This window comes from Uranotaenia lowii, unplaced genomic scaffold, assembly GCF_029784155.1.
Source record: "Uranotaenia lowii strain MFRU-FL unplaced genomic scaffold, ASM2978415v1 HiC_scaffold_48, whole genome shotgun sequence".
NCBI lineage: Eukaryota > Metazoa > Arthropoda > Insecta > Diptera > Culicidae > Uranotaenia > Uranotaenia lowii.
This window is the reverse complement of record NW_026598400.1, coordinates 503-72,591: the sequence shown is the minus strand read 5'-3', so window position 1 is coordinate 72,591 and position 72,089 is coordinate 503. Positions and strand designations below refer to the sequence as shown.

The following is a 72,089-nucleotide window of genomic DNA, read 5'->3' as shown; positions in this document are numbered from 1 at the left end:
GCGAATTCGACTCGATGAAGTCAATTGAGTAATAGAGCTACAGCTCAACTTGTATCGTCTGACGATTTGGCCTATTGGTTAGATGTCAGAGAGATAATCAGTAGGCTCGAGTTCGATTCCTGGTGGAGGTGATTTTTTTTTCTTCTTTAATCATTTATGATCATGATTGCACTAAACGGTGAGGCGTAGATTCATCAAACAAAGCAAAAACAAAATAATCTAGGTCTGTTTGTAGAATTCAAAGAATTAACACATGTTCATACATTATGTTTCTGGTGTTTTGTTTGACGGATGATGCTTTGATGCTATTAGCCGTATAATGTAACAATAAAAAAAATCAATCATGAATGGTATGTGCAAAAAAAAATCCCCTCGAACAGGAATCGAACTCGAGTCTACTGATTACCTCTCCGACATCTTACCAATAGGCCTAATCGTCAGACGATACAAGTTAAGCTGTAGCTCTATTATTCAATTGACTTCATCGAGTCGAATTCGCTGCTAGATTCCCCGGCAGAAAATGCTCAATATGCCTTCATTGAAAGTGCTCTGTTCGCCTCTAGTGAACAAATTAAAGTAAAAACGCGTTTTACAATTGATTTAAGTGAAAAATCAAACATTTTATGATGCTGAAAATTGAAAAACAATGTGTAGATCATGTTGCAGTGCGTACATTTCAGATCAAGATGATTTAAAGGTCATAAAAGCTTATTTGGTGGTGCTCAAAAATTATAATATTTTCGTCACTTGAGAACCTTGCTGGTTATTATTTAATATTTCTGTAAATATGAAAAGGATATTTCTTTTTTGATGAAAAATTAGTACTATGGGTAGTACGAAACAAGTCCTCATGAAAATTTGTTTAAGAAAATACGTACTTATGTAGAAAAATGGACTTCTCATTATGCCTCGGGTGCTCGTTATGCCCTCATCTCCCCTATTAGATAGGATAAAAATAATATATTTTTCGTTTAAACAGCCTAGAACAAAAAATAGACAGTCGTTTTCAGTTGCCATTTATTCTATATGTCTCAGCTTTTGGGCAAATGGTTTTGTACTAGGCATAGGTTATAAACATTTTTTTTGTGCCCTTCAATAGGAACAAATAACACATTAAGCCTAGTCCACACATGGTAAACACAGTAAACACATTCAAGATGACTTTATACCTGAAAACAAACGTTCATAATGAGTTAAACTAAAACAATAAGCACATATCTATAGAGTTTTATTCAAAACTAAGAGCCGATCATTTCCTTATTTCAGATCTACCCAATCGGTATCAGGAGTTTGTAGGAATAAGTCGCCACTAGGAAGAAGTTCTGCCGCAACGAATATCCTCAATAGGGAATATTGTTCAAAAACGAACAGTGCACAACGGATAAAACAACAACCCTTGCTATCGTCGCCAGAGCCACCAGAACGAATCGAGGACATGCCCGGTAAACCTTTCAATCAATTCACTTTTAGTAATATACCAAAACCGCTGATTACTGATGGTTCTGGTATTAGTGAACAAAACTTGTTTTTGAGTGAAGCTACTACAAATTTATTTGATAGTGCTAATGCCAATTTAAAAAACCATAAACAAGCTGGAAAACAATACGTAGGGCATACGTTGATTCCATCAGCTAGAAAATTTAGCGATTTATACTTTTCGGGAAAGCAAAAAGAGTTGTGCACCAGCAACATTAATTTAAATTTTCCAAGTTATCAGTTAACACCAATTACTAAACTTTCCGAACCTTATAAAAAATGCGCTTATCAGTATAGATTGAATGAAATGTTTAATAATAGCTCAAATAATCAATGTTCTTGGAAATCAGATTCAAGCAATACACACAAAACTAGGCAGCGTAAATTATCTTCATCTTCTTCTGACTCCTCAGTTAGTATAAACGATCGTTCTTATGAGTTTCCTATCACATTCGATAGCAATGATGAAACTGCCAGAAGTTCAGGCTCGTCGTCTAAAATCATACAAAATAAATTGGGCAAAAAACCAAAAACCATCAACTGTGATACGAAAAATATCTGCACAGACGGTAGAAACATCAAGAGCAGAACGTGTACCGATGTGAATTTTCACAGCAAACCATTAACGACATCGGATTTAGAAGAATTTAGGAAAACAAACGTATTTACGAGCAGTACTGCCTGTAGCAATGAGTCGTCATGGGGTTTTGCAGCTGTCGCAAAGAAAAAAATCGACATTTTCGACAAATATAACAACATAGAGTCAACAAGAACTTATTTTGATCGATGCCTATCGACGACAAGTATCTCACAGGGTACCGGTTTGAGAAAAAGTATTTCGTTGGCTTTTGATTCGGACAAAATCCCTGATACCTTAGGTAGGCTGACAGAAAACAAAAATATTGCCTCAAGAAAACAAACAACCAACCAAATACTAAAACATGCAAACAGGCAAAAGAATGAAACATGTACAAAAAATGAAATCTTAAGTCGCTGTTTTTCCACGCCGAAATGTAACCGCCCAATTTCAACTTATGATTACAATTTGTTCATGATTTCCATAGGAGAAAATAAGTTCACTGACAATATATCCCCAAGTAGGTTAGTTAAGCAAGCTATACGTGAAAAGTATTCGATGCAAAGCCACGGACTTTCTATTCCAACTAAGGACCAACAAATCATAAAAATGTACAACACTGTATCAATGGATAATTGTATGTCATTCGATAGTAGTAATGCTCTGGTTAGCGCGACAACGAATCGAAAGCGATGTTCCGAATTCGATGCAACCATTAGCTTTCCACACAAAGCAGAGCAAGCTGATCCATCTGACGCATTACAACACCTGCCGCTACCAACAAAATCTACTTCCCAAATGGGTAAGATATACAACAAATTCATAAGACGATTGGTTAAAATTTAAGAACAAAATATTCTAACAATGATCAAGATGGTTATTTTTTAAAAGAACGACATTAAAACATATGAGTTTAACAGTGTTGTTTTAACCACAGAACCAGAGCTCAATAATTAAACAATGTTCACAATTTCATGTACTTATATCAATGTGTATGTTGATATCTGATATAATATTTTTTTTCATCAAAGTGTTTTATAATGTTATCTTCTAAAAATGATTTTCAATTAATGATTTCGTTAGGCTTCTAGGTCATCTAAGTTTGTTAATTGTTATAAGTTAATTTATTTTTTTTTAGAAAGGCCTAGGTTCAATTTTACTGTTTTTTTTTTCGATCATAGTCTTACGTTAGAGTTCTATGACAGCCAATTTTAGCGTTAGAATCAATTGCAAATTTTTTGAACATGATTTTTGTTTGTGTATTTCGCCAGCTATGGATTTCAAGCTAAAATTGAATTTTTTTTTAATTAATTGCTGCCAAATAGCGTTTCAATAAAACAACAGTGGCTCATAGTGTAACATGTAAAACTATAATGTTCACCAATGTCTGGATAAATTAACTTCGATAAGGGCTATTTATCAGATTTGCTTAGATTTATTTTTCAAAGATAAGTTTACGTTGCGGAAACAATAGAAAATTTATCTATCCTTCGGGTGGCGCCAACCGTTATTTTGAATGTAAAATATGATAAACAATAAGCACCTAATGAATTGAGCTACACGTTCACTGGAAAGAGTAGATTTGGATTTTAAAGGAGAAACAGTCAGGAAAGCAGTGGCTTTGAATGATCTCATGAGTTTAATTATTGTCGTTGGGCGTTTGCAGCGAAATCTGTGCTGTTGGGGTGAATTTTTTTTTTCATTGTACGTGCAATGAAAGTAGTTTTTTTTGTAAAATTTTAGGAACTGCATTTTTGGAACCCTGAAATGCGAGTTTAGATGTTGTCCAAACTACCAGACGAGTAAAAATGTCACAGAGCCAAATTATTTTTTTTCAAAGGCTGGAATCCCAAGTGAGTCTTTTTTTTGAGCTAGTTGGTAACTAGAGTTGTATCGAGGATGTATGTACAATGTACAAGACTTTGTATGGGCAGGCTTAAACTGATCAAAGGCTTAGCACATGATCTCATGTCAAATTTGGACCAGATCGGATCATAACTTTCACAATGCACTCACAATGGATATTGAATTTTTCTTACCTCGAAAAACAAGATAGAAACAAACAGGATAAACGCATGTTATGTATTTTTAAAATTGTGAAACAAATAATGTTTTTTTATTTACAAGTAGTTTTATAAGGGCATTTAACTCATGAAGTTTTTTTTGTGCCGAGTGTTCATTTAACTTTTGTGTGGTGTTAGTAAAAGGGGGGTCTTAATCGTCGCAGCTACTCAACTGTTATTTAATTTAACTTGAGGAAAAGGAAGAGGATTGTGTAGGGTCGCTCTCGAGAACAGATTCCGTCTTGGGTTGGTGGAGGCTTCCTGTAGCGTGGGTTTGTTAGCTACCTCAGGTATTGTCTTCCTGGCCAGCCCTCTTTTCGGTGTTATCGAACCGGTCGGACGAGAGGTTGTTCTAATAAATAGACGAAACAAGCATTAGATTAGTACAGACAGAGGGAGTTTCCGAGGGGAAGGAGACAAATGATATGTATACTGCCTCTATTCGCATATGAATTCCAAGAGCATTTTCATCGTTTTTGAGTTATTGATGGAAACGCTTTCTTGTGGACCAATTTACCTATAAAACAGGTTTTTGTTCGAAGTTTGTTCTAAGAATTTCGAATAAAAATATGACCCCTGGTGTGTCCCACGTGAAAAATATTTGTATATGAGCCCATGATCAAAATTTAGCAATTGTAGGAAACTGTAAATAGAAAATGAAGTAAATTAATAATTTAGAGATAAAAACATTATTTACTTAAAAATTGAACGTATAGTATTTAATTTATTTTCATAGTATTCCGTCTCACGACATAACTTGACGAACATAATTCTTAAAATTCACTCCGTCCATGGCAACCGTTCTCTAATTTCTCGGACACCTCACATTCGCCACATCACGATCCACTTGGTCTAACCACCTAACATATTATAGGTAGTAGCCAAATGATTCCGAAGAAATCTGTTTCTTAATCACAAAACCACAGGTAGATTCTCTTAAAATGGTTTTTTGACAAAAATCAATCGAGGAGCAACGCTTAATAGATTAGTTTTCAGTCAGGCTGGATCATCCGTGGGTAATTTCAACGATCTGTGTTTGTTTTGAAAATAAAATAACTAACTATTTAATTACTTTTTTTCCACAATGTCCACAACAATATCAATAACACGGTTCTTTCACCTAGAATGATGTTCCCGAAAAAAGTTTTCTTCTTTGTCTTGGAATCCAGCAAACTCGATGGGAACTATCCACGTGTCCGTAACACACTCTAGATAAAATTTAAGTCTGATAACACATTCCACTCGATTGAAATAGCGCTGATGTGGTCTAGTGGATAGGCTGGCGCGAGTCTGGTAACCCAGGCGTACTGGGTTCGATTCCCGGTATCGGCAAGAGAAACTTTTCGGTTCGAGTCCCATAAGTTGCCGGCAGGTGAGATGCTTGGGGAGTAAGTAGAGGCCAGTCTCGAACCCACCCTTGTCCTTCCTCCAACTGGTATCAGGAGGGGTTGGTTTATCATCTTGAACTGCATTCTGTCCATATCCAGCCGGAATGGATATAATGGAGTGCATGATGGTCTAGCCAACGTCTCATGATCGCTTACTATTCTGCGCTGCCTACTTTAAACTTTAAAATTTCCTTCTCCAAATTATCTCTAATTTTCATTTCCAGCGTCAGCTCCCCGAGCTATTTAAATGCCAAAAAAAAACACATTCCACTAGATTGAAATCAGTTTCGAAGCAGGATCTTTAGAAAACTTACTTGTACCATCAAAAAGAATGATAAAGGAATGTAAAAATATTTTCGAAGAATATTTGCCACTTGCCACTTTACAAGCGTTTTCCTCGGTTTGCAGTTTTTACACATGTGACTCATATGCGAATAGGGGCAGTATAATGCCGTTGCAGGTTGCAATACAAGTTGGACTTCGCGCAATATTCTGCAGTCGTAGTTACAAATTTTAGGTTAAAAGTGGTCAGCGTGCATGATTGCACAATCGTTGCAGCCCGCAGTTATGCAGTGCGCAATCCAATTTAGTGCGCTGCGCATAGTTATGAACAAACCATTAACTTCAAACATACATTTACTAACAGCTTTTAATATGGTTCACAGTTATCGTTATTCAAACTTTGATTATTTTAATTGTTTTGAATTATTCGGAGGCAAGGATATAAGTTGCATCACTTGGTGGAAAAGGGTTATGGTGCAGAACTTACACCTTGTACTCCCAACCAGAATACTGCTTTCAATTTAGAATCGACATATGATATATCTACATACACGAGCAGTGTAGTTTTTCAATTGGAATTCTATAGATTATTTGTTATTTGCAGATCAACCGCCCTTACCCAACGGAGCAACGCAGTGCGATGCAGATTTGTACAAACAAATTCGTGAAACTGCTGCCAGTTCGTTAGCCGAAATGATGCGACTAGATGCTCAATCATTCACGCACCGTGAGGCCACTCCTGAATCAACTGTTGTGAGCAGTCCGAAGAAATCACTCAGCTCAATCATGCAGTCACCATCCAAGTTTATGGCAGCCCAAGAGCGTTGTCCAGCAGCTATTGAATTTGGAAAATTCGAAATTCAAACCTGGTACTCGAGTCCGTTTCCGCAGGAGTATGCCAGGTAAGATACATTGTTTCCTCGTCCTCAAAGTTAATTATAAGAAAAAACGACGTTAAAGGGCCTGTTAGTAGGTAGTCCTAGTGATATATACCTAATTAACCTTTAAGTCAAACAAATCAAATCAAATGAAATTAAAATAAAATCGTTATGCCCTTTCCCGTAATGTTATTTGATGCTAGTTTCCTTTAACATTTCAGATTACCCAAATTATTCCTGTGTGAGTTCTGTCTGAAATACACCAAAAGCAAAGCAGTTCTCCAGCGGCATCAGGACAAATGTACATGGCGTCATCCGCCCGGAACCGAAATATATCGGTGCAATGATATCGCGATATTTGAGGTAGATGGCAACACGAACAAGATATATTGCCAGAACCTGTGCCTACTCGCGAAATTATTTCTTGATCATAAAACCCTATACTATGATGTAGAACCTTTCTTATTCTACGTTCTGACAAAATATGATCGCAAAGGTTATCATTTAGTAGGATATTTTTCTAAAGAAAAACATTGTCTCCAAAAGTATAACGTGTCTTGTATTATGACAATGCCGCAATATCAAAGGCAAGGTTTTGGTCGATTCCTCATAGATTTCAGTTATCTTTTGAGTAGAGAAGAAGGTCAACCAGGAACTCCAGAAAAACCTTTGTCAGATCTTGGGCGCGTGTCATATTACGCATATTGGCGATCGGTGGCATTGGAATATTTATATCACAATAAAAAACGTGTTATTTCTTTGAAATCAATTTCCAAACAAACAGGAATCGTTATAGCAGATGTTGCCTTAGCATTTCAATTGTTGAATTTCATCAAGTATATTAAGGTTTTCAAAGATGGATTCAAGGTTTATAAACCTGTCCTATGTGTCGACTGGGATATTGTTGATAAGTATTACGAGCGAATAACAAAATCGAGTACCAGACGTATCATAGATAAAGAATGTTTACGATGGACTCCTTTGCTCTCCAATGTACCCGTGTTTGTTGAAACTGAGTTGACCCCAGACACTTCACCAGCTACAGATAAAAAAATGAAACATGAGAATCTTGGTGAAAACGTCCAAACGACAGAAGCTGATACCACAAAACATCCTTTATCCGTAATAGCTGCCTTACAAAGTGATGTTTGCGAAGAGTTCAGAGGAGTCAAAAAACGAGGCAAAAAGTATGGTTGTATAAAAACACCTAAATTACCTAAGAAAATCAATGAGGACAGTTCTGTTCCAATACCAGCTGTGGTTGACCCACCTGAGGTTAGGAAAATGGCCGACAAAGATGCAGCTCCCGTTTTAATTGAAACCACGTCATCTGGACGGAAAAGAATAAGACCAAGTAAATATGGTGGAAATTCAAGTGAATCGGTTTCTAAAAATATACAACCAAGTCCTACTATCCCTTCAGAGTTGGATTACAAGAAAAGAAAAAGAAGCAATGACGTGGAAATACTTCAGCACGATCGTAAACGGTCACGTCTTGATTCGGCGACGGAAAATAGCATTCCAGATCAAAAGCGTACATATAGATCAAGAGAATCTATAACAACTAAAAACGACGTTGAAAATAATTTTCAAAAAACAGATAATCCAAAAAAGTTAAAACTTTTCTCAAATGAAGAAGTATGTTTGCGATCAGAAAAAAACGATAAAAATAATTCTCTAGTTCAACCCGAACATTTTGATAGCGTTGCAACTGTCAAAGAGGATTCAGAACCTCTAGTCTCACCCCAAGCAAACAAAAGAAAAGCCCCGCAACGATTGGGCAACAGAATTTCCACAAGAACATCTTCGACGTCGACTGCTTTGAATAGTTGTGAAAGTGATGAACATCCTACTGTTCGTACCAAGGTCGTTGAAAAACAACCGACATTGCCAATGCTTTTCCAAAAGAAAACTCAAACACAACCAGTATCATTTCCTGGAAATGAAAATTTAGAAGAAAATACCTCTAACAGCCCCGATGATTGTGAAACGGTTACGGAAAACAGTAATCCTAACTTTGGTAATAAGGACAACGTATTTTGTCAGAATCCTAACTTATCTAGTGATGATTCGTCAATAGAGGCTGACGATGAAATGGAGGAAGAATATTCAGTTTGCAAAAAGAAATTTGTTAAAAATCGATCCCCAGACATCAAATTACAACATGCAAAGGCTGACAACGAAGAATGCAAAAAACCACTTAATATCAAAGATGCAGCACATGATCAGACTGAGATGTGTTCCGATACTGAGACAAAACAATGTACTGAACAAGTAACGCATAAGGAGCAGAAAAATATACAAAGTCAAAATTTAAACATGACTGCAGAAAATGCGAAAAGCACAGCTGAGTTTACTTCTGATGAAAAGCATTTATTTCATGAAAAGCGCGATGAAGAATCCCCAGTGAAGAATAGCAAAACTGACAAAAACTCGACTGTTGAAATAGATTCAGAAAAGCCATCGCCGAAATCGCCTCAGGCAAAGGTAAATCTTTCAGACATAAAGGTAGGAGACGTAGAAACAGACGACGCAAACGATAGCAAAATAAATGAAACTAGCATCGTAGTACCTGAAACTTTTGATCATATTTCGAAATCATCAACTGATGAAGAGTTTGTGCAAGTAGAACAACCGAAACCAGTAGAACCGAAAGCTGCGCATATTGATCAAACCATTTCTTCTAATTTAGATCTGAAGAAAATGGAAAGCGAAAATGATTCACATCATACCGAAAACAGGCAACCGGAGGAAGAAAATGTTAACCAAGATGGAAAAAACAACAGCCTAACTGATGATTCCCTTAAAACAAATGAAGTTACAGACAGTAGCAGTAGCAAAGAGCTTAATTTCTCGGAGATCAGTGAAAAGATATCAGTTATCACAGAATCGAAAATATGTACGAACTCCTCAATAAATAATACAGAAGGTATGGACACGAGAAACGCCGAGTTGAAGATAATTGAGTCCACTGCGCCCGTGATAAAAGAAAATGTCACTTCATTAGAAACAACGGAATCAAACACTTGTAATGAATCTACAAACATGTTTTTTCCATCCATAAATACATCTGTCGAAAAAGAAAGCAGTAATACGGCAAGTGTGCTAAAAATAAATGAAAATTACGAAAAGAGCTTGGAAAATCGAAGACCTAACATAATAGTGGATGTTAAAACGAGCAGTGAGAATGAAAGTAGCACCAAACAGCTTGATCAGGCAAGTACCAAAAAAGACCAGACGCCTGAGCAATTAGAAAAGATTAATAATTTGGCTAAAGGTAAACAGAATGATCTTCCCCCTTTAAAAGTAGTCGATGAAAGGATAGTTGTTGAAGCTACATCAATCGGTTCGTTAGATGTTGCGACATCACATAAAAAGAAGTTCCTTAAGAATGCTGCTGAGGAAGCTAACAAGCAAACATCTGAAAATGCAGAGCATATTTCTGAAAAATCAGTGATACAACAGTGTGAAGACATAAAATGCTTCACCGTTACTCCAGAAAGTTCCAGTGCGTTGACAGCTAGTAACACAAATAATGAAACTTATACTGCATCATCCATAAATCCGGCAGACATTAAAAAAGAACCTTCGCTTATAAAATTAGCAAAAAATGAAAGTGCTGGTCCGCAATCACAATCCTCCTATGACCATGAAAATGACAAACACAAAGATAGTAGCTCTATAGAAAGTTCTAGCAATTACGAGGATTCATCAAAAAATTGTTCAGATTCCAAAAAAACAAAAGATAAAACTGAAGATTTGAAAAAAATTAAACAAGACAACAAACGCCCTTCAATGACTAGTATCAAATCTGAGACAAAAAACGAAACTAAAACCAAAACGGACCAAGAATCGATGACTACAAACAGTCCTTTGAAAAGGTTGGATGCTGTTAAAAAAGAAACATCAAAAAGTTCAATATCCCACTCTAGTTTTAACAACAACTCAAAAATTGGAATCTCTTCTGAACAAATGAAACAGCATTCTATCAGCCAAGAAACAAGCAAATCTGGATCGAATGTTGCTCTGAATAACTCAAGTTCAAGAACAGAAAAGTATATATCAAAGCATGGCATTCACGACTCGAAATCCATAGATCTCAACAAAATTGCACCGCAATTTCCAGGTATCAATCAGTTGCCGAATTATCACACTACATCCCAGTATTGGCAACTTGATCCTTATTATCAAAGCTGTAATCTATCCTACTTGGACGCCACGAATCAAAAATCTCCAAATAAGTTTCATCTGGATCTGGCCACATCTATGGCTTACGGAAGCTTTCCTTCAAATCTCTATCAATCGGCATTTCAACAGCACCAAGAACAGCAGTATCAACAACATCAACAATCTTTTCAACAAAAAGAGCGCTCCAATCAACGGTTAGAAAAAAAGAACCTGTCAATTCCATCAAATAACAATAGTACAAGCGAAAAAGTCAAAATAGGACGGAGCTTGGATGAAAAATACATAAAGTCCAACATAGAGCAAGTCTCCTCACAACATCATAGTGGCATCAATATGCCCATGAATTTAGAAGGGAATCCGTGTGCAAAATCCATGGGTTCACAATTTAGTGGACACGGTCCATCCAAGATGAATAGCAGTACAAAAACGAAAATTGACAACAAATCCAGTGCTAACTGCATGTTGGATAAGCCCAATCAACAGCATGTGGCACACCAACATACAATAAATACTGTCAATCAGCAGAATGCATGTCAAATATCTGGCACGCAACAGCAGCTAAATAATCAGCTTATCATGAATAAAAATTTGCATCAACAGATAGAATCAAACAAAAGCAATTTTCAAAGTGATGAGTTAAATCAAGATAATCCCAACAACAACAATAGTATTTCGGTATCTGATATAAAACCGCATGGGAGCAACTCAGGAGATGTATCGTCTATAAGTGTGTACACACCAGATTCAACTACCAATTCGGTTCATAGTTTGCATCAATACGGCCAGTGTGACCTGGATGTTACTCAATTGGGTTTGGAATCACCTGCCAGTATATCTAGTGATATGAATAGCCAAAGTTCGGTTGAAAATATCAGACCTTCAAGTGTAGTACCACACCAGGTGAACCAATACTCAGATTGCTCCATACAACAGCAGCAGCATCAAAATCAAATACAGCAGCAAATGAATATGCATACTCACGCTCCGGCATCAAGTCCTCAGCAATCAATGGCGATCATAAACAACAATTCCTCGATGGATACAGGTAATTCTGGCAACCGAGCTAAACTACAATCATCACAATTACAGCAACAAAACAGTCGAGCCCCTACAACAAACCGATCGGCAACTCCGAAAGTTGGGAGAAATACCACTACGCCAGTGGGAAATCATCAACAAAGTCAACAACAGCAGCAGCAGCGACATCAAAACAGATCGACACCGCCGGTAGTGAACACAATACAACCATTAACTAGTCCAAGTCATCAACATCAGCAGCAAACGCAGCAACAAATGCAACAAGCCAATGTAACTCAACAGCAACAACACCAACATCAGCTAACTTTGCAGCAGCAAATGCATCAGTCCTACGGGCACATTTCTGGTTCTTCATTAGCCCATCAGAATCACTCCCAAAATATGCACCAAACGGGATACATAACATCACAGTTAGGCATACCAAGCCAAGGATATCCACAATCGCCTACATCGTATGGTAGCGTTCCGATGACGACAGTTATCCAACATCGTATGTCTGGTAGTCATACAAGTTTAGCAACTCCTAATAGCCTCCATAGCCCACACCAGCGGCTGGGGCCTTCTCCGTCGTCATGTGCAGTATCGTCGGCTAATAATTTCTATATACAAACAGGGAATGTCAGTCATCCTCAATCACATACCCCAATCCCAGCACCAACGACAACTCCGACACCAGCACCAACGCCAACACCCCAGATAGACAATTCTTGCCAAGCCTCTAGCCTTCAAGGATCTGTTAGTCAAGGTAACATTATTCAAGGATCGCTGTCATGTTTATCAAAATTGCAACAATTGACAACGAGTGTTGACATGACAGGATCGTCGTGCAATACGCCTCCTACAGCCGGTGGTGTCAACATAACGCCTCCACCAATTCATTCCACTCATGTGGGTGGTTCAATAACGCCATCGCCATCATCACATATGCCGAATCAGAACGCAGTACGGAATATTTCCACTCCACCGACTTCAATACAAACTCAAATGCCTTCACTCAACTATCACAAATACTACACCGGAAATATGAACGTTTCTCCCATAACCGGATCACAGAATAGTTCGGGTAGACTATCGAGGAACACCGCTTCAGCTCCCATTCAGCACATGGGCAATACATCCAGCCGTGTTAGCTCTAACGTAGCCATCAGTCCAAACCTCATGTCTCCATACAGCACCCTAAATACGGCATATCGTATGTCCGCCGCACAGTCGTCATCTACCGGTGGTTATATACCGAACCCTGCTGCAGGGTTTATAAACAATGCTACCCAAATACCTGTACAAATGGGTGTGATGAATATGCAATCCCAGTATCAAGATCCCTCGGCTATACAACGTGCTCAGCAAAATTCCATGTACCCTGCTGCATATTCCGCTTATTTGCCCGCTATGCGGCGATAGATATTCTTCGTGTATTTGTCTACCAGTTGGATGTTTATTTAATAGCAAAACCAGTGTGAATTGTTTTTTTTTATTTTTTCAAACTATTTTGTTTAATCTGCCGCTTTGTTACGCAATAAAAGTACGGGAACCTTTTTTGAATTTGTTAAACAGTTTTTTTAAATAAATATTCCACAAAAAAATCATGATAAACTTTATTGTGATAACGTCTGCTCGATTTTAAACTTGAACTAAGTAATAATTTGAAAGATTTAAATTATTATTTAGTCCAAGTACATTGAATTAAATAAGCCAACCGATTAATTTTGCCCATGCCAAAATTTTTCAATTGTGAATTAAATAAAGTAGGACACATGTAGCCGAATAATAGATAACATAGAATGAAAATTTGTAAAAATGTATATACAAAATGGCTTCGTCGTCGGGATTGTCATATTAAGACATAATTTATTAAACAGCAGTCAAAATTGTACATAAAATTGCACATATTGTAAATAATGATCTAATTATATATTTATTTTCTTTTTGTCTCAACCATGTTATTCCGAATGTTAATAAATAATTATTTTTTAATCATTTTTAAAATTGCTAATAATAAAAAACAATATCACAGGTCCATAACATAAAAAGCTTTGGCTAATCAATTGGCGAAATACAGCTTTTGCTGTTGATTTGGTAATAAAATAAACTAAATCAGACGCTCTGTTGTGTTGTGAGCCTACTTGGTTGAATGATTCAACTGAATCAAAGCAATCGAAAGATTCCTTTTAATTCAACCACGGTAAATGAAAAGTTCGTTTAGCCTTTTTTCCCACTCTTCGTTTTTTTCATTCACATTATTATAAAATCACTCCAATATTAATATTTAAATTAAGCTAAACTTTTTTTCGCGTCCACGTTTTATTGAAAATTGGTATTGGTACGAGTTCATTAAACACGTCCGATTCACTCGAGATCAATATCTTTCGAATTGCAATTTTCCTTCAACAAAACGGCATGATTGAACTTTCTACTTAATAATAGCAAAAACAAAAACAAATTCGAATTTGACCGACCGATTTCTGGTTTTTCAGCAACGCAGATCAAGTGCTGGAAAAATCAGCAATAAGAAGAATGTTTGCTGGTTTTCCAACAAAAATTGGATAGCTTGACTTTTCCAGCATATAAAAATATAATGCTGGAAATCGAGGCAAAAATTTACCGTGCATATAGTCATGGAGGGTTGGAAAATAAACAACATTAGTCGTCCTTAAATTTCTCATCTGTTACGAATCAGAAATGGAATTCGAACTCCCAAAACTTTATTTTTATTTACTTTAACTCTTTTTTTTTTCAAAATAATCATCCACAGCCTAATGATGCCTAGTATTACTCTCATAAAGATATTAACAGCTCCTGTTGCTATCAATTTGCTGCTGGGACTTCATTTTGTTATTTAATAAAAATAACTGAAAGCATATTAACGCCAAGTTTTTCTTTTTTCAATAAATTAATAGCAAATGATGCCATCATTTTGCTGTTGATACCTTATTTTGGTCTCAGTTTGCCTTTGGTTTGGACATCAAAGTGTGCTCAGGAATTGATCTTGAATATCACAATATCAACACATATCAATATCAATAGTCTGTACACATGTGGATGCATAAATTTAAAAAAATAATTATTCGGTCGAATACTCAACTAAATATTAGGTTAGCCTAATATCCGGCCTAAGGGGTTTTGAGCGGTATTCGAGCGGTATTTGATCAACATGAAATTTTTGACGATAATCATCATTAACTAAGTCTGAAGTTAAAATATCTGAAAACTGTTTTCTACATTTTAAAGTCTATAAATTGAGTTTCAAATAGCCTAAATTTGGTTTGTAGTTGGAAATTTTTTAAAATATCTGTTTTTTTCGAAGACTCGCCTGATAAAATGATAGCATTTAGAAGCAAATGGGTTGTTTTAAATGAAATTTTAACTTATTTCCATTGTATAGGTATAGTAGCAGACCCGGTAAACTTCGTCTTACCATCTTAAACTTGGCGTCGATTTTCCATTTTTTCTTCGCTGTTTAATTTTAAAAAGCATCAAATGTTGAATTATTAATAGTCTCGCTTTCGTGACTATGTCCTAGGTTTTTTTTACATATCCCTCCTTACCGTTAACTCAAATTGTCCAGATTATTCTATCGAAATCAAACCTAAGAAATTTAACTCAATTTTACGGGTCTTTACATAAATTATCAAAAAAAATTACCTTCAATAAATCTTACATGCATCTATTAGAATACTTTTTATTTACATTTCTTTGTGTGGTAGTTTCCAATTCTCGATTGTGATCGACGTAATCGGGGATGTCTCGATAGAATAACTTTGGTTAGTCTGTCAAAATGGTCAGTCTGAAATTAATAAAATCAAGTCCTTCAAGTTAAATTTCAAGAACTATTTCATTTAGTTTATCTGGAGAATACAGATCACAACATTGGCGACGAGGCGAACTCTGGGCACGGTGTGCTACAAGAATTTCTTTGCTGAGTAAGTGATAAATATGGTACAATGATACACATGAATCTCAAAGCAGATTCAACCAAATAATATCAAAAAAGACATTTTAAAAGCCTCAAAGGAGAGCTTAAAATAGTCTCAAAGGAGACCTTAGCCTCAAAAGAGAGCTTAATATAGTCTCAAAGGAGACCTTAGCCTCAAAGGAGAGCTTAAAATAGTCTCAAAGGAGACCTTAGCCTCAAAAGAGAGCTTAATAAAGTCTCAAAGGAGACCTTAGCCTCAAAGGAGGGCTTAAAATAGTCTCAAAGGAGACCTTAGTCTCAAAGGAGAGCTTAATATAGTCTCAAAGGAGACCTTAGCCTCAGGGGAGAGCTTAATAAAGTCTCAAAGGAGACCTTAGCCTCAAAGGAGAGCTTGAAATAGTCTCAAAGGAGACCTTTGCCTCAAAGGAGAGCTCAGAGCAGCCTCAAAAGAGACGTTAAAAAAGGTTTCAAAGGAAACGGAGAAAGAAACTTAAAGTATGCGTAATAAAAGTTTCAAGATCATTGAGAATTTTTAAGGAGGTTCGAGTAGGAATGTCCTTTGAAACCAGGCAATTTAAAAAAAAATTAATTAAATCAACAACTTCTGCATCTACGGAAACCTGTCTACTCCATGACAGCTTCTGAGCAGCCTTAGCAACACGTTGAGGTATTCGTAACGTAAATGAAATCAACTGGATCATGCTTAATCTCGATATGAAGGATGTAAAGTAAATCCCAAAGGGAATATCACACAAAATGTCTCAAAGAAGAAAATAATGATTATCTCAAATATTGTAATGTCTTAAAGACAAGTTTTTCATAAATGTTGTTAAAAGAATTTTCTTTAATATTAATATTATTTAATAAAAATATATCATTTCAATAATTCTCAATTCCATGACAACCTGTTCGTATCATGACAACTAGCTTACGACCAAGATATGTTGCTTTTCATTAGCAACCATAATGTTTACCTAGCGACGAAACATAACAGTAATTATCGATTAAATTCTTCCAAGATGTAAAAACTGTGCTGTATTATATTTAGAAAATTTCATGCATTTTCAACCAACCATGCAACTTTAGATAGATAATCAAGGATGATTTGAGAAATCTGTCAATAATCATAAAGAAATAGGTAGTGATACACAATTTACAAGAAACTACTTTTCCAAACACAGTGACTATAATATCCAGTTTAAGCATCTTCGTCAATTCCAGGTCCCCAGAAGACGTTTAACTTAGTATGCATTCTAGGGTGGTGTCAAGATCGAAAACTGAACGTTCGTATTACATAAGCTGGACAACCAAAATCGTCGGCCTTCGGAAGACACGTTGTGATAAATCGGAGTGTGCTGATAACCATATAACCCAAAGATGCAATCTCGAAGAAATTTCCGAATGAGTTCATCAATAATGCTCAGTTTTGAATTTCTTAAAGTTAATCCGTATATGCTCTGTGGTAGAAAGAACGTACATATTTCCTGAGTATCTTATGGAGTATACTGCCACTTTTGACTTGACTACTCGCACACCTTCCTTATTTTACAGAGCCAGAATTTTTGATAGAAATCCGGAATCAGAGCTCATTGAATAATGGAAGATGATCGAAATTTGTTTACATGAAACAAACATCAAACCAAAGAGAGGGAACCAGCTTGAAATCGAAAATGAGGATGGAAACATTTTTATTCGACACAAATTCTAATCGGTGGCCGGATGACGGAGTGATAACAGCTGTGTGAAGTAATTCGTAAAAGTTTTTTAAGATCGGAACCAAGTTGAGATTCAAGATGAAGATAGGGATACGTTTTTACGGAACACTGCAAATCTTCAAAAGGTGTCAGATTATCCAGGTTGAACCTGTGGTCTCGCAGGGTCAGCAAATGCCATCAGATAAGCAAAGGCCATCAGATTGGCAAAGAACATCAGGATTGGTTAATCCATCCCACTGGTACCAAGACTTTGTCCTCAACTCATAGTTTTAGACATATTTTAATTTTTGTTAAAACAAAGGGAGATGGAGGGTTTTGGGATGAATAAACCAATAGGTTTAAAATAACAAAAAATAAAAATAAAAAAAAAACAAAGGGAGATGTGGTAGTTTCCAATTCTCGATTGTGATCGAAGTAATCGGGGATGTCTCGATAGAATAACTTTGGTTAGTCTGTCAAAATGGTCAGTCTGAAATTAATAAAATCAAGTCCTTCAAGTTAAATTTCAAGAACTATTTCATTTAAAGCATGGATCATCAGAAATCTGGACGCATTATTTATTATACCATAGCGCTCTTAGTTGTCGGATCTGGAATTTTTTGACAGTACTTTGTTCGGAAATGTTTCCTCTATCAGTGCTGAAAATTTCATTACGTTTCGTTTTGTTCCAAAAAAGTTACACGCGATAGAAGCCGCGAGACGAAAATTAATTTTGGACACCCACGTTCAAAAACCCGATGTGGACCCGATGGTTCAAAAATCGCGAAATCTGATTTGAGGAGGCTTCCTGACCAAAAATTTTACAAAGCCACTGTTCGGAGTGATGTCCTCAACAAGTTCAAATTCGTTTTTGCCAATAACTTTGCAGAAAAGTGTTTGATCTGGCACGATATTTGGAGCTGCGGCCGAAAGAACCCGGTTTTTTGTGAAAAACAAGACCATGGACTCCGAAATGTACAAGGAGGAGTGCCTGAAAAATGTTTTTTTCCTTTTGTTAGATCTCACAAAGAACCAGTAAAGTTTTTGCTAGATTTAGCTAGCTGCCACTACAGCGAAGAGGTACTACAGTGGTATCGGGCCAACTGGTGGATTTTGTCAAAAAGAACGTCAACCCACCCAACTACCCTCAATTCCGCCCTATCGAAAAATTTTGAGCAATTGTTAATCAGAAGATGAAGAAGAATGGTAGGACGACTCGGGATGCAACAGAGATGAAGAGATTGTGGAACAAAATGGCCGCTGAGTCCAAACTTAGATGAATAGTTCTCGACGAAAAGTACGAAATTTCACCAAAACAACTTCGGAATATTTTTTTATTATTTTTCCTTAAAATTGCAGTAAAAACCCTACAATTTTTTTTTTTTTTTTTTTTTATATTCTACAAATGGCTTAACCTCTAATACATAGCCGGCCAAGTGTTAAGTGGTAAATTGTAAATTACATGTCTATATTACAATTAATGAAAAAATCAGCAATATTTCTAAACATATTTAAATTTTTGGTTTTTAACATCAACTGTAGATCAGGTGCGATTCGTTTTTCCAGCAGAATAGAAAACGATTGTTTTTGAAAGGAGGAAAAAAATATGTTTAGATTTTTTGAAATTCAACCGAATTACAGCATTTTTATTTTTCTTTATCCTAAAGGACATATCTGCTAATTTAACCCATTGTTTTTAAAGAAAAAAAATTCCTGAACAGTGTTGAAGGTGATCTGCGATTTCATCTAAGATTATGTAATAGTTTCAAGATACAGTAACATTTAAATGGAATGCAAGTTTCAAAAAATTAAATAGATCGATGATTCATGGATGTCATCGATGATGATAGATGTTTCATGGTTAAAAGGCGTTTTGCCACTTGTTACACCGTGTGAAATGACAGGAGTTAATATTATATTCAACACTTTCAGGTCATAATAAAAACTTATCAAACAATTCTGCTTCTGCTATCAAACAAATTATGCTTCTGGAATATCAATCACGAAAAAAACTTTACAACAAAAATAGCGGATCTAAAGTCTCTTCTATATCTGTAGTCTAAATATGTAAAACAAAAACACATCTTTATGTTAAGTACATACATACTTGAACTCTGTGTGAACAAACAGTGAACTTGTAAACAGTTTTTTGGTGAACGATTGTTAAAAAAATTTGAGTTTATTTAGTCAGATTGTTTGTTTGGGCACAACCATTTATAAATGAAGAAATAATTTACACAATTTTTGTAAACGTTGAACGTTTGCACTTGTTTTAGTGTACCTTTTAACTGAAAATTCTTCTCATTTTATTGATAACTTTCAGTTATGCTTGCAAAAAATCAAAAAAAATCTTTGCATTCGGCCTTTAAATAAACATCCATCCTATATATTCCATTTTGAAGGACAGGCACTTGTTCAGCTCATGTGTCTGTTCAGCTTCATCGGATTTTGTTGTTGTTCTGTAAATTTAAAGGCGCTTGATACATCTTCAGTTATGCAGTTTCTAGGCATTTTGGAATATAAAAATGTATGTAGATCTTCCCACTTTCCATTTTCAAACGTCCGCAAAGAGTCATACCATTATTTCATATGCATCAGTACTAAATTCATATTTTCAGACAACAATTCCTTCTTTAATTAACACGAACTTAAAATGGTTTTACTTTTTTGAATCGTTTAAATGGTTTTGATTTGAACGGAGAAAATCAATCTGGGTCATATCTAGGCGTCATTCATTACCATGTGCTGTACAAATGAGCAAGGAATCAAAAAGAAAAAATCACATCTAGGCTTCATAGCGCCACCACGTACATCGAAAATATGCTTGGTTGAGGAATAGGCGCCCAAATGTTCCCACTAATCAGTATGCTATGCCATGGTTACTATCCTCTCACGACGTTTGCTCGCGACGCCTCGACCATAGAGACCAAAAACAAACCCCCCAAAGTAAAGCAAATCTCGAAAAAATGGATGCCATGACTTTAATTTCAATTAAATAATTACAAATTTAATTATTACGGATAATTAATGTGTCTTTGTGTTGTTTTTATTCGATATAAACCGATTCGCATGCCTACAGAATATTATAAAAATAATTTCATTTGAATCGGTTGGGTCAATTTGGAGGAGTAGTACTACAAACACCGTTACAAGAGAATTTTATATAATAGGTTTTCAGTGTTATTTTTATGATCATTCTGTGATAATTTTTGGATATAAAAAAACGGACATTTTCTTTGAGTAAGCCTGTATAGAACAAATGGCTAAAACCCTTATCAAATGGTTAAGTTTGAAGAAAACAGGAACACGGGAACCGTGGGAGGAAATAGGGAATTGCATGAAGGTAAAATTTCTTTGTTTTGAGGAGAAAAAAATTGAAAAACGTTCATAATTTTTGCCCCTCAACATACGCAGCAACATTGTCCATCTTTTGAGTATATTTGTTTTTAGAGAAAATGTTGAGAAATTTAATTGAATCCAAACAAAAAATTACTATCATTTATGTTCTAAGCACCTTCTGTGCTAAAAGGCAACAAAACAATAATTTTAAAGATGTTGAGATGCGTAAAAACCATAGTGATCAAAGTTACCCCGAAACATGAAACTTGTTACTGTAACGATCATTGAGTTATAGTTATAGCCACTGATGTCGTTTGAATATTCTGCTATCAATGATCACCCTTTATACTCCTTACCTCAGTAAGTATTTTAAAACTTTTAAGTGCTACAAAAAAGCAACCCTGACGTAACCGGCCAAACTTTCAGACCTTAATTCTATTTTCGGACATCATTTTCCAAAATATTCAAAAATGACCTTAAAAAGTGATCAATGTTCCCCCAATTTACGATATATCTCTAGTCACAATGCTGGATGCTATGAAAATCCATAATCAATAAGCCGGTCTAATAAAGGACGCAAGATTAACCAGATTATTGCACGAAACATATTTTCATAGGACTTGTGCCGCCAAAGTCGATGTCGGTGCTATAAAAGCATAACCAAAGTTCGATTCGCAAATAGGATATCGGCGCATTAGCTCCTCGCTCTGAAAGCTCGAGACAACGAGATATGAGAAAGAAAGAATACGCTCAAACATTCTCTCGCCACATTTTCCAACATACCATATCAGGGGAAAAATCAAACGAGAATTTTCCTAAATATATACATGTACTTCCCATACTCGCTCGCTCGCTGGTTCAGGAAAATATATGTGTAAATGATGTGGCAAAAGTAAAAGTCCTAGGTATTAGAAAATACGTGGAATGGATTACTGCAGGATAGGCAGTTTCAATTGATAGGGACAGAGTAATGTTTGCATTTCACATGGGTTTGTTGCATTTCTGCGTTTCGCTTCCATACCTAATGGAAAGGAGGATGTCCACAAAACAAAAGAAGACCGAAGAAAAATCACCGTCATTTTCCTGTGTCTGATTGAATGAGTGGAAAATGGAAATTTGTAGTTCGCCAGTGACGAGTACTCAGCACCGTTTGCCCGACTTTTTTTCATCAGTCTTGAGCTCGAAGGAAAATCTTCGGAACGGAAAAACCTATTGTCAAAAGAACTGTATAATAGTGTGCGTGTAATCTTATGATCATTTTTTTTTTCTTGTAATTTTCATGACCGTGCTGTGCTTTAGAAAGATATAATCTATGTAGAGCAAATAATGATTTTCATCTGTATTGTCGAATATTTTGGTTCTTAGATGTGAAAAAAAGTTTGATTAATGTACAGGAGCTCTTCGATGAAGTTTTTTCGAGAAAAAAAAAAACCGAACTTGACGCGATTGAAGTTCGAAAATAGTGCAAATGTAATTAGTTTAATTTATTTGAGCACTTTTTTTCGCTGTAGTTTATGAATGCGTGTACAAGAAAAACCCATCGTGTGCGGGGAGAGTGTGTATGTGTACGTGTGTGTGAGGTTCGAGAATTAAAAGTGACGAATTTCATTGCCATTGGGCCATCATTTGTGATGTGTGTTGTGCCTTCGTTTCCGCCTGTGCTACGATTAAAGTTGATCTGTACTTCGAATTCACTGCCGGATAGTTTCCACTGTTCTACAAAAGCATTGCAGTCATCAGCCAAATAAAATAAACCGCCCAGGGGAAAAGGGAAAAGCTTTTCTATCGACCGTGAATGAGCTCATCATTTTCGCGTGTGTTGCTTACTAGTGATCCCCTTAGTACACATTCATGTGTGCTCCAGAATTTCTTTTTTGGTTGAAATCGTTCTAGTGATACCTTCTGAAAGCTGGAAAAGGTTCAGAATAATACCCCATCCAAGTTTTTTTCATCATCGGTGGTGAAAATGTGCGAAATTATCGGGAAAAGCCAGACGGAAAAGAATGTTGCCCCGTGAATGAATCGAATATTTATTCTATATAAGCACTGGATGGGCTCAATAAGTGCAATATGATCCCTTCTGAGATTGAAGCAAGTGCAATTGATGTAAGCGGAAATTTTGCAGATCTAGTGATAACTACTTCAATCGCCCATTGTTTCGATGCAAAACGTAGTAACAATTATTGATAAGTTATGAATCGCACCGAAGTATTTTTCACCACGTACATTATTCTGACGTAGTTCAAGTCAGCTCATCTTCATTTTCTTAAAAGATACGGTACACGGTTCAGTTGGTTGAGCTGATATTTATTTATATATACCATTCCGTGTTCACATCATCATTGAGAAAAGCGTGAATTTTAGTTAAATCGTGTGCTGGTAGTGAAAGTCTTGGCCAACCGACCGGGAGAGAGAAAATCTGCTGGTGTAAATCTGGTTCAAACAAACAATGGTATGCGATACAGCATATTGAAGGCAAAGAAATCTCAGTGTTCAATGTAATCATACGAATATTCAACTCGACTTACAATCAATCGTTGTTCGCCCGTGCTTAGCAAGACCGTATTTGGAGCATTGATGAAATCCTTGAAAAAATCCGATTGCCATTTAAAATTGACAGTGACTCAAAAACCCATATCAAATCAATAAACATCACTGATACGTCAGCTGAAATCTGAGACTGAAAATCTGATTTTAAATCTAAAATTTCAATATAGAATTTGAAATCTGATCCGTAATTCTAAAGTTGAATCTGAAATTAAACATGATATCTGAGTCTTAATCCGCTCAAAAAAATTCAATTTTAAATATGGAATCTCAATCTGGAATCAGACGCCTAAAATCGAATTGTAAACTTGAATTTGAATCTAAAGCTGAAATCTGAATCTCAATCAGCAAATCTGAATTTGTCTGAAATCTTAATCTTAATCTAAAACCTGGAATCTAAATTTAAAGATAACATCGATCGGAAAAATGTTTAAAGTGTGTAATTTAATAATTATTTTTCAGCAAAACAAATATGAATCACCTAATCCATCTATTTTGTGAACGCGATAACATCGGAGAAGAAAATGTGACAAATTGAACAAAATAGCAAAAGGCTTCTCCTCATGATTGTATGAACAAAAAAATTTATGTGAAATGTGCTATCAACACCTGTGCTAAATCTCTAATGTGCTTCCCAGGATTCAAACTAGTGCGTATACTGTCCTATTCACATGAAGCTGCTGCAACTTCATTGTCATCAAAAACGTTGCAAGACCAAATACATCCGGTCGAAGAGAGAACTTTGATACCTTGTGATACTTGCTAGTCTGTTCCAAAACGACTAGCAATTCAAACTTGGATAAGAGAATGTCAATATGGCCAGTATTGGTCCAGATCAAGGAATATTGAATCCTGCGAGTTCTGATGGGCATCAGAAAATAAGTGGCGGTCGCTATGACTTTGAGGATGGCGGTACATTTTGCGGTGGATGGGAGGATAATAAAGCACATGGTCACGGTGTTTGTACAGGTCCTAAAAACCAGGGTGCATACTTCGGTGCCTGGCATTATGGTTTCGAAGTTTCTGGAATTTACACATGGCCAAGGTAAGTTCGCCGTAGAATTATAATTAGTCAGGGGAAGTAGGGGCCTTATGAGTACCTTAAGATAGACGTTCATTTAACAAAAATTTAAAAAATTATCAAATTATGACCTTTCAAGAATCTCTCATTATATAATGTTAAAATCACTAATCACCTACTTACATCGCCAGAACTTATGTTTGAGTATCGGAGAATAAATAATACAAGCATGTTATTATTCTTCTTGTCTTTTTTATGTTTTCAATTATTTGAACATGAAAATATCAAAATTATCAAAAACATAAACTGGTCGGGCCTACAGTGGAGCACATTACGCAGAGACGTCAGGAAAAAAGGGAAGAAAAAGTGTGAACCACCAGTACAATATACACTTCGAGGGGAAATGTGTTTGGAGCACGCTAAAAAGTGCTTCTTGTTGATAATAACATAGAAGTATCGTACATCCTTCAGCGGCTGCAAATGAGTTATTTTGTACACAGAATATTTAGAGCATGTTGGCGAGCTTTACACCATATGCAATATATTTCAACATTCCATACTTTAATCATATATTAAGGGAAGAATGCCACAGTGTGGTAAATTCCTGAAAAAAAAATCATACTTATAAGTATTTATTTTTTGTTTTGAATTTCTGTATACCCTACCCTCATTTCTGGTCTCGCCTTTACTCCCGCTGGGAAGTAAATAATAATAGACGAAAATAGCAGAACAAAAAACTATTTCAGTTCTATTACTAATTCGAAAGGGTACGATGTCATTCTCTTAAAAAACTGTTATTTAACACTAAACATACCGACACTTTGTATATACCTATTCATACCGCGAGCGGTCAAATGACGGCAAACACCGTTTTCGCTAAAACTTTCTTGTTTCTCAACCGATTTCTACCAAATTTATAGTTTTGAAAAGCTTATAATTCGACTCAAATATGTTTCTCAGACAATTTTCAGCTACAATCAATAACTTTAAAGTTATTTATAGTACAAGAAAAATTTTATGAAAAAACATGCTTCAGGACGAAGGTTGTAAATCAGTTATTAAGTGCTCGAAAAAAATTTCACTTAGTGCCTGAGAAAGCTGAAGTTAGAAGCTATATGTTGCACATATGGAAAAATTTTTTAAAAATTTTCTAAGATCATGGCCACAAAAAATGTAAAAAAGTTGTGTAAAACCCGTACTTTTCAATCAACCAACTGCCTAAGCTGTTCCTGTTACAGTAGAAAATTTTGAAAAAGTGAATTGAAAAGTAGACGTAATTTGTCACATTTTGGCATCTTTAGATTTTTAAAATACTAAATACATAATTTTTGACGGCTTTTCAAAGGTAGTTGTTTTGCGAACTTTTTATGAATCTGGATTTTCTGAGACAATCCCTACACCTAAATTCAGCTTTGCACTGGATTTTGAGTACGTTAACGTATAGTTTAGGCAATAAAACTATATGCAAAAGAAAGCAAATTTCATGCCGGTTCTAGTGATGTAACTGCATTGGCGGTGCAATGCTTTACAAAAATATAATAAATAAATTTCTGAAAGTAAAACCAGAAAATTTGAGCGAATGCTCGTTTATTTTTTCGTTTCCTTTCACCCGTCTTCGTTTGCAAAATAGCTTTGAGATATTACCACCCACTGCGCCCGTCTGCCAAGCAAGAATTTGTGGTGACTTCTCAAAATTTAGAAACTAGTTCACTGTTTTATTTATCATATTTTTGCCAAGCATTTCACCGCCAATGCAGTTACACCACTAGAACCGGTATGAAATTTGCTTTCTTTCGCATATAGTTTTATTGCCTAAACCTTACGTTAACGTACTCAAAATCCAGTGCAAAGCTGAGCTTAGGTGTAGGAATTGTCTTAGAAAATCCAAATTCATAAAAAGTTCGAAAAACGGCTACCTTTGAAAAGTCGTCATAACTTATGTACTTCGTATTTCAAAAATCTAAAGATGCCAAAATGTGACAAATTACGTCTACTTTTCAATTCACTTTTCCAAAATTTTCTACTGTAACAGGAACAGCTTTGGCGGTTGATTGATTGAAAAGTACGGGTTTTACACAACTTTTTTACATTTTTTGTGGCCATGATCTTAGAAAATTTTTAAATTTTTTTTCCATATGTGCAACATATAGCTTCTAACTTCAGCTTTCTCAGGCACTAAGTGAAATTTTTTTCGAGCTCTTGATAACTGATTTACAACCTTTTTCCTGAAGCATGTTTTTTCATAAAATTTTTCTTGTACTGTAAATAACTTTAAAGTTATTGATTATAGCTGAAAATTGTCTGAGAAACATATTTGAGTCGAATTATAAGCTTTTCAAAACTATAAATTTGGTAGAAATCGGTTGAGAAACAAGGGAGTTTTAGCGAAAACGGTGTTTGCCGTCATTTGACCGCTCGCGGTATGAATAGGTATACCACATACGTTATTCGAAAACCGTAACACTTAAAAAAAATTTAAAAACGCAAAAATACTTGCATTTCAAAAACAAAAAAAAGTCCTGTCGTTAAATTTGCGAAAAAACAATTATATAAGGCGTAATCATCGTTTAAAGTTCAAAAACCGTCATTTGACCGCCTCCGGTACGTTTAGTGTTAATTGTATCGAAACTATCAACGCAATATAATCATGTTGAATTTGTGTTGAATAAAATACTATATAAAAACGAATTGGAGGATTGAAAATTGCCGGTAGCAGAAAAAAACATCAGCTCTATAACAGTTTCTGTGTATGGTTTTAACGCGCAAATATGGCCTAAACCGATACGATCAAGTAAGTCATCTACAAAGCAATCACATTGGATGTTCCATGAAAAGTTTCCATGCATTCAGATTCTGCATGTTTGCATGTTATGCGTAAGCTTGGTTCGACTCGTTATCTCCCCGCACTATTTGAAAAGCTCACTTGCGCCCAAGGAAGTCGTTTGAGCAATTAAATATGTTGTGCTTACTTATGGGACCGTTTTGTACGCTAACTCTCTTTTTGTGAGAGGTGTTGTCAACTACAATTGATTATCCCCTATTACTCCCAAATGATAAGCGTATACAATCACAAGCCATTTTTTTAATAGAATGTGTGATCTAATGGAAACGGTCCCAGAATTAGCAAACACGTTGGATTCATACTTTAACTAATTAGTTAAAGGGAATAAAATAGAATAGGATTAAAATAAGCAAACGTGAATGACAAAAGTTTATGTCGGAAATATATAATAAATGAATAGAATATTGTATTCTTACTCTACTGGAACAATAAAAAAAACTTTTGCTACACCCATAGAAGAGGTTGCAAAAATCCAATGCCTATTTAGCAAATCTCTGTGCCGATAATGCGCTGAAATGTGCACTGTGCCGAAGACGGTATGTTTGAAAAACCGTAACTGGCATAAGGACTCGGCTCCCAACCAAAATGATGACCACACATTCAAGCGAAACGAGAAAAACATTTTATGGGATTTCCTTCCTATTGGATAATTCATCCCAGAAACAAGAAAATTAAAATTAAAACCACAGCGCTGTAGTGAGAATCGAACTCAAATCACCAATTGTATCGTCTTGCCAGTCACTATTTTTGAACATCAGCAAGCATAGAGATCAAGATTTTTTTTATCATTTACCGTAAATGCAAAGATTAATTGTTGTTTTCAAACAACATAAACTAAAATAAAATTATTTATTTCCAAAATGCGTGTATATTTTTGGATCAATCGAACACAAAAGTTGAGCTGTAGCTAACAGGAAAATCAGAGTTTATCATTTACAAAAAAGTAGTTCTTGGAAAGCCTCTGTTTTGTTATTACACAACTTAACCCTCATCAAATTTTATATTTGTAGCTCTTACAATCACTTTTTTGTCCTCTATGAAAAATGTTCAGTTGAAATTTTCAAAATCGTGTTAGAATTAATCAACCATTTCGAAAGATATTTGCAACTTTGACGCGTACCAACATAAAAATATTGGAAAAACCACCTCAACCCAACCTTATATTTTATTTACATAGTATTCCGTCTCACGACATAACTTGACGAACATAATTCCTAAAATTCACTCGGTTCATAGCAACCGTTCTCCAATTTCTCGGGCACCCCACGTTCGCCAGATCACGCTCCACTTGGTCTAACCACCTCGCTCGTTGCGCCCCCGCTCGTCTTGTTCCTACCGGATTCGTAGCGAACACCTGTTTTGCAGGACAGTCGTCCGGCATTCTCGCAACATGTCCCGCCCAGCGTATCCGGCCAGCCTTCACCACCTTCTGGATACTGGGTTCGCCGTAGAGGCGCGCGAGCTCGTGGTTCATCCTTCGCCTCCACACTCCGTTCTCCTGTACGCCGCCAAAGATGGTTCTTAACACTCGTCGCACGAATACTCCGAGTGTACGCAGGTCCTCCTCGAGCAATATCCATGTCTCGTGCCCGTAGAGAACAACCGGTCTAATGAGCGTCATATACAGGTTACACTTCGTGCGAGGGCTAAGTCTTCTCGACCGCAGTTGCTTGTGGAGTCCATAGTAGGCACGACTTCCGCTGATAATTCGCCTCCGGATCTCACGGCTGGTGTCATTGTCTGCGGTCACCAGTGAGCCGAGATAGACAAAGTCTTCGACTATCTCCAGCTCGTCGCCGTCGATCGTGACCTTGTTATTACTGGACAAGCGGGTTCGGTCGGTCTCGGATCCGCAGGCCAGCATGTACTTCGTCTTGGACGTATTAATCATCAACCCAATCCTTCCTGCTTCGCGTTTCAGTTTGCGGTAGATCTCCTCCACCGCCGCAGATGATCTGCCGACTATATCAATGTCATCGGCAAAGCAGATAAGTTGACTGGATCTGTTGAAAATCGTGCCCCGCATTTCGCCCACCGCTCGTCGAATAACACCTTCTAGCGCCACGTTGAACATCATGCAGGATAGACCGTCACCTTGTCGAAGCCCCCTGCGCGATTCGAATGAACTCGACAATTCACCCGAAATCCGCACACAGCACTGCGTTCCATCCATCGTCGCCTTGATCAGTCTGATCAGCTTCCCGGAAAAGCCTCTCGTCCATGATTTTCCATAGCTCGTTACGGTCGATCGTGTCGTATGCGGCTTTGAAGTCGATGAATAGATGATGCGTAGGGACTTGAGATGATGCGTAGGGACTTGGTGTTCACGGCATTTTTGGAGGATTTGCCGCAATGTGAATATCTGGTCCGTCGTAGACCGTCCCTCCATGAAGCCGGCCTGATGACTTCCCACGAATCTGTTTGCTTGTGGCGTTAGGCGGCGGAGTAAGATTCGGGATAACACTTTGTAGGCGGCATTGAGGACAGTGATCGCTCGGTAGTTCTCACAGTCCAATTTGTCGCCCTTCTTGTAGATGGGGCATATTACCCCCTCCTTCCACTCCTCCGGTAGCTGTTCTATGTCCCAGATCCGGATTATCAACCGGTGTAGGCAATCGGCCAACCTGTCCGGGCCCATTTTGATGAGTTCAGCTGCGATGCCATCCTTCCCAGCCGACTTGTTTCTATTCAGCTGGCGAATGGCTTCCTTAACTTCACTCATCGTTGGGAGTGGCTCGTCTTCGTCGTTGGCTACGCCGGCGATGTACCTTCCCCCACCGTCTTGATCTCCTGCATGTGCGCCGTTCAGGTGTTCATCGAAGTGCAGCTTCCACCTTTTGATCACCTCACGATTGTCCGTCAGGATACCCCCGTCCTTATCCCGGCACATTTCGGCTTGCGGCACGAAGCCTTTGCGGGATGCGTTGAGTTTCTGATAGAACTTTCGTGTTTCTTGGGAACGATGCAGCTGCTCCAGCTCCTCGAGCTCCTCCTCCTCCAGGCGGCGCTTTTTCTCCTGGAAAAGTCGGACTCGCTGCCTCTTCCGCTGTCGGTGATTTTCCACATTTCGACGGGTGCCTCTTTGCACTACTGCCGCCCGCGCGGCATTTTCTTCGTCCATCACCCTCCTACACTCCTCGTCGAACCAGTCGTTCCGTCGAGATCGCTCCACATAACCGATGACGTTCTCCGCCGCACTGTTGATGGCTGTTTTGATGGTATCCCAACAGTCCTCGAGAGGGGCTTCGTCAAGCTCGCCCTCTGCCGGCAGCGCTGCTTCGACCGATTGCGCGTAGTCTGCCGCGACCTCAGGTTGCTTCAGTCGCGCGATGTTTAACCGAGGCGGGCGCCGGTTTCGCTTGTTGTTCACTACGGAGAGTTTTGGGCGCATCTTCACCATCACCAGATAATGGTCCGACTCGATGTTGGCGCCCCGACAGGATCTGACGTCGATGATGTCCGAAAAGTGCCGGCTGTCGATCAAAACGTGGTCGATCTGTGATTGCGTTTGGTACGGTGATCTCCAGGTGTACTTGTGTGGGAGGCGGTGCTGAAAAAAGGTACTACGTACGGCCATTCGTTTGGAGGCGGCGAAATCAATAAGTCTGAGGCCGTTTTCGTTGGTCAGCTGGTGCGCGCTGAACCTTCTAATCTCCTCCTGGCCGACCTGAGCATTGAAATCCCCGATGACGATCTTGATATCATGTTTTGGGCAACGGTCGTATTCACGCTCCAGCTGCGCGTAAAATTCGTCTTTGTCGTCACCGGTACTTCCGAGGTGAGGGCTGTGCACGTTGATGATGCTGATGTTGAAGAACCGGCCCTTGATTCTCAACCGGCACATTCGTGAGTTGATCGGCCACCACCCGATCACGCGCTTTTGCATCTTTCCCATCACTATAAAAGCTGTTCCAAGCTCGTGTGTGTTGCCGCAGCTCTGGTAGATGGCACGACCATCTGGATACGTTCGTACCGTGGAGCCCTTCCAGCATACCTCCTGCAGCGCTACGATGTCGAATTTGCGGCTCTTCAATTCGTTGGAGAGCACGTGGGTACTGCCCACAAAATTTAGGGATCGGCAGTTCCATGTTCCAAGTTTCCAATCGCTAGTCCCTTTTCGTCGCGTGGGTCTTTGCCGATTTCCATCCGAAATTTGTTGTTCGTTGTTCGTTGCTTATGTTTTTTGTAGTCACAGGCTCGCAAGGCCCGCAGCTAACCCCACTATCTCGCAGGAGGACCGTCGTGATGTTGCTGTTTTGGGTCCCGAACACCACCAGGACGTTGTTGCACTCCGCACGCCGCCCCTAACATGGAGAACAGACGCGTACGAAGCCCCCTAACTCATTCTGCATGCGACCAAAGCATCCACCGGGGTTGGGTACCCGATCTCCGCTAAGGTTGCTCGCACCCCAGCTAGTACCACGGGGAGGTAGAGAATCGGAGTTGCAGACAAGAGGTGATATGACCACTACCCGAGGGTTGGGTGTATGGGGTCTCGAGTTGCACATTGTCTACTTCACTAGCCTACCCAACCCAACCTTATTTGTTTGAATTGAAAACGATAATTTGATGTATACCTCAGAAGAATTCCAAATTGCCCGGTTTCATACGCGTTCCTCCGAATTTTCAAAAAAAAGGGAAAAGCCCGGTCCGATCCGGTTGCCCGAGGATAAAGGCCCGATTTTCTCAGGGTTATATAACTTTTTTATGAAATTTCATATTTTTATATTATTTAAGGAAAAGAATTCGCATGTATTTTATTGGAATTGTGAGATAAGATTCAAATGCCGCTTATATGCCTCGGTAAAAACATTTTTTCGTGTGTTTATTTTTCCTTTTATGGAAAATACCTAGATCTTAGCTGGATTTTCCCGGATGTTATCTGGTTTTGAGATTAAAATTTAAAAACCCAATGTCCGGATTTTCTGGGCCTGGATACGTACAGAAACAAATCTGGAAAGCTTACTCGATAAGTAACGGGTTCAAAAGTGAACAGATTCATAAAATAATAAATACAGAATCCGAAATTATGGATTGAGAATTACAAATTAAAATTTGGCTGCTTTTCAAACTCGAATCAGCATTGAGAATGAATGAACATTTCAATTCTGAAATTATATTTGAAAACTTAATCACAGGTTAAATACTTGTAATCTATAACTAAATTGACTTCTACACGCCGAAGCAGTTTTTTTAAATTGAACTGTATGTATTTAAAAAAAAGTAAACCTCTAAGTCTTTGAACACATTTTAAATTTAAAGTGTGATGCCTGCAGCGAAGATTTATCAAAAGCTCCCAAAGTTAGGTAATAAAGGTAGGTTCTTATAAAACTTGGGTTCGAAACATTAAAAGTATCCTTGAACTGATCTTGCCAGTTTAAATGTACTGTTTCTTTATTATTTGTTACGAATTTTCGACGAAAGCTACAAAATCACAACATTACAGATTTATGCTGCTCAAACCACAAATTTATTTTCCAGTTATCTAAACTTTAGCAAGCATAGATGAATAATCTACAATGTATTGAATTTCATCCTTCATTCGTCAGGACACTCAATACTGAAGAATCACAAGTGACATAAAATGAGATTTTAGAATTTTTTAGAATGTCATGAATTTGGAATGACATATGTAACCAGTTATCAGATTTAAATTTTTGGTTACATTAATAACAGTTGAATTGAACCTCATACTTCTGGATTTTGGAAAATATTAGCTGATATTGGCTAAATGTCAAGCAAAAACCTGATAATCTTACTTTAATTAATCCTCCTTATCGGTGAAAAGTGTTGTCCTTTTTGTGTTTTTAGTAGGGACATCTAAAGGTTTCCGTAAAACGTATGTTCATTATTCATATATTTCTTATTTTTCTTCAATTAAATAAAAACAATAAATCTCTAATGTGGCAAATTCTAGAACTTTGAAAATTTGATGTTTTTGGCTCTTCTGACTTTTAAGGTGGCCGACCTCTGGGTTAGGGTCTATCTATATGACCCGAACTGTACCTTCTCGATGCGATATCTCAGGAACGGTTAAAGCTAGAAACATTAAATTTTATGACTTTTCCTAAAATGACGAGCTATACAATTTCTCATTTAAGATTTTCGAATAGGGTCACCAGATTCACCCAGCAAAAACAAACTACAAAAGCCGATTAGGTTAAAATCAAAACTACCGAACCGGTTTTTATAAACAGTTCCATGTTGAAATCGTCCAAATGTCTGCTATCAGATGCTTTTCAAAAAAATGTTTTTTTAGATTTCAATGATCTTCAGAAAACGATCTTAAAGCTAAAAAATGGGTGTTGTTTTGCATCAAAGATAACTCATTTTGTTGAAGTCGTATTGAAAACTTGTGCTTGATATGAATTTAGATAGATTGAAAGCTCATATTGAAACAATAAAAGTGCTTGGTTTTACAGACCACAGCTTGTTATTTGAAAATTTCATTAAAAAAATTAAATGATTTTATAACTGTACTAGCTGACCCGGTGTGCTTTGCTACACCTTTTTTCAACATAATTTAGAAAGAAATACTTAAAAAAGAGAGCAGCAACTGAAGTTTCTAATTCAGTACCAAGACGTTTTAATAGTATTTTCTTAGAATTGATCTCTTAATTTGGTTTCCAAGATATGAAACTTTAACTCTGTTTATAAAAGCTTCATAGAGTTTCTAATTATTCCAATATGTATGTTTTAATGATATGGACTTCCGGCCCTTACCTTCTTGCAATGCAAGAAGTGCTCACGAACTACTAAAATCGTTTTTAGTATCTTAATGACGTAACATTTCGCTTTATTTAACTGATAAGTTTTTAAATTATGCCAACTATAATATGAATAAAGACTTGCCTCCTTCTTAACGACTTTACCCAGAAATAAGGGCTCTTCCTTTTTCTTGATAAGTTTTCGATTTATGCCTACAAACTTGTATGGAAACCCTGAACTTTTCAAGCTATACAACGCAATTTATATGGAGCTCCCTTTGTCCCTCTATTCTTCACATTGCAATGCAGACAGGTTTGTAACAATCATAGAAACATACCCCTATACTTTCCCCTATTAAAAATGATGTTGATACCATGTACTAAACTTGTAGACATGACAAATTACAACTTGAAGTTATGCCAAACACACTTGCCATTGTATAAAATCTGGCGATTTTTCATACTGCAAATTACTTTATTTTATTCGTTTTAGCAAAAAGTGTAATGCCAAGTGTAGTGCCAAATTTATGTGAATAAACTGTAACTTATTGAATCATGGAAGAGAATGGCTTTTAAAGGAGAAAAAATATTTTTTAATTTTGTTGTTCGGCTGTATCATAGCAATTTTTTGGTGCTCAGGGTCCTTTTAAGACTTTTCAAGATTTCAACTCACTGACCTTAACGGTTCATTGACAATCGATTGAAAAGTAGATTTTCAAAAATTGAATGGGTCAAAAAAAAAAAACTTTTCATGCCTCAACGGTGAAACGATTTTATTCTAAATATTTACATGTAAACAAAACATAGTAATGATGATTTTCCGCCAAGAAAGGTACATCGGGGCAAAAGCAAACGGATTTTACTATATATGAACTTTCAATGTAAGAAAAAAATTCAAATCATTTAAATCAGTTCTCAACAAGCTCTTGATGAAAGTTAAATATTCAAAAATATTGCATAATTTTAAAAAAAGCAGACGTCTTTTATAACCATGTGCTGTACAAATCAGCTAGGAATCAAGAAGAAACTAAAATCACATCTAGGCTTCATAGCGCCACCACGTGCATCGGAAATATGCTTGGTTGAGAAATACGCGCCCAAATGTTTCCATTAATCAGTACGCTATGGCATGGTTACTATCCTCTCGCGACGTATGTTCACGACGCCTCGACCATGGCTAAGGGGTATAAGTAAATTACTTGGTGGCAAAGGGGTCTGCACTTATACCCCTTTGGCTCCAAACAAAAAGTAATTTTCAGTAAGCAAGATTTTTTCAACGAAAACATGAGAAAATAGTGAAATAAAACTATGATTAAAATAGTATATGATGTTTGACAGTCAAGGATTTGTTCTAGATGGTTAACTCGATTTTTTCCATTTTGTCACTTATACCCCTTTGGCTCTAAGGACCTCAAATATGAATCTAAAATCTGAATTAAAAATCCTAACCTTCATTCTAAAACTGAATACTTAATATGAAACCTGAATCTGATATCTGAATAAGGATCTGAAATTTGAAATCTAAATCAAAATATGAATCTGAAATCTGAATGTGTAATCTGAATGTGAAATCTGAATCTGAAATCTGAATCATGATCTGAATCTGAAATCTGAATCTGAAATCAGAAATCTGAATCTGAAATCTGAATCTGAAATCTGAATCTGAAATCTGAATCTGAAATCTGAATCTGAAATCTGAATCTGAAATCTGAATCTGAAATCTGAATCTGAAATCTGAATCTGAAATCTGAATCTGAAATCTGAATCTGAAATCTGAATCTGAAATCTGAATCTGAATCTGAAATCTGAATCTGAAATCTGAATCTGAAATCTGAATCTGAAATCTGAATCTGAAATCTGAATCTGAAATCTGAATCTGAAATCTGAATCTGAAATCTGAATCTGAAATCTGAATCTGAAATCTGAATCTGAAATCTGAATCTGAAATCTGAATCTGAAATCTGAATCTGAAATCTGAATCTGAAATCTGAATCTGAAATCTGAATCTGAATCTGAAATCTGAATCTGAAATCTGAATCTGAAATCTGAATCTGAAATCTGAATCTGAAATCTGAATCTGAAATCTGAATCTGAAATCTGAATCTGAAATCTGAATCTGAAATCTGAATCTGAAATCTGAATCTGAAATCTGAATCTGAAATCTGAATCTGAAATCTGAATCTGAAATCTGAATCTGAAATCTGAATCTGAAATCTGAATCTGAAATCTGAAATCTGAATCTGAAATCTGAATCTGAAATCTGAATCTGAAATCTGAATCTGAAATCTGAATCTTTTTTTTTTTTTAAAGATAAGTTAACCACCGTTAATTAATTTTGTAAATTTATTTTTCGGCATATCGGTGAAAAGTAGTTATGAAATTGATAAAGATGGATAGAGAAGTGAGAAGAAAATTAACAGATGTTGAAGAGAGCGAAAGAGCATTTTTGCGAGGAAACTTATTAACGTACACCATACTTTACCCTGCAACATTTCATTATTTAGGAGAAGTAGTACCGGGATAGAGGTGGCACTACCTTAACCTATACAATGAAATCTGGTTGGTCCGAAGTCTACATGTGGTGAACACGTATACTCCGGACGGGCAAAATATGGCGTACGTTAAGCTCCAGAAAGCTTCCCTATTGCGCGCAATGGTTCTATCGATGCGCTAGCCGTGTTGATATTTCGTTATCACGGCATGAATGCACTGTATGAGTGCTAATCATTAGGGTCAACGGTCCAATTTGGCTAAGCCCGAATTATTTTGAACCATTGATTTGATTTGATTTTTAAAGCCTATTATTATGATTTTTTTTTTTAAGATAAGTTAACCACCGTTAATTAATTTTGTAAATTTATTTTTCGGCATATCGGTGAAAAGTAGTTATGAACTAGTAGACTTCGGACCAACCAGATTTCATTGTATAGGTTAAGGTAGTGCCACCTCTATCCCGGTACTACTTCTCCTAAATAATGAAATGTTGCAGGGTAAAGTATGGTGTACGTTAATAAGTTTCCTCGCAAAAATGCTCTTTCGCTCTCTTCAACATCTGTTAATTTTCTTCTCACTTCTCTATCCATCTTTATCAATTTCATAACTACTTTTCACCGATATGCCGAAAAATAAATTTACGAAATCTGAATCTGAAATCTGAATCTGAAATCTGAATCTGAAATCTGAATCTGAAATCTGAATCTGAAATCTGAATCTGAAATCTGAAATCTGAATCTGAAATCTGAATCTGAAATCTGAATCTGAAATCTGAATCTGAAATCTGAATCTGAAATCTGAATCTGAAATCTGAATCTGAAATCTGAATCTGAAATCTGAATCTGAAATCTGAATCTGAAATCTGAATCTGAAATCTGAATCTGAAATCTGAATCTGAAATCTGAATCTGAAATCTGAATCTGAAATCTGAATCTGAAATCTGAATCTGAAATCTGAATCTGAAATCTGAATCTGAAATCTGAATCTGAAATCTGAATCTGAAATCTGAATCTGAAATCTGAATCTGAAATCTGAATCTGAAATCTGAATCTGAAATCTGAATCTGAAATCTGAATCTGAAATCTGAATCTGAAATCTGAATCTGAAATCTGAATCTGAAATCTGAATCTGAAATCTGAATCTGAAATCTGAATCTGAAATCTGAATCTGAAATCTGAAATCTGAATCTGAAATCTGAATCTGAAATCTGAATCTGAATCTGAAATCTGAATCTGAAATCTGAATCTGAAATCTGAATCTGAATCTGAAATCTGAATCTGAAATCTGAATCTGGAATCTGAATCTGAAATCTGAATCGTTAATCTGAATCTAAATTCTAAACTCTGAAATTTGAAAACAGATTTTTCAAACTTTTTACATTCATGAATACTGATCCTGAAATTTAATTTCGCGGATATTGATGGTTTGCTTCAGTTCTGAACCTAACATGGAATGAAAAAGAATAAACAATCTCTTACAAGCCCAACCGTAGTTGGGCGGTTTGCATTTTATTCAGTAAAACTGGACCGTTAAGTGAAACTGTAACTCTGCCTCATTCTTTTTACCTAGTCATCCGCGCGCTAAAAGACACCCGACACCCTCTATCGTCGAGCGACGACCGAACACCACACGCAAGCAATGCACCATATCAATATTCCATCCCATCCTTACACGGCTTGGCTACTTGCCTTAGGCTGCCGAACGCATCAGACGAACATTCAATTGAACGTTCAAAAGTGAACATTCATTTGAATGTTCAAACGACCCTATCTCGATAGAGTCGTTCGAACTTATCTCCGATATATTCAAACGAACGGATCCTTCGGTTGACGTCGTCTTAAAATCAGGAGGCGAACGGTTCGCAAAGCATCGGTATGAACTTAAGAGATGCAGTCATTCGAACCAATCGTGCCACAGCGTCGTTGCGATGCGTTCATTTGCAATCAAAAGTCGGCGTGCTATGTTCTCAAGCCGACGCTTCCGAAGATGAAGTTAGTTTGATGTGGTCGGGAAAAAGTCAAACGCTGCATACAAAATGATGCGATGCTTTGCACCTCTGCCATGGAGACGAAAAACAAACCGCCCAAAGGAAAGAGAATCTCGAAAAAAATGGATGCCATGACTTCTATTTGATTGAAATTATCAATTACAAATTTAATTATTACGGACAATTGATGCGACTGATGTTTTTATTCGATATAAACCGGTTCGCATGCCTACAGAATATTCTAAAAATAATTACATTTGAATCGTTTGGGCCATTTCAGAGGAGTAGTATTACTACACACACCGTTACAAGAGAATTTTATGTAATAGATTTTCATTAGGGCCAAAGAATTTTAATGAAAAAGTTGTCGTTCTGATCAATTACATTCAATTCCGACCGATAGTGATAAATTAATAATGAAGAGACTGATAAGGCGACCAATTCTAGTATTAAATCATATAATTTCAACATATTGAGGAGCAAATCTGTTGTATATTCACTTTTACTTTACGCTTTTTGTTACCCTGAGCATAACTACTCTGAAATGTTAAATTTAATTTTTAAATTAAATTATAAGAAATCTAATACAACACTTCAAATAACTCAAGAATTAGAAATCTGCACAGTTCATCAATTTTTTGTGGAAATACGGCTCGTCGAATTTCTGGACTATCTTGTTGTACGTCTTTCGCGGTTTTTTATTTGATAAAATATCATTAAAAAATCAAATTTAGTTAGTTTTAATAATTTTTTATGTTTTTATGGATTAAATAATTCATCGTTTCATTCATAACTATAACCTAGTTATTTCATAGACATTTTCATAAATATAACCCAGTTATTCAGTAAAAAAAACAATGGGTTTTAAGAAGAAAATCAATGATTTCTCATTTTTTGTTATATTTGCATTCATGGCATAACATCGGAAACCAAAAACTTTTTTTTTTTCTTGAAATGAATCTTTAAATCAGCCAAAGTTTAGCTGACATAGTGAAATTTAATTATTTCAACAAGGATGGTCACGACCTTGTTAAAAACGTCATCTTGTTTTTGACCATTTTGTCTTTCGACTCAATTTTCAGACACCAACAGAATATTTTTTTTTCTTTGCGAATAGATAGTGAACATATAGGGTGGTATGAAAAAAACTTAGTAATTGCTTTTGCTAAACTGAATCGAGCAGTCGAGCAGTCGCTTAAAGCAATTGCTTCGGTTGTTATGAATAAAGTTTTTTTTGACAGCTGTTTTCTCAGTCAGGAGCTTTTACTTTTAGAACAAGCTAGTTTGGTATGAATAAAGCTCAAATCTGAAGCAATTGCTCGACAAATCTCATAGCAATTGCTTTATTTTCTAAGCATGCTCGGTAGCAGACTTTTCCTATAAAAAATTCTTTAATAACGTCATGAACTTATCAAATTAGCAATATTTCACTTCAAAACAATTCAAAAAGGTATTTTCAACATGGATAAAGAAAAGTCGAAGTGATAACCCAACTTTTTTCATATTCATGTCGTTGTATAAAATCATTCGTGTAAGATGACAATAAACAAATCAATTAGTAAATATTTCAAATTAAAAAAAATCCGGCTATAGTGGAAGAAGTCCCAATTGACTCAAAGTAAGAAATAAATTGTAATAATTTAAAACATTATACAGATCTCTCATTTTTATATAATTTTTTATAATCCTAAGATTAAAAAAAATCTAAATTCAAATGCGCGCCTATTGCATATTTTTTTTATACATCGGATTATCCCGATCCGAATACATGTGGGAGAGCTTATGATAAATATTAGAGCTAGGCCATTTTTTGTTTGACAATATTCGAATATGTATTCATTTTCCTTTAAACATCAACATACGAGCACGCATTAACAAAAAAATCCGGCCGTTCTTACACGCACCACCCGCTTGGTCGACTTCAAGGCTACTTTAGCCGTACTTTTCAATTTTCTGATCGTCTTCTTTCATTTTACTGTAGAAAACTTCAGATTCTGCTGGTTGGATAGCTCTATTTTTCGAAGCAAAAGCTATGTTCTAAGACTTTAGTACACATCCGCTAAGCAAATGTTTATTCATACCAAACTAAGCAAATGCTTTGGACTTTTGCTTTGATTGATTTCGAGCTAAGTAAAAGCTACCGAAGCAATTGCTAAACCTTATTCATACCACTAATAGACGATTCCAACATGGTATGATAGGTGGTAGGTATGTATAAGAAAATAGCAATTGCTTCGATAGCTTTTACTTAACTCGAACTTTATTTGAAATAGCAGAGTAGAACATTCACCTTCAACCAGCTCCGAATTAAAAATATGCATGCTTGTCGAAGTATTTGATTCACAAACCTGCTCGAAAATAGCAAAAGTAATTACTAGAGCTTTATTCATATCAGCCAATGTCTGAACATCGGCTCAGAAATATTAGATTTTCTACAATTTTTTATAAAAATTTCTTCAGTAGCTTGAATATTCTTACGAAAATCTCATTTTGTTACATATTTGGAAATGAAAAAAAAATGCATAGTTGTTTAAGAGATGAAAAAAATCTTTCATATCAGCTGAAAAAAGTTTGTAAGAAAATTTTATCAGTTTTCATCAGTTCTGAAATCCAATTCTAATAATGACTTCTGGTTTTGATTCTTAAATAAGATTTTTGAACCTTTATTCAAATTCTGGAACATGATTAGGAAATCTGATTCCGAGGTAGGAAGCTTTTGAAACTCAAATTGTATATTATCTGACACGGAATTTACATATTTCTGATAAAAAAGGACAACTAGCCGTTTAGGGTCATATAGACCCGGATTACTGTTTTGGATGTTTCTTCAACTACTGGACCGATTTTCAAAAATTGTTCCATTTTCCAGTTGTATACGTGTTGACTAGACCGCTGCAAGATTTGTATGTAAATTTCAAATTTGTAAATTTTTACACCTCTCATAATTTGCCACAAATAACCAAATAACTGCCACAAATACCTATCTAACTAAGGGTCCAGCGCGGATTGACCGACGCATAGGGCTGAGATAAAAGATCTCCACTGCTGGCGATCCGCAGCCAGCGTCTTTTCTTCCTGCCAGCCAAGGTTTGCGTCACTATATGACTATGCCGCCACGAGCTTCTTGGCCTTCCTCTTCTTTGGTGCCCATCTAGATTCCAGTCAAGCGCCTCTCTGCTAATCTCGTTTTCATCTCTTCACAGCGTGTTCCCAAACCATCTCCACTTACGTGGCCGAATCTTGATTTGGAACTAAATCGCCTTTTGATGACACCGGCGATTTAGTTCCACGTTTGAGATCCAGCTGCCAGGCCACCAAGCGTGCATAATGTTAGGGATGAATCATCCTTCGGGATGAAAAAAAAAACGCATAATGTTCCGTAGGCAGCGATTCACAAAAACTTGCAGTTTTCGTGTCGTCGCCGCATATTTGCACCAAGTTCCGTACCCGTACAATAATACGGATTTGACGTTTGAGTTAAAGATTAGGAGTTTTTGTTCGCAGAGAGATCTGACGTGAGCGCCAGATCTCTCAGAAACTCGCAAATGCAAATCGGCCTTTTCTGATCCGGGTTTCGATGTTTTCCTTGGTACCACCATCAGGCGTTATCTGGCTACCAAGATACTGGAAGCACTCCACTTTCTTAGTTGGTTGCCCAGCTACCATGAAATTGTAAGGATTCACTTTATTGGTTTGCATCGACTTGGTCTTTCCGACATTGACTTTGAGACCTGCTGCCTTGGAGCTTTCGGTGAGGTCGTCGAGTTAGCTCTGCATGTCTTGTTGTTTTTGTACGAACAAAACCAGGTCAACTCCTTGTCGCTTTAGAGCCGCCCAGATGGTTTCATGGTTTAGTCGCTCGAATGCTTTTAACGAACACCAGCAGAAGAGAGTCCTGGAATTCGTTAATTTGTTCCAGTATTATTCGTAGCATTGTGATGTGGTTCACACATGATCGTCCAGATCGGAATCCAGCTTGTTACCATCGGAGTGTAATCTTCTGTTCTGTTCCGGATCACTTTGCAGAGTACTTTGAGAGTTGTACAGATCAAAGTTATGCCTCGCCAGTTACCGCACTCGGTTAGGTCTCCTTTCTTCGGGACCTTTACGAGGATACCCTGCATCCAGTCGGCCGGGAATGTTGCAGTATACCAGGTGTCCGAGAAAAGACGGAGCAAAATTTGTGCTGACAAGGCAGGGCTGGCTTTGAGCATCTCAGCAGGAATCCAATCGATTCCAGGCGTCTTGTTGGATTTCATGTCTTTAATTGGAACTGTCAGAAATAGTAACAAACATTTTGGAAGCGATTCTTCCAATCCTGAATTAGTGCAACGAGTTTTAATTTTGTATGGAAATTTGTATAGAAAAACCAAATTTTTCATTCAAAAATCACCAGGGCTATACTGAAAGTTAAAAAAAAATATAACTTTGGAAATGAAATGTTTCCTGATTCTTGTTGTACATTTCATGTGAACAAACTACGAACCTAACTTGTACTTCATAAAAGATATTCAATGTTATTAAAGTTTTTTTCAGATATATATATATATATATATATATATATATATATATATATATATATATATATATATATATATATATATATATATATATATATATATATATATATATATATATATATATATATATATATATATATATATATATATATATATATATATATATATATATATATATATATATATATATATATATATATATATATATATATATATATATATATATATATATATATATATATATATATATATATATATATATATATATATATATATATATATATATATATATACAGTGGTGTTCGAAATAATAGCAGCGGCTCGAAAATTGATAAAATAATTTAGGCATTTTTCTGTATTGTCACTTTAATTTCAATTCTCTCTTGGTTTAGTAAGCATATTAGTGGTACATTAGAAATACAAAAGATTGAGGATCAGAATATCAATTGCAGGCTGAGAATAATAAAAAAATGATTTTTGCCCTGTTCGAAATAATAGCAGCAAGAAATTAAATATTTTTTAAAAACAAATAATGAATTAATACCAAGTCTTTCTCTATGTGAAAGTCATTTATGACATCAATACTTCGTAGTGTACCCGTTATTTCTGATCACTGCAGCGCAACGGCGTGACATAGAGTCCACAAGCTTTTGGCACCGTACGACAGGTATTTCTGACCATGCACGGCGAACTACAACCCATAGTTGCTCTGCATTTGTCGGCTTTGCCTCGAAAACGGCCTTTTTGATGTCTCCCCACAAATTTTCGATAGGATTGAGGTCCGGCGATTGAGCCGGCCAATCCATCACATCAACGTTATTGTCCCGGAACCACGCTTTTGCTCGTCTGCTGGTATGTTTCGGGTCATTGTCCTGTTGGAAGATCCATTTCAAGGGCATTTCCTCTTCTGCGTATGGTAGCATGATATTCTGAAGAATTTCCACGTAACCAACTGCGTCCATGATACCGTCTATACGATGGATGGGCCCAACACCGTGGTACGAAAAACATCCCCACACCATGATTTTGGCACCACCATGTTTAACCGTTTTCACGGTGTACTGGGGTTGGAATTCTGCACCTGGAGGACGTCTGACGAACATTCGCCTACCGCTGGAACCAAACAACTCTACTTTGCTTTCATCAGTCCACAAAATGTTACGCCATTTTTGGATGGGCCAATTGACGTGAGAGTTGGCGAAGTTCAAGCGGTTATGAATATGTCGTGAAGTTAGTAGGGGCACTTTCCTCGGGCTTCTAGCTTGCAATTCAGCTTCAATCAGACGTTTTCTTACTGTTGAGGTACTGATGGGAAGATCCAACTCTTGTTTCAGTGCTCTTGATGAGATGTGTGGTTGCATTTTCACCAACCGAATCATCTTCCGGTCAGTTCGTGAAGCTGTTGCTCGCTTTCTGCCACGAGTTTCACCCTTTTCCTTCCAGTGCAATGCATTGTATATCTTTTTCGCAGAACAGTTAAGCAGTTCCTGAACTTCTCGATATGTTTTTCCGCTTGCAATCAGTCGTTTGATGTGATTTCGTTCTTCGAACGTACAATGCTTCGAGCGACCCATTTTGCTGAAATATTGCAGATTTTCGGTAATGTATAATCAACCAAAACTCATCATGGAACCTTTATGTCTCTTACCACAACAAATTCACATCGAAAACTATGAATTTCTTCAAAACTTCAGCGATTTAGTGCACTTTGTTACCTGTGCTGCTATTTTTTCGAACAGCCCAAGAACGATATGTTTTCAAAATGGCAACCGAATAAAGTAAACAAGTGCGTTGTGCATCGAAATAGTCGAGCGTTGCACTCATCACTCATCAATACACTAACGTGCGTAACATTTGTTAGCGGAGGACAACACTCATACAAGTACGCAGTATAATTCGATGCGCTTCACTTGCGCTGCTATTATTTCGAACACCACTGTATATATATATATATATATATATATATATATATATATTTTTTTTTTTTTTTTTTAATTTTAGCGTTTTGTTTACTAATTTGAAAGTTGAACCGTACGATGAAAAAGCAAAAATCTGCTTTACATAGCGAATGAGTTTGTTGATTAATATAACTGCGCTCTGTCATTTGAACTCCCATAACTTATTTTCTCTGATGATATTTTTTCATCAAATTCTCTGCGTAAGGTAGATCAAGTATCATATCATTAAATTTGAGCTTCCTAAAGATTGTATGGCCAGAGATAGAAAAATTCTACAAAATTTTTGGACTTTTATCATTCTAACTGCAATATCTCTGAAACTACGCAACGTTTTTCATTGAAATTTTGCAGAGTGATTGTTGTAATATTAAGTTAAAATGTCTGAAGTTTTTTCAAAAGTTCTATCGATACAATATTTCAGGCATGAACCTTAAAACGCGATTTCTATAGAATTTTAGACGAATGTTTCCATAGGAAAATCATATTTTATGTTCAACAACCAGTAAATCTGTTTCAATCAAAAACCTAAGACAATTTTGTGAGATTCTGATTTCAAAACACAAATGAATCATTTATTTATTTTTTTTTTCTTTTCTTCATTGCTTCTGTCAGACATTACTTGACTGATTTGTGGATGGAAAAGGTATTGGTCTCATGAATCGTCCAAAATTCTAAAGAAATTGCCACAAAATCAATAGTTGATCTATCTTACGCAGAGAATTGGATCAAAAATATCATCAGAGTAAAAAGTTATGGAAGTTTAAAGTCAACCTGACATTGCGCGTGCTTCTATTTCTATTTACATATTTTCTGTCAAAAATGTTTTTTTAAGAAAAAGCATAAGGGTGCTGCATACATTTAGGGGTGAAAAATTATACTAGCTTAAATTATTAAAAAATATGTTTGGATGGATGAAGTGTTTCGAAATTAAAATATAGCTAAAAATAATAATAATACCAAAAATACACAATAAATAAGGAAATGGATTTCTAACATAATTTTCTTACTCATAGTTATCACACAAAATCAAAAAAAAAAATAAATTTTACTGATAGAATAAACCAGAATTTCAAAAACAAATCACAATGAAAGTTTCATAACAATGATATTTTCGGAAACTTTTCAAAAGGATGTTTCTTATTATGACCTACAAATTTACTTCAAAATAATTTCTAAGCAGTCTAGTTTAAAAATTTGAAATAAATATTTGAATTCTTAAATTACTGTCAGATCAGGTAAAAAATAAACAATAATTAATTATTAGAAAAATTATGATAATTGTTATTTATTATTCATCCTTATTTACATTTATTTTCTTCACTTTTAACTGAAGGATTGATTAAAAAATTCCGCTGAAGTGATTTGAATTTGAAAAAAAATTAAATACGATTTGAAATGTGATTTTTTTATTAGAAAAAGAGGGTTTGTATCTTTGGAACACCGACATTTCAAAATTGAAAATCATAGACCAACTTATCAAAAATATTTAAAAAAATGTTTGACTTTCTAATTCGGTAAATTTATTTAAAAATTCAATAAAAATAACTACCAACTACTTTTTACCATTTAAGACAGATTTTTTCAATCAACAGGTCTAACCATTATAAAAACTTATTTAAAGAATTTAATCGATAACTCAAGGGAGAAGCATTTTTGTGCTTATGGTTTAATGATTATTTTTTTGTCAAATTTAGACTATAGGTAGATACTATTTAGTTTTGGTCATATAAAGTTTTAAAATGTGTCAGTTTTAAGTGAAATCAATCATTGATAACTGGTTAACTATTGAACCTTCATTTAAGAAAAAATCTGATTCTGATTTTGTTTATATATCCTTCATTCAGCCTAGGAATAGTATTTTGATGATGATGATGATTCATTATGGAGGAGATCAGAATGTAGAAAAATGTGAACGAGACAGGGATTTAGGAATTATCTTAGACTCCAAACTTACTTTCACAGACCTAATGGTCTACTTTCATCCATAGGGCAAATAACATGCTGGGCTTTATTAAGCGCTTTTGCTTTAATTTTCAAGACCCATACACAATAAAAACACTATATATTGCCTATGTAAGGTCCTTACTGGAATATTGCAGCGTTGTTTGGTCCCCATATTTAATTTCACACGAAGAAAGAATGGAATCAGTTCAAAAGCAATTTCTACTATATGCCCTTCGTAAATTAGGTTGGACATCATTTACATTTCCATCATATAAACCCGCTGCATGCTCATTGACATACAAACACTAAAACAACGCCGCGAATTTGCAATGGTTTTATTTGTAAACGATATCGCTTCGCAGCGTATAGACTCAAAAGAACTTCTATCAAAATTATACTTTTATGCACCTTCTCGGCAACTCCGAAATAGAAATTTATTTTTCATTAATCACTACCGCACAAACTACGCGAAAAACGGGCCAATAAATCGCATGATGGCCTCTTACAATCAACACTGCTAAACCATTGACTTTACAATGTCTAGGCAAAAACTCAAACAATATTTTCATCGAAGAAATCTAAACTCTTAAGAAAAATTGTAAAGCAGACACTGCTTAAACCTATTCTTAAGGCAATGTACATGTATCAAACTAGTCTACGTTACGGTTGACGAAATAAATAAATAAATAAATAATTCTATGTAAAAAAGTAACGGAGAGTAGGCTGTGGACGAAGAAAGCGGATGAGTTTATTTTTTGACAGGAGAATTTGCTGCAATTTGTGATATATGTGAAATATTCGGAATTGGGAGCATTTTGATGGCTAAAGTCCAAAAAATGGAACCGACCGGACTCTGGAATAGAGGCCTACCCTGAAGAAGACCTACTAGTTAGCCCCGGTTCCTGCGAAGAAGCAAGCTGTTTCTCCAACATCCCCTGATCCAGACAAGCCGAGTTTCCAGAAGTTTTTGCCGCAGTAAAGCTATTCTTGCGTCCTAAATCATCCGTAATTATAGTTTCCCTTTGATTTGGTGAGCCCGTTCTGTATTATTTTTAATCTGTTTATTTATTTATATTCTATTTTAAATTTATAACCAAAACCATATACAATCATATGAAGCGTTTGGTAGGGAACTCCACGCTTCATTCCTCCCTTGTTCCTGAATCTTTTGCGTTTATCATCACATGGTTGGCCTGGCCGTAGTAGTATCTGCAATGCATGTTCTTTGTATCAGATACTATGTTGAACAGAAAAATGAGGAACGCAAGTTTTTCATTTTCCAGGATGCATACAAGTTTTGGCCATGTTGGTGCCAGAAGAAGAAGAAGAAGAAGAATTCTATGTAAAAAAGTAACATTCAACGGTTTTTTTAAATTGGGAAAAATTACATTGGGTACAAATTCCTCCGTGGTACAAATATTTTTAACATTACTGCAGAAAGATAAAAAACTTGATTTCATTTAACAAATTTGTTAAAACCTGCGAAACGATTTGCAAATTCAATTTGGTTTAAAACTTTTTTAAAAAATCGTGATATTCGAAATCGAAAACTTTTATAACTTTTTTCGCAGAACTCAAAATTGCTTGAAGTCTTGAGGAAAATTGATAAGGGGGCATCCATAAATTACGTAACGCTCCTAGGGGGGGGGAGGGAGTAAGCACGAGCGTTACGAATTGTGACGTAGGGGAGGGGGGGAGGTATGCTCATCGTTACGTAACGATTTTTTTCCTTAAAAATTTTAGTTTAATTGCAACTTTTTAGATGTCATGCAATTTTTGCAGAATAATTAGCAAACCAAAATCAGCTTAAAATTTGAAGCTTCAACAAGATTGAAAATGGATTATAACCTTTCCTCTTTAAAGATTCTGAGATAGACTGCATAAAATATGCGTTGGATATCTGTGAAACAAAGCCGAAGTTTGAAAGCCAAATATTTGGTGCATTTACCCCCAAGAACTCAATCCAATCTTAAAACGGGAATTTAACAATTTTTCTCAATTGATTTAAAAAATGCAATTTTGGTTATTCCCACGAATATTACTAAGTGGAGTATTTTTTGCATAACAAGTTATGCTCCTGGAACAAAACAAGGTAGATCATCAGTTATCAAGCACAGAGTAACTAGTAATAAGACAAATAATTTATTTTATCAGAGTTATCATCAATGAGTACTAAGAAGCGATTTGGATAGATATTAATTCCGTTTTCAAGAACGTTAAAAAAATTATGTTAAAATCTCTTTTCAACTTCGAAAATAAATATTTGAAAACAGGAGAAGATGGGGGGGGGGGGTTATTGTCAGCGTTACGTAATTTTCATAGGGGGGTACGTCGATGCGTTACGATTTGTGACATACGGGGGGGAGGGGGTCAAAAAAGGGCATTTTTTTGCGTTACGTAATTTATGGATGCCGCCTAATTGATTTAAAACTTTTATTATAAAATGTTATGTTTTTGTTTTAATGTTTTGTCAAAGAAATGCAGAACTTTCTTAAACATTTTAACCTATTTTCAAAAGTTATTTCAATAACAAAAGCTGCTAGAAAAATTGCATATTTATATTTAGGGCACCCAAATTAGTCAAAAATACGTTCTAAATTCATTGCACCTCGGAAAAATGTAAATTTTGCGGCTTTGTACAATTTATCAAAACCATTTTAAATGTGATTTTGAGCTTGAATTGGTTTCTTGAAGAATATTTCATATCAGCTTAACATTTGTAATGACATAAACGATTTTTTTTCAATCAAAATGTTTTGTAATAAAGTAAAGGATATTAGATTTCAGATTTGCTTTGGTAATTCTGTGGACCATCGTGAAAGATACACGCCTATTACATGGTGTCCAACTTGTCGATGTATAAAAGAAGTATTTGATGAATTAATTTTTAAGTTAAAATGGTTAGTTGCAAACTCTGTTCTTGTTTAGATACACTCCTTAATAAAAAAAACCATTTTAAAGACGAGGTAGGGTTCTTGTATACATATGTATAAGTCAAGTTTTTATACAAGAGGTTGATTGAATTGAAATTTACAGTTACAAATAAGTTTCAATTTATGAACTTGCATACTAACACTTATTTTTAAACACCTTTTAAGATCGTGTAATTTTCCGATACTACAGTGGAAAGGGGGGGGGGGGCTAACCCTCTCCCTCCCTCTCCCGTTCGCACGGCCTTGCCTTCGAGCATTGCTTTTTTAATATTTATTGTTTAATATATTGTTGAATATTACCTCTAGGAGTTTTGATCACACATGTGGGAATGTATAGTTTCAATATGAGCTCTAGATCTATCTAAATCATATCAATCAAAAGTTTTGTTGCAAAGCACCTATTTCTAAGGACTTTTTTTTTACTTTAAGTACGATTAGTGAAGACCATAAAAAACATAACCAAAATTTTACAAAAGTACACAACTTGTATGCGTAACATGGTGGAATCGATGGGGATTGGTTGTGACACTAAAGCCGGATTCGTTCTATAAAACCTTCTGGAACTGTTTTTATTTCGATTCCCCCGGTTTTCATTGCAGAAATTTCATCATGGCGGGGGAATCGGAATAAAAACAGTTCTACACAGCAAAAAATTTCTAAAAGTACACGGAATCTAAAACACGAGAGATCTATTTTTTCTCGAGTGTAATTGCAAAAAGATGTAATTTTAAACTTCTTTTAATGTAATATAGTCTTTTGTCCCAAAATTGAATAAAAATAAACTGTTTTGATTTAATTTTACATTGCGTCATGCAAAAATCAATCGGTTAGGGTATGCAATTTGATCTTTTGTAAAAAATGGATGCAATCGATTAAATAAAGTTAAAATTGTTGTAAAGTTACTGGCAAAATTGGAACGTGTTCTAGTAAATTTGAATGAAACAAGAAGAAAATGGGGCCGTTCAAATATTACGTAACGCAATTTTCGATCATTCTCAACCCTCCCACCCCCCTATGTAACACATTCATCTCATATTTTCTATCCTTAATTCACAAAGCGTAACAAACTCTTACACCCCCCCCCCCCCTAAACGCGTAACGTAATATTTGAATGGCCCCATAATTAATCATCAATCCACATGTTTCACGACTGTAAAGACGAACTTTTTGAAAATGATATTTACGGAGTGCTGTGATTATAAATTATAAATTAATTAATTATAAATTATGAGAGCCGAGCATAAAGCCAAGAATGAAATTTCATCGATCATAGATTTGAGAATCGTAATTGTTTGTGTCGTTTTATGGTGAATGGTGATTGAAATTTTAATTCATTGTTTGGGATTGGGTACAAATTCCAAATATCGGGGAAAAATAATCTATATGAAAGAGTAATCAAGCAATGTAGAGAAAAATGCTGAAGTCGTTGAATCTGGATAGGAAAAAAACGGCTTGCTATGAATTGTCACTTGCTGTTGGAATGGTGTTGTATGATACGAAGGCTTGATCAGTTGTCAGGCTGTTAGTTTTCAAAAGGTGGTCAGTTGGTTCCACATCTCAAAAAGGCACCCATGAACTCAACTGGGTACAACACAAAATTGGTGAGCTTGTTCCATTGTTTTTGTATTTATTTGTTAATTTCTGTATTTTTTTTTTTTTTGGTAAATCGTAACATTATTTTTCATCAATCCTATCTGCCAAGTAGGATTTCCCTTAAACATTAAAAAAAACCCCTCCCTTTCCTGTCTGAAAACAGCACCCATTGTATGTAGGGTCGTAAGAGTTCTCTGCACCTGAATAGTTTATTTAGCTGTTTCAGACCATCTCTTCTATGATTACATTGACTTGCCACGGTGTGCATTGTATTAATAATCACTAGTTTACAAAATTTTTAGAAAAAAACGTGAACTTGATTGACTGACCATTATTTTTAATGTAAAATCGGGCGCTGAATCCGAAAATAAAATTAAAAAAATCTCAGTAGAACCGTTTTTGAGTTATGCTCCAAATATGAAATTTTGGAAAAATAAAAAAAGTTCTTGTACTTAGATGAAAATATCTCGGACGGCATAACAGCAATTAGAATTCCCTCTTTTGCATATTGAAGGTGAATAAATTATCTATCGATTATTCGAACACTGTTTTTGTGTATGATCAACAGTATTGTTGATATTAGTGACTTTATGATAGAAAAAATTATAAAAAACGCATTTTTTTAGAGAAAATTTTGTTTCAGCTAAAGTTTTAGACTCGATGGTAACATTCAAAAAATCTGATTTTCTTTTGCGCTTAAATGTCAATTCAAAACCAAGATTTCAAGTGGTTATTTATCAAAATCGGTTGAAAATTGAAGAAGTTATGGCTACTTTACCATAACAGTAGTTTTTGTAGTTTTTAATAATTTAACGAACCGCAGTACACTTATCATAGTATAGGAAGAATGAAACATGATAAATCTCACTCGCTCCAAGTCAAAATTATTTATTAGCTTACCAAAAGGTCACATGCTAAAATTCAGGAAGATCTGACCATAGGGAGGGGTTGCTTGAGTCTAAAACGTGAATAAAATTTTAAGGTATTTTGCCCGGGAGGAACGACAAATACTGGTTTTTCATCAATAACTTTTTTCATCACTAGCCGATTGTTTTTATGGTTGATTTTCTTAAAGCCTAAGTTGAGACAAATATTTCACCCGAAGACTGCAACATGATTGGACTTAAAATAAAAAAGTTATTGCAATTCATTCTGTTTTCTGTTATTTTCTTTTCATTAGTAGGTCGGACAATTTTCGTTATTTAACTCCTAAGTTCGCATTTCATAATAATTTTCGTTCGAAACAACAAAGATTATGCCGTTTGGAAATGTGATTCGGAAATCATAAGCGAGCAAAGGCTGATTTGAAAAACTGCCACCGATTGTCTATGTGTGCGTTAGTGCGAAAATATTTCTGCGTGGCAAATTATTTGCACAGGAGTCTAATTAAGTGCAATTTACGCAATAGCTCGTTTTAATTATCCTTTATATCTTTCTAAAATGGTCCAAAATTATTTGACTAGCCGGACCTTACAAGTAAGCTATCAAAATTCATGCTCTGAAAAGACACCCATTAGAGCTGGTGTTCCTCAGGGTAGTATACTTGGGCCAATTTTATACAATATTTTTACTTCTGATCTTCCTGATGTACCAGAAGGAAAAGGTAGAAGATTATTTGCTGACGATACTATGCTTTCAGCCAAAGGTCGAGATTTACGGGTGGTACGCAGTAAGTATTTTTTTCGGTAAAAAATAAACGAACTCCGGTAAATGAAGAATCGATTTACCGATGTTCGTTTATTTTTTACCAAAAAATACCAAACAGTTTAACGATTTACACATGTTAGGATTTCGGTAAAAAAATTACCGAACTCGGTAATTTTCGTTTACTGTGTAGATAGCAACAGAATTTAAATTCCTTATTGAATAACTTGAAAATGTGGAAACAATTGACTAACGCTTCCAAAACTCAACTTATGTTATTTCCCCATAAACCAAGAGCTGAATTAAAACCTAATGAAAATCATTCCATAACTTGTGCCCGATGCTCATCTTCAGGTGTTCCGACCACCGATAATGTATGCAGTACCGAGTTGGTCTAACTGCTGCGCAACGAGGAAGAAAGCCATCCAGAGCATTCAGAACAATGGTTCTGAAAATAATTTGGCGGCTTCCAGCTTGGCACAGCACCGAAGATCTTCATCGGATTGCGGGCATTGAATCGATCGAAGAGATAGCTTAAAAAATCATCTCTAACTTCAGAGGAAAATCGATGCAGTCTTCCATCGCAGAGATTCGTTCTGTTTATAATTAGTTTAATTTTAGGATAGTTTCAAGTTTAGACTATTTTTGACATCAAAGGATGTTCTCCTACATTAAAATACTTGATTGCGCTCAAGTCTTGTTAATAATTTTTTAGTTCTTAGTTATCTGTAGTACAGAGAATCTATAGGTACCTATGTATATGGCTCTGAACAGTTGATTATTGAGCTGAGCACCTAATTTAATGTAATATGAATTTTATGTTGAATTGGTACAAATAAGGACCCAACTTTTCATGATCCGAATCCTAAGAGCAAACGCACCAATACGGGAGTATACGCGGCCCGGTTTTGCTCATTTCAGCGGACCGATTTTGGTATACACACTCGTTCGCGCACCGGGCGGAAGCATTTTGATTTTTAAATTGAGCATTGCACTGAGAAAACTTTTGCAGAAAATCTTAAATTAAATATCGGATCGGAACGATTAAATATCGGATTGTGAATCTTCGCCACCGGCCCAGGTTAGAATATTCGAACGGTATCTAGTTTCTGGAAGAAGAACCATTTCGAGTTAAAGTACATTTTAACATGTAATCAACAATAAAAATAAACATTCATATCATTTTTTTTTGTTTATTTATACATACGATAATACGCCATTTTTATTCTAAAATTTTCAAATAAAGATTTGTCATAGGTTTTTAAAACACCCGATATTTTTGTCGATATTTCGAACACTTTGCTGGAGATTTTTTTTTTGAGTTAAACTTTGTTTTTTAATGCTGCCGCTGGTGGTACTATCAGTTACGGCTAACGCCTGTGGTCGCAATCGTGACTGAGGAACCGGGCGAGTGATGATGTTTTCTTCAAACAGAGTTAGGTCTACTGCTGGTCAATTGCAAGTTCTGCACTGTTCAAAATTATGCTAATTCCGACGACCCACTCGGCTGTAAAGAACAAACCCTTCTGTCACCGATACTGGCGGGCCAAGGGCCTATATTTTCACCTCCTTTCGACCCATCACAGAATACTTCCGAAATGGCTCTATATAATCTTCAACACGCTTCCGATCACCCCGCGAGCAAAATTCCGTCCGCACATTAGACCGAATCAAAAGAAGAGCCACAATTGCTTAACTAATTAACAATTGTTTACCAAAATTACCAAATTTCAATGAATGTCAACAAAGATTTTTTTTTTCAGTGCATGTTTGCTCTCGCCCCTTTCTAGTGAGCAAATTTGGTGATTTTGTCGGTCCCGACGGCAACGGCCCTATTTTTCTCACCCTCATACTAACCCCCGGTGCGGTATGAGAGTGATTAAACGCGTGAGCATTTTCACTATACTCGCGATTGCTGCGGATGCCCTAAATATAGCTAAATTGTCTTGTATGAAGGACAGAAAATTGAAATAAGGTGTAACATCAAGTCTATCAAGTATAAAGCCGTCCACACTTACCCCAGGTAGGGTTTGGAGACAACATTTTAGTTTTTTGTGAATAAACTCTTTTTCTTCATTTTAACCTCCATCTCTTTTCCTAACTGGTTGTTTTGAATGTAAGGATTGTTTCAATGTAGAGTTTTTTGTCAAGACCCAGCTAGTTTACGAAGAATTTGAATCGTAGTTGAAAATAGAGAATTCCCAAAAAGTCGCTTTTAAGATCCGTTATTGTCGGAATCGTATCTTTTTCACAGTTATTGGATAGATTACAAGTAAATTGAAAAATTGTCCACACTTACCCCGCGCACACACTTATCCCGGTGTACCTTACATCGAAAACTGGTACCTATGAGCCCATCCACTTTTTTTTTTTGTATGAGCAAATCCACTGCGACCAATTTATTTGATCTATTGTGGAGTAACCCAATTTACTATTTGTCTGATTACGTCGTACTGTCATCATTAATTGAGATGTCAGTTGTAGACGAAGTCAAGACATAGTTCCAGTTTGGGATGGTGTTTCTTATGAATCCCACCACCTTACTGGCCTTCATCTTCCAAATACCACCGGGCGTTAGGATTCGCTTACCAAGAACTTTTAGTCGATGTGTCATAAGATATCCATAGTCACACATTAAGTGCTCTGCAGTTTCTACTTCAGTTTTACAGAACCGGCACACATCATTACTAAGTTTGCCAATTTTTTTAAGGTGGTAATTGCATGGACAATGCCCTGTTAAAAGGTCTGTAAATGTTTTCAGATCACTTTTCGACAGGCTCAAAATGTCGCGAGTTTTCTTTGAATCGGGCTTTATGAATCTTTTTGATTGCCTAGCACCAATAGCTACAAGCCATTTGAATTTTACTACCATCCACTTCAACCTTGTAGTCTCTCAACGCCCCCCAGAGACCACTTCGAAAATGGTTTTAATATTTTTTATAGCTTTTTTTGGTTGCATCATACATTGAAGTCAAGTGTAAAATCTTATTTTAACATTTCTTACTAAAAATTTTCAACTGCTTTTTATTTATTTTTTAATATGAAGCATACCTTTCTAAATTGGGGCCCAAAAAAAAATATCTTTAAAACGTGTGTATATATTTGAATCAATCGAACACAAACACAGGAAAATCAACGTTTATTAACATAAAAAGTAGTTCCTAGACAGCCTCTGTTATGTTATCAAACAAACGTTTCAAATTCTATATTTTAAGCACTCGCAATCACTTTTTGACTTCTATGAAAAATGTTCAGTCGAAATTTCCAAAATTTTATTTGAATAATCAACCATTTTGAAAAATATTTAAAACATGGACGAGAAGAAACATAAAAATATTGGAAGAACAACGTCAATCCTATCATGTTTATTTGAATTGAAAATGATATTTTATATGTATCTGAATATTGATACCTCATAAGCATTCCAGATTGCCCGGTTTACCCGGGACTTGTTCGGATTTTAAAAAAGCAAATTTGGAATTGCCCGGATATCGAGGAACAAGGGCTCGTTTTTGTCCAGGATTATTTACAATTTTTACGGAATTCTAAATTTTCAATCTGCTTTAGCGAAATAAATTCGCATGCAGTTGTTTGAAATTGTGAGATAAGATTTGAATGCCGCTGATGTTTGTGCTTTGGTAAAAATCATTTTTCGTGCTTTTCTCTTGCCTTTTTACCGGAAATACTGGATTCGCTAGATTCGCCCGGATAATACCCGGATTTGAGCTTAAAATTTAGAAACCAGATGCCCGGATTGGCCGGCCTGGATACGTTCAGAAAAACTCTGGAAAGCCTACTCAATAAATAACAGATTAAAAATGTGAAGAGATACATGAAATTTAAATACAAAAACCAAAACTAAGTATTAAGAATTACAAATTAAAGTTTGTTAGCTTTTCAAACTCGAATCAGCATTGAGAATGCATGAAAATTTTAATCTATTTGTAAAACTTAATTACAGGCTACATATTTGTTATCAATAACGCAATTGACCTTTTCACCCCCAAGTAGTTTTTTTATAATTTAATTGTATATTTGAAAAAAGTAAACTTTTGCCCATTTAAAATTTCAAGTATGAAGCGTGCAGCCAGTATTTACCGAAAGCACACAAATTTTAAACGAAGTTTCAGTAACGGACATATTTTTTTTTAATTTTCGATTAAGAGTTTTTCACCGTTGATTTATTTCTAGTAATTTTTATTTGAAATTTTAAAAGTACCCTTGAACTGATTTTTCCAGTTCAAACGTACTGTTTCTTTATTATTTGTCACGACTTTTCTATGAAGAATTCACAATCACATTAATGCAGATTTACACTGGTCAAGCAGCAACAGCTTTAGCAAACATAGATGAATTATATAGGGTAAGAACACTATATATTGAACACCATCTTTGGGATTCAAAACATTTGTGGCCAATAAATAATAACGAAAGGTTTTTCTGATAAAATTTTATAGCGTAGCTTAAGCTTATTTCTCAGCTTCAAATCGATATATTTTTTTCACGGGAATATGTTTCGAAATTAATATTTAAGCCTTTTTATTCAAAATTACTTTTGTCCCAATGATTAAACAAAATCTTTCAAATATTAAACAGGCATTGTTCTAATTATTGAACACGTAAACATTGAATATCATTGCATATATTTAGTGGTATTTCGCTTGATAGTATGCCTTGCAGGGACGATTTTGGTTGAGTTAGCAACCAAGAAACAGTTTGTTTATATTTCCAAACATCAACCGATGTTTGTTCAATAACTGGTACATGCATTTCTTTACGAAACGAGTACAGCAAGATTGAACGTTCAATAATTGAAACATTGGCATTTTCTGTGATCCAATGATTGAACACTTTAATTTGTTAAATTTTAAGAAAATAAGGATAATAAAGGCTGCCACTCTTCCAGAAATCATTCAAAAAGGCTTAGTTGAAAACACTCATATCATTATGTTAGACATTTATTTGTCTTTTATCCCTTTTTTCCCCCAATCAAAAATAGGCTGTTTTCTTCATCCAGTCGAAAAACCAAGCCAAAGTTTGAACACATATTCTAGTTTCGGAGATTGTGGCTTTAGGAGTCAGAGATCCTTGATATAAATTTGAACAAAGGTGGAAAATGCTTCAACAGTGGCACAACGAATTTTGATTCATTTTTCTACTGTATATTATTGTTTTAATTAGTAAATGTTTTACTAGTGTTAAGTGTAATTTTTGAGTTTTTTTATATTTTAACACTGTTCCTTAGTCGGCCTTCCTTTTAAGTGTATAAAAGCTAGTGGATACCTTTGTATCAGAAAAAAAAATCCAGAATTATGGTTCGTTATTCGAATTTCATTATTTTAAGTTCATTCTCGAAACCGCTAAGTGAATGGAAAATATCATACATAAATTTATATTCAAAACCGGCAGTTCGTGACACAAAAACGCTCATATGATTTGCTCTAATAAGTTCGCTAACTTTTGTTTAGCGAACTTACTTTCTTGTTGAGGTAGCGTACAATAAAGTTCTGCTAATGATCACATCCGGTAACTTAAGAACGCTTAATCTATCAAGTTTCAATTGAGTTAAGTCATCATTCCTATTCAAAATCTCCTGTCTGATCAAGTATTTTAAAAACGTTGAAGATTGATTTCAACAGAAAATGGATCTTTTTTGCTGGAGTCGTCATAAATAGAGTGTTTTTTTTAATCGTGTTTACCTCTGTATTTAAATACATTACAGTTTTCTTTAAGCATGGTCGTTAGAATAGAAAAATTAAAAAAATGGACCCGGAACATTTAAAGAATAATGAAAATAAAATTAATTTTTAATTTTTTTTTTAATATTTCAAATGTCTTTTTTTCGGACTTTGCACTAAATACACAAATTGAATCTTATTGTGAATTGACAGAGCTGAGTTTGACAAATATTTAACAATTCAGAAAAAGTTACTATTCATTTCATTTTACACCAACACTTTTCTAATCAATATACTGCCGTTCTACGCAAGAATGTCCCATGTGACTTTTGGGTCATTTTCACTTTTTTGCTGGAAATGGTCTCTTTTAGTGTTAACTTTCGAATAAAAACACAAACAAGTATACTTTGTTCTGAACTTATACGAAATTTTCATCAAGGTGGTTGTCTCTATGTTGATAGTTCTACGCAAGAATGTCACACTAGAGAAAATTCTATGAAAAATGCAAATTTTATCAAAAAATTGTCTTAAGATGAGTTCAAATTGTTGAATTTAATGTTATTCACTGAAGGAACACTAAAATAAAGGGCAGAGGAGGAGCGAGAAGCCTTGATGTTTTATTCAGAGAAATTTTCACTAAACACTTTTCGGTAGGCACTACTTACAAGATCCATACTCAACTATACATTTTTATAAACAAAGAGGAACGTATTTCTCAAATTACGGTTTAGCATGAGTTTTTGGCAAACAAATAAACTACGCAAGCTTTTAAAATGATAGAAAAATTGTAGCCATGTGACAGTTTTTCGTAGAACTAGCATCGGCATGCGATCTGATTCTACGCAAAAGTGTCACACGGAGCATTTTTGGCTGTAATTTGCTGTTGTTTTTGTAGGAAATGTAATTTTTTTGGCAGAAAACATTGTAAAATGATTAACTTGAACTGTTCACTACGAAAAAACTGTCGGTGAATTTTTAGTTTGAGAGAAAAATTGGAAATATAGCTGATATTTCAATCGCGTTTTTCTCGTTTGCACGTTTTTCCACATGGGACAATCTTGCTTAGAACGGCAGTATAATGTTTGAAAATGTTTTCCAATTTTCAGTTAGGGATTGGCGAATTGCACTAAGAATTAAAGAATTTAGAAAAAAAATTAAACTTTCTTGTTTTTAGATTATTTTTCTCTTAACACGCAAACCCTGAATGAAAGCAAATCTATTTTGAGTATTTGGAATAGAAATTCAAAATATTCTCAAATTACTTTAATTTATAGTTTATGATCGTAAGATAAGAAACTGTAATCCAGACAGTTAAATTTAATTCTGAATTTTATTGTTAATTTGAGTCAATATTCTAAATTTGGCTTTATGAATCTGGATTTTCAGTTATATTTAAACGTTAATTTAAAAACTGGATTTTCGTTGAACTTGATTTTATTTTTGTTGATCGAATTTAATGTATGTATGTATGTAAATAAGCCACCATGGGTCCACGGATTCACCGCAGTTTCGCCAACGTATGCGCTTAATTGCATTCTTTAGATTATAAGTACGGCAAATCTGCAATGCAACTAACCACATACCCAACACCATGGCTTGGTGTGAACTGTTATGAATTGAATGCTTGACGTGTAGGTGTATGTGTTTTTTGGATGAACGAGTCAATCATTTACGCAACCGTTTCAAAATAAATAACATTTTTGGTGTTATTGATCTTCGACAGATATTACGCATACGTTTAGATACCTGCCCAATTGGCAACTGATTGGTCGTTCTAATACTTTTATATATGGTTATTTAATAAGGTTATCTTACCTTTTAATGCTATTTGAATCTTACCATTTTTAAACTCACAACTCACCATTTTTACAAGAATCGATTTCACCATTTTTTTTAATAGCCGAAACTTACCATTTTTTATACTCAAATCTTACCATATGCATCTGAATGCAAAATTTATTATTTTAAAATTCGAAAATAGAAAATGAATTAAATTTAATTAAAAATCAAATCGGTTTAATGCTGATACAGTATAAGGAAATTAATCGAATGTATGAAAATTAGGAAATAAACGTTCTCATTAACTTTATAGCTTCAACGGAAAGTAATCAAAACAAAGGGATTTTTTCTTACATACACTTATTTGTTATTTTAACATGTCTGTCAATTATTTGAGAGGTAAAATGACCATACAGAAAAATACTTCAAAAGCTCTTAGAAACCAAAGAAAAACTCTGTTAATGTATGAAACTTGTTAATTCAACTAGCAGTGTATAGGGACGTTTCCGGAATGTCTCAAGAAAGGAAAAGAAAGGTAAAGAATTGGAAACTTCTCACCGAATGAAAATGAACGTTCAGCTCTCTGCTATCGCGCTACCCGTGCAACGCTTGCTTTGATGCTGCCTTTGCATTTACTGCACACACAAATAACACTACCAGCCGCGGGACTTGTCTGGACACGTTTTGGCGCATGATGCCTGACAATCTATTTCTAATTAGGCTTTAAATTTTTTTCACACCTCTTGCGAAGCCCCTACTTCTACATTTACTCAAATTCACAAACCAACATTTTTCCTTGAAAACTTTCACCCGCACTACGATCCTGCTCATCAAAAATTGAATTAACTTCACTAAATTTCCTCTTCCCCTACATTATCGTTTTGCAACCTTTTTACAAAAACCAAAATACAATGCATTCAAATTCTTCCTCTTTGGTGGGTCAAGAAAATGGAACCAATTAATCAGATTTTCTTTCACAAACATTTTTGTTGATCGAATTTAAGTGTTTAAATTCTTTAATTTACTTATGCTTGACAGATTGTTTTTTTAGATCTTATATCTGGCACGAAACTTTTTTTGTACTTTTGTGTATTGGTTCAGATTTTTCTCTATACTAAATGTTCAAAATTTTGGGTGGCATGCATTTAACTTAAAATTTAATTTATATATTATTTCAAGTTTTTAGTACTTGATGATATTATTGATTACGATCCTCTTTTCTGACTTTTGAAACTGAGAGTTGGATCTAATATCAAGATGAAGTCCTATATAGCTAATTTTTTTAAAGTTCCGTTTAACCACTGAGCATGAAAGGTAGTGTGGATTTTCCAATGTTTCCTGATCCTCCAATCCGTTTTTATGATAGTGATTCAATTTACTTGGAATCACAAAATTAATAACCTTTAATTCTCAACATCTTCTAAAAATCAACAAAAAATAAATTATCGTGATCTTTTACCAGTTATATGACTTTCTATTGGTGTTACCAAAACTCATCAAAAATTATTTGATAATGATATGTTTCAATTCAATCTCATTAAGTTGTTTTGAGTCTATTGGAAATTTTATAGCCATATTGCTTGAGTTGCTAAAAGAATATGACATTTAAAAAAAAAATTAACGGAGAACATCTAAAAAAAATTATTAGAATTGCCTTGATTCTGATGCAAAAAATTACAAACTTCGTCAGTATGCTTCGTACCGGCTTCGCTATGCTTCGAAGTTGCGGAACCCCATAGGTAAAATCACATCCAAGTATCCATTTTACTGGTGCCACGTGAAAAGTACACTAGCAACGAACATTGGCGCCAAAACTTCCTATAGAGAGATGGATGAACAACATCAGTAAGCCTTGATTGCTTTTGGCGCCTTCCTACTCTGGGTTATTCGAATAAAAAAAAATGTAAATTGGGTGCCATGACTTTTATTAGCTTGAGCTTCCCAAGCAACCAAAAGTCCCATAAAACAGGTACAAAAACGCTTACTCAGCCTCATCATTGATATGAAGTGCGTTCTATGCAGCTCAAAATTTAAGTTCTTACTGATACTTTCAAGTTTCAAAACAAGTCTTAATGATCTTCTATTCAGCTTCCAGCGGCCTCTTAATTCAGCTTCCAAAAAATCGCAAAATGAGCAAAAAAATTTCTCTCTATCTCAACTGAACCGTTGGCTTCGGTTCATATCACCTTCTCTTGATTATTTACTGTGTTCTGTACCGGTGCTTATGGTGGCACCGCCACGCGCCGGATTTCAAACTCGACAAATTGCTCAATTGCTTCTTTCCTACATTTCCTACATATATCGCATCAGAATGGTCACTCAAGTACAAAATTACTTATTGAAAAAAATCTTGCCCGGCTTGGGGATCGAACCCCGACCTTCGTGGTGAGAATCGTACATGCTACCACGAGACCACGCCTAGATGTTGTTCTAACTGAAACTAAAACTCGAAGTGGTGATTTGATTTTGAAAGCACATCAATGCACTTTTTGTGACTTATCAAATCCCGTTTGAGCACTTTTGTGCCCTTTATGTGACTTACCAAATCCCGTATTGAGCACTTTTGTGCCCTTTATGTGACTTAAGTCCCGTATAACGTACGTATAGATCACTTTTGCAGCTTTCAAGTTCGTTAATAAGCACATATAGTTCACTAATGGGAATTGGGCAAAACAAGTCACATACAACGTACATATTAATCACTTTTGCAACTTTCAAGTTCATTAATGAGTACATAAAGTTCACTAAAGGGAATTGGGTAGTTGATTCTCTTTGTCAGCCAATATGTAACTTTCAATGGCATAATGGCATGGCATAATGGCATGGCCAATGGCATAATGGTTGCACTCCGTGATTGGTTCGAGATATTCAATAATCCACAATGAACAAAATGAAAGTTTGCTGGGAACAAGCGACACAATCTCATTGTGCAGTTTTGAGAATCTCCTACTTTCAAATGAACCAATAACGACGCCGGCCAAGTCCGTGTAGTCGATAAGAGGAAAGGAAGAGCAGCACATGTGATGATTTGTTTGCGGAGGCCGGCTGTACGCCGTCCCTCCATAAATCTCACGCTGAATGTATAAGGGAAAGGTATATAGGGTGGCATGGATATCACCTTGGTAAGTGATGTGGCCACTTGAAGTTTACATTCCTAATCTTCTAAAATGTCTAACATCCCTGTTGTAGCTTCGGCTAAGTTTTAAATAGGCCTTAGTTTTTAGCCTCAATCGAAAATATTATCACGAGCCTCACTAGACTGTATTAATAAATCATTCTTAACTTCTTCGGTCAAAACAGAATTTCTATTGGCTCAAATGTTTTTCAAAAAACATTAATGTTAATGAAACATTACATTGAATCTAATCTTTATGTTTTCAAATTCCTCAAACTCCCCAAACAATGAATTTTTTACTCATCCTTATCTAAACCCAGCAACAATTCAAGTTTTATGGCACCCTACAAGACCAAGTTTTAGTTTTATAACAGCTCTGATGCAAGGTTGCCGAAAAAATTCTGAGTTTTTGATAAACAAAATATTTGTGTTCTGATATTTAAATCTAAAATTTTGTGACAGTTTTCTGTAACTATTTCTATTAAGTTCGTTGGGAAGTCATGTGAAACATCAACAAATAGGAAAATACAATTTTAATAGAAACAAAAGTCAGAAATAAAAAGTCGAAGGTCACAAAAAATTTTGTGGTCATTTATTGTTATATTTCAAAACAAACTCGAACAAAAAATATTTTGCTGTAGATATATCACGTTATATTACCAAGGAAATCACTGATTGATACAGTTGACTTGTTCTTAGTTTTATAAACGTAAGATAATAAATAAACCAAAAAAAAAGCAACATTAGATAGTATCCACATTTTCGCGAGAATTTAAGACCAGGAATAAGAAAAAATAAACAATACCAATCATTTAGAACTGATCGCCTTCTCTTTATATGATGATGTGATGTTTCCCATATTTTCGCTCTGCAATTTTCAACTTTGTGTAATGAATTCAGAAAACAAAGTCTATTTTAGGCATATTTTCATAATGACATTCAAACATCCTTATCTGTTGTTGAAATGTGTTTTGAAATTAAAATTTTGTCTTCATTAATATGCCTACCTTAAAAAAATGGTTTCTGAAATCTTCACTGAAAAGTAATATTAGAAAAAAATAAATTGCTTTACTTTTCCGATATCTTTTTGTGAAAAGTAAAAGACTATATTGGGTCCTGGTCTCACCAATTGAAATTATTCAAAACCTATTCCACATTATTAAATTAATGCATTATAAAATCCATGCATACGTCTAATTGAATTCAATGATCAATAGACTGAGTCGATTTGGGGTCATTTTGGAATTTCTCAAACCCCGGGGTCTAAAAAGCTTCGTCTTGGTCTGTAACTCAACCATGATTTTTTGCAAAATTTTTAAGTAATGTTTACATGAGTAAATTTGAACTTTTATGTTTGTATGGGAAAATTGAATATTTTGTACTGGAAAATCAACATCATTTTTGTTTCTTCTGTGGAACCGAGCCAGCTGATGGTTTTTATGCCAATTTATAAAATTCTCAAAGGAAATTTTCCGCTGAACAACTTTGTCGAAGACAGTAACTTCGTATTCTATTAGAAAAAAAAGTTATTTGCTGTTTAACAGGGGTATGTCTTTTCGCATTGATTATCAGTAAATTCAATTGACATCACTGCTTGAGCCTCGCAAAGTGTTGCATGGAAAGTAGTCACGCAATACCTTGCTAGGCACCCTGCAGGGATGTCAATTGAATTTATTGTTTATCAGTGCGAAAAGATATACCCCTGTTAAACAGCTAATAACTTTTTTTCCTAATAAGATACGAAGTTACGGTCTTCGACAAAGTTGTTCAGCGGAAAATTTCCTTTGAGAATTTTATAAATTGGCACAAAAATCATCAGCTGGCTCGGTTCCACAGACGAAACAAAAATGATGTTGATTTTTCAGTACAAAATATTCAATTTTCCAATACAAACATAAAAGTTCAAATTTACTCATGAAAATGTTACTTAAAAATTTTGCAAAAAATCATGGATGAGTTTTGGACCAAGGCGAAGCTTTTAAGACCCCAGGGTTTGAGAAATTCCAAAATGACCCCAAATCGACTCAGTCTAATGATCAATTCAGAAAAAATATTGTAGGTACTCGATACTTATCTGTCGTTTTCAATGTCCGTTATTGAATAAGAGCTGCTCCTTTTTCTGAACCTTGATGAAAACAGCATTCTGGCTAATGCGCCTAATTCATTCTTGTATCCATCTTCAAATTTCGGGTACTTTTAACTTTTTTCTTGAAACAGATTCACAGTTCTTCACAAATTCTTTCTTCAATTACCGAAACAAAATTCAGCTCCCAAAAAAACGTCTGTCAGCTTTAGGCACAGCCTACCAAGTCCGGTGCCATGACTTTTATTAGATACGAATAAAAATTAAAAATCAATTATCAAATTCCACAAAAACATTTTCGGAATTAACTCTCCGTTGTGTTTTTCTTCGCGCGAAGACGAACACAACAAAAAAAATCGCATGCAAATCGGATGATCCAGTGAAGAGTTTTGCGTGTTCGCACATTTCTGTCTTTTTCCCTGTTTTATATACAGACCCCGTTCGATTTTGGCAACATGCCCGTACATTTTGTGTTGCCAAAATCGAATGTTGCCAAAATCGAACGGTTTTTTTTCTTAACTGTTTTTCAGTTATTTTTACAAAATAACTGGCAGTATTATCAAACACGTTATTTTTGATTAATTTTCGACCATTTGTAGTAATTTTTTTCATCATGTTTTTTGAAGCATTTTCCACTTTTCTTGTTTTGTTTATAATGTTTGTTTTCATTTATCATATTTGCTGTTTTGGTCGTTCTTCATCATAGTTTAGTTGTTTTTTGTCATTTTCAGTCTTTTGTTTGAATTTTCTTTTCTACTTTTTGAATTTTTCATCTTTTTGTCATTTTTGAGTACTTTATAATTTTTTTTAAAAAACTTTTGTTTTTATTGTTGCATTTTATCACCATTTCAGAACATGAAAACGTATTTATGGTATTTGTCTAAATTAAATTGGCCCTGTTATAACGAAAACTAATAGGTAATGTTGATTCTAAAAACCGTTCTAAAAACCGGATGTTGCCAAAATTGAATATTGCCAAAAACGAACGGGGTCTGTATATAGATAGATGTATTGAATTTCATTTTTCATTCAATGGGACGTACAATACTGAAGAATCACATGATACAAAACGAGATTTTTGAATTTTCTGGATGCGTACAGTTCTGCAGGCACGTTCGTTCGATGTCATGAATTTTGAAAATTCTACCAGTTGACAGGATCATAATTCTAGAAGATTAAAATTTTCGACTACATAAATTTTAGATGATTTTACCTCATACTTCTGGATTTTGGAAATGATAAGGTAAATCTGGGGAAACTTGTTTCGTAAACTTGTTCGTAAAATGTTCAAATCTTTCAATTTAACTTCATACAAACTATTCAATTAAGCCTAATATGTATTGAAAACTTTACAATACAATCAAACCAACAATCAAATCCATTTACCTAATGGATGGTAATCAGAAACAGATTTAAAAGGAAAATCCAAGAATTACAACAAAATATTTTAAAGGGTTTAAAGTTATTTTCGTAAATCTTATGTTCATTGATCATGAATAAAAACAAATACAATAAATCTTTTATATGGCTCTTTCAAATTCTAAAATTCTGAAAATTTGAAGTTTTTGGCCCTTCCGACTCGAAAGGTTGCCGATCACTGACCTAGAATAATGATTGAAGTTCGGAAAACTGGTGGATTTGAACTAAATAATCAAAACTCATTTTTATTATACAAAACCACAAACTTTTATTGGCATTTTAGTGAACCGAGTTAACAATCATTAATTGATAGTAATTGTTCTACATAAAAATTGTACATGGTGAACTGGTTGGATAAAGATCATGACAATCATTTGAAATATTCCTCAAAGAATATAACACCCACCATAATAATTCAAGAATGTATTTGTTTTATCATTTAAATCCCTAGAGAGGAACTGAGTAACTTGAAGTTTTTTTTTCGTTTTCTACTTCCTTACAGTGGATCTTCCTATGAGGGTCATTGGCAAAACGGTAAAAGACATGGGCTTGGAGTTGAAACCAGAGGTCGATGGATATACAGAGGTGAATGGACGCAAGGTTTTAAAGGGCGGTATGGTGTGAGGCAAAGTGTATCTTCTACAGCGCGCTATGAAGGCACTTGGGCGAACGGACTACAGGATGGATATGGATCAGAAACTTATGCCGACGGAGGTTCAACGAATTTGTTTCATACTGTTTTCAAAAAATTTAATAATCTTTATTTATCTTCTAGGAAGCTACCAAGGCCAATGGTTACGAGGAATGCGCCATGGCTATGGAGTGCGTACCTCTGCACCATTTGGCATGGCGGCAAGATTTAGGACCAAATCTATCAGAGCTTCGATGACATCTCTTAGGAGCAATGAAGGTAATAGCAATCAATCTCAAATTCCAGACCCTGCCGAGAAACGACATAGGATAGACGACGCTCGAGGCGGTTTTGTGTTAAAAGCCAAATCGGATGAAGCACCAGCAAGACGAAATAGTTTAGTAGAGAAAACTAAAAAAGGCCTATTATCGGTAAGTTTTATATAGGGTTAAAACAAATCGAATGGTGTATTGACAAAATTTGGAAACAATCCTCGATGTAGCATGATAAATTTTTCGTTGTCTGGTTTTCTTTGATTGATATTTTTCGGTGATTTATATATGTAAGACGAAATTAAAACTACTGGTTTTTTTACGTTTCGGCCTACTGAACTTCAGCCATCTTTAGAAAAAAGCTTGTTTTGCCGCGTGTTTCCCTAACGCCCGTCTCTTAATATTTGAAAATATTTAATATGTAAGTACTCGGATACTATTTTTACGTCAAATAATACATTTTATCGAGAGCAGCATCTCGAAACAAAATTTTCACAAATTTTATCGTGTGAGGAACGTCCGCGAAAAGAAAGACTTTGTTTCCTGTGATGGGTGCAATAAGAAAGTGATATCTTCGTTCAGATCAATTGTGGCCCAAATGGACTGATTTCCACCGCCGCAGTCGGAAACATACGCAATGCATTCAAACCCAGCTTCATAAACGAATCGATGTGCTTCGTCTGAAAGCTCAAGGGTGATTTTGACATCGAAATTGGCATATAAGGGTTGTTTCCACGACCCAAATAATCCTCGTATCATTATGACCCAAAACGTTATAGTTATTAGTTAAAGTTATTTTAAATGGCCACTTTAAGGAGGACGCTTTTTCAACAATAGAAAACAGCTATACATAGTATGTGAGTTACATAATTGTTTCGTGATTAGACACTAAAATAGTATATTTCCTAACTGGCTGGAACTTAAAAAAGTAGATAAAAACGTTTGAATGCATTTTAAAATTTTTGTCGAAAGCTGAAAATCAGTCATTGTAGGAGCATAATGAGAATTCCCCTTGGGGCAGTAAATATACACCCGAATAGTTGCTTCCTTCCGCGTATTCCAGGCGATAATACGTTTTCTATCTTTGATTGATTGAGTTTTGGTTTGGTTGTTTTATTGAAATGAGATTGGAATTAGTTTTCAAGGGTCATGAAGGGGTAATGTCAATAATTAAACTATCGCAGAAGGTTGTACTCCATTTTCCCGAAAACCATTGCCCAGAATGAAAAATCGCCAGAATTTCAATCACCAGAAATCTACTTTCCCAGAATTTTTATTCACAGAATGCCCCATTTACCAGACATTTTTTCCCCAGAATGAACCATTTGCCAGATATTTTTTTTACCAGAATGAAACATTTCCCAGAAAAAAAACTCGCCAGGATGGACCATTTCTCTGAAAATTTTTCGCCAGAACTGCCATTTCCCAGAAAATTTAACATATTAATCTAAACTGGAATTTAAAAAAAAAAATTTTTCCACAAAAATTGGGTTCACATAATAATGTTCTTTTGCGGCAAAGTCGAAACCAACGAGGATGAAGGGACCGAGGCGGAAAAAGCCGCTGAAGCTCCCAAATCCGAGGAGGCCACCGACCCGCTGTCGGAGGCGGCGGCCCTAATGCTTTAGCCCCGTCCGCCACGCGACAGCGAATATATCTTTCAAGTTCGAACGCGTAGCGTGAGGAGTCGGATACCAAAACGGTGTTTTTAAGTTCATGGTTAGCATTAAATCAATTAAAGTACCCAAACATTAAACAAAACACAATATTGGTTCTAAAATAAATTTAGTTAGAAACTTTCAAACCTGTGGTTGCATTTAAAACTTCATTTTGAAAAATCAAATTTCGAATCATATAAAATTGACAAGAATTCATTAAAAAAAAACTAGATGAAGAAATCTGGAATTTGTGCCATTTTGGGAAATATTTCATTCTGGGGAAAAAAATTCTGGAAAACGGTCCATTCTTCATTGATTTCGGGTATTTGTCATTCTGAGAAAAAATCATTCTGGGCAAAAGTTTTCGGGTAAATGGGATACAATCATCGCAGACGCTGTAAAGTAAACTCTGTTGCTAGTCTTGTCGGTGCTATCTTTTTTTGTTGTTTTTTACAGGGTCTCAAAATAAGGAAGCAGAGAAGTACTGGTGATCTGGAGAAACGTGGAACCGGATCTGGAAGTATTAGATCAACTGCATCCATTTCGTCTTGGTTAAGTACAGAGTCTTCACAGTCAGGCATGACAAACAAGTAAGTTAACAAGTTGAATTATGTTATATTATGTAAGTTTAGACCAACACGCCCGTCCGCAGAGAGGGAAGTGAGGATTTGGGTGATGTGGACATATTTATGTACAAAAAAAATGAAACTTTTCCAATTCAACATGATCACGTTGTTCCTCTGTATACGTCTTTGTTTATCAGAAAAATTAAACAACATTGTAAACGTTATTACTCGGTTTCGTAAATATATTTACTTTTTTTTTAAACGGATGGGCCTCGGTTGCTCATCATGCCATGCCATCATGCCACTCATATCCACCTTAAATCATTGAACTTGAAGTGCTTAGATAAGACCATTCGTTTAAAGCTTCAGATAGCATATTTGATTAGACTTTGTTTAACTTACGCACTTCAAATTCCATGATCGCTGGCGTGGCTAAATAGAACAAGTTCTACCTCGCCAATGGTTGCTACTCCGTGATTGATCGAGGCCATCAGCTTTGTGCAAGGGCCAAAAGAATGATGCTTGGGACTAGCAGTTCATTCACAATGCACAAAACTCATGCTCTCCCTTTGAAAATGATCAATAACGGCGCCGGCCACGTCCTAGTAGTCAATGAGGGATGAAGGAGGGATTATTAATAGGATACTTCATAGGATCAATTAACAACCTATTGTCCCTTTATATTCCAAAGATTTATTTTGAAAAATTCAGAAACAAAGGTAAGTCAATATTACCAACTATAGAAGCCGTCTATACGTCTGCGAATCTATATTTAAATATCCAAGGAAAGGGTTGTGTTAGTACTTTAGTAGGGGAAAGGTGATAGATCAGGATCCATTTTGGTGAATGGTGCGATCGAGTTTTCCTACACCTTCTATGCTCCTAGATTTTTCTTAAGGAAACTCCTATTTCTATCTTTGAGGCAGATATAAGAAGTTTAATAATAAAGTAAAATATGTTTTGATATATTCTTTTAACTAACTGGTTTTCCTAATTCTTGTTCCTGACACACTAATGTGTTTCCAAAAACGACATACTTCTATCAAACTTCAGAGAATATTTATAAGGAGATATTTAAAATACTTAAATTTTGATAATGGATGAAGTAGATCCCCCTTTTGTTTTATTTAATTTTAAACTTGTTATGTATGTTGTAATAACTGAATAAAATCGTTTTTGGAAACTCATCAGTGCAATTTAACTTTTTGCCTCATATTGATTTCACAATTGCACGGAGAAAATGATCCCAAATGACTTACTGTCTTTTTTCAAACAATTTAGGACTTCTAATAATATTCAGTACTCTCCTCCTTAAGTTCAGTTGAATACTTTAACTCAAGGATGTAGTTAAAAGGACCACTCAGTATAGTCGGTTTACCATACATCAATCTGTTAGTACACCACAATGAGTAGCCACACCATCAATTAATTTATTGTGCCTACCTCCATTCCATGTTAAGGCAGTTTTTACATCTCAAGTGCAAAACAATCGTAGATCTATTACGAAAACGATTCTTTGAAATAATCTTCCAATTTGCGTAACCGTCTTCAATATTTCGATTTTTATTTTATGACATCCCAGAAGTGAGACAAAATATGATTGATAACTAAAACAGAATTTTGTAAGCGTTTTACCTAGGCATTTAAATTTAAGTTCGTGAAAGTCTCAGATGTACTCAATTTCTGCAAAATTCACTTTTCAAGAATAAGCCTTTAGCCAGTAAATTCGAGAAACACGCAAAAGGTGCACTTGTAAACCTGCTTTGCTGTTGAATTGCTTTGAATAAACACAACCTTCAATATATTTGCTGCTCTTCTAAATTTGTAATTCTTTAAAAAAAAAAACTATACCAATAAGAGAGA

At 35.3% G+C, this 72,089-nt stretch overlaps 2 protein-coding genes across 12 annotated transcripts in view; both read left to right on the top strand.

The window, feature by feature from the left end:
• LOC129760164 (histone acetyltransferase KAT6A) overlaps window positions 1-13,867 on the top strand; it is a 21,715-nt gene extending 7,848 nt beyond the window's left edge. The window contains exons 5-7 of one of the 2 annotated variants that reach the window (XM_055757753.1): window positions 1,267-2,855; window positions 6,391-6,688; window positions 6,886-13,867. In XM_055757753.1, the coding sequence (XP_055613728.1) occupies window positions 1,267-2,855; window positions 6,391-6,688; window positions 6,886-13,291 (8,293 nt within the window). In that variant the 3' untranslated portion in view covers window positions 13,292-13,867. The remainder of the gene's footprint in view (window positions 1-1,266; window positions 2,856-6,390; window positions 6,689-6,885) is intronic. The other variant, XM_055757754.1, reaches the window with a different exon arrangement.
• Window positions 13,868-21,720: 7,853 nt separating this feature from the next.
• Window positions 21,721-70,276, top strand: LOC129760165 (junctophilin-1-like). 10 transcript variants are annotated; one of them, XM_055757763.1, is made up of 5 exons: window positions 21,721-21,741; window positions 23,846-24,428; window positions 67,602-67,813; window positions 67,875-68,161; window positions 70,117-70,276. In XM_055757763.1, exons 2-5 carry the CDS (start codon window positions 24,199-24,201, stop codon window positions 70,252-70,254), a joined length of 867 nt encoding a protein of 288 aa, XP_055613738.1. In that variant the 5' UTR covers window positions 21,721-21,741; window positions 23,846-24,198; the 3' UTR covers window positions 70,255-70,276. The 10 variants fall into 10 exon arrangements, with proteins under 10 accessions (XP_055613738.1, XP_055613731.1, XP_055613736.1 ...); XM_055757756.1 differs by having other exon boundaries at window positions 21,723-21,825; XM_055757761.1 differs by lacking the exon at window positions 21,721-21,741 and adding an exon at window positions 21,781-21,803.
• Window positions 70,277-72,089: the final 1,813 nt, after the last annotated feature.

Coding starts and splice junctions, on each gene's coding strand:
- LOC129760165 (XM_055757763.1), top strand. CDS start 24,199: ATGGCCAGTATTGGTCCAGATCAAGGAATATTGAATCCTGCGAGTTCT. Junction 67,814..67,874: donor AGAAACTTATGCCGACGGAG/GTTCAACGAATT, acceptor TTTATCTTCTAG/GAAGCTACCAAGGCCAATGG. Junction 68,162..70,116: donor CTAAAAAAGGCCTATTATCG/GTAAGTTTTATA, acceptor TGTTTTTTACAG/GGTCTCAAAATAAGGAAGCA.